The following is a 72,089-nucleotide window of genomic DNA, read 5'->3' on the forward strand; positions in this document are numbered from 1 at the left end:
ATAAATTGAATAAAAACAAATGTCTGCTATTAAAGTTCGCTGGGTGCCGCAAAAATACTCTATGTAATATGATAGGGTCAATAAGTCCATATGCTATAGATCTCAAGTGAGTAATCAATACAATCCTTCATAGACCATGTCTGGTATATGAATAATTTACAGGACTATTATCACAATGAGCAAATAGATTTGCCTAGTAAGCCTGATAACCTATGAGGTATAGCCAGCTAGTATCTAATAGTGTATTGCTATCTACCTAGCATATGCTCCATCTGACTTTGGATCTAATTGGAGCAATATGGCTTAAACAGAAATCCCTTATATAAAGCAGAAAAGTGGCGTTTCGCTGTGTATGCTTAATCGTGGCAAGGTGAGGACTGCACTGAGAGCTCTTAAATTCTGTCAGTACGGGACTTAGTCAAATGACGTATTGGGTCTTCCTCCAATCCAACGGAGGTCAGTGTGATTGATAATGCGCATAGCCAATCCTGGGTCTGGAGCAGAAATTAAAGATCTTCCTCCAATCACACGGAAGTCCGTGTAGTTGCTAGACCGATTAAGCCAATCAGAGGTTATGCAAATAGAGGAATAAAGTCCTTTGTGGCTCCTAATTGGTGCATAGTAGTCATGATGACCGATTAAACAGATTAAGAATGTGTAACAAGATTGAATGGAACCAAGCGGAACTCGTGTTTGTGTCTCATACAAACCAATGAATATGTATATTCAATATCCGTAAAAACTGAATCATATGATATCTGAGTATTAAGGGCAAAAATGATCTCTCACATGACTAATATCTTGCAAATCTCAACACATTAGTAGGTATGGTGAAAAAATAATACATAATAATAGAGGAACCCATTAAGGATGCCTACACTAGAATAAAAATAAATGTGCAATACCTCCCTGTTATACAGTTTACGAATATTTGCCGGTGACTCCCGTGCTGCACCGTGAGAACCATATCAAACACCGTGAGAACCATATCAAAAAAGTTTTTTTTTTTTTTTTCAGTAAGGATATCCAATCCATTATCAACGATCAAAAAATCATAAGTGATTATGCTCAGGTTACTGTATCTGCACAACCAAAAGAATACCAAAAAGACAACAAGTTGCACAATATAAAAAAAAAGAACTAATAAAACAAAATTATAGTGAAACTTATAAAATAACCTTCTAAACAGTTAATCCCTTTATTTTGGAAAGATTACACTAATAGTGATTATAATTGTGATTATTATCAGTGTTAACGGACATTTCGGAAGAGTAGGCAACTATGGTCTTAAGGTCTCAAAACATAATATACATAGTGGAGACAGATAGAGATGAATCTTCTTATCATGTAAATTTGTATAATAGGTAATAAATAGGTAATAAACTCACATTATATCATTATTTTTTTAATAAAGTTTGTTGTCTCCTTAAGTTGTTCTATTTGTCTTTTTCCACTGGTAGGTTCTGCAGTTCTGGATCTCGAAATTGTTGGGATGATATTGATCATCTAAAAGTGCAACATTAGTGATGTACGTTTACACTCAATATTTATTTAACAAATTAAAACTCCAAAAATGTAATCAGTAATATAGCAGTTCAGAAGACCTGAGGGCTAAGAACAAATATATACTCATATTATAGTAACCGAAGTGCTGTATAGTCACTATGGTGCCGTGGTGTCTCTCTGTTGTATAGTTCTTTACTCTTCCCCAGCACCGTTTCAGAGCAGAGTTGTCAGCTGTTTGTTGCTGGGCAGAGTGCGTGACTTTCTTAAGGGGTCTATGTCGGACAGAGGTCTACTGAGGATGGTTATATACTACCCATGGTGCAATTAATCACATATGTGCTGGGTTGTCACATGAGCTGGTGGGTTGTGCCTCTTCATGTAGCTGCAGGTTCAGTCCAGTTTTGCAGGCTAAAATGATCAAGATTGTTTGTTAATTTTCTTATTGTTTCCAATGTTTCAAAATACAATCGTTGTCTCTCACTAGAAGAAAAGTGAGTTGATGTAATTGTTCATACAGGTTTCTCTATAAATGGATGTATTAGGCTTAGGTGAGAATAAGGACAGGGAATAGAAATGGGAGAGGAGAATGGGACACAGCAGCAATATATCATCATCATCATCATCATCATCAACATTTATTTATATAGCGCCAGCAAATTCCGTAACGCTTTACAATTGGGAACAAACATTAATAAAACAATACTGGGTAATACATACAGACAGAGAGGTAAGAGAACCCTGCTCGAAAGCTTACAATCTATGGGACAATGGGAGTTTGAAACACAAGGACATGTGCTACATCATATTGCACACTGGAACAGCTAGAATGCACAGGTAAAAGTACTGAGTGGGCTGTGTGAACCAATGTTGGTCAGAGGGTTGTTGTCTTGTGTTAGATGTGTAGAGGGTGGTAATAGGGGAGAATACGATGGTGGTTGAGGAATATCATAAGCTTGTCTGAAGAGGTGGGTTTTCAGAGAACACTTGAAGGTTTGGAGACTAGAGGAAAGTTTTACTGTGTGAGGGAGGGAATTCCACAAAGTGGGTGCAGCCCGAAAAAAGTCCTGTAACTGAGAATGGGAGGATGTGATGAGAGTGGAAGAGAGACGCAGATCTTGTGCAGAACGGAGGTGTCGAGTTGGGAGATATTTTGAGACAAGTGAGGAAATGTATGTTGGTGCAATTTTGTTGACGGCCTTGTATGTTAGTAGAAGAATTTCCTATTGGTATCGTTGAAATACAGGCAACCGATATAGAAACTGACAGAGTGACTCAGCAGGGGAAGAACGGTTTGCAAGGAAAATCAATCTAGCCGCTGCGTGCATAATAGATTGTAGGGGTTAAAGTCTGACTTTGGGAAGACAGTAAGAAGGGAATTGCAATAGTCGATGCGGGAGAGGATGAGTGCATGAATTAAGGTTTTTGCAGTGTCTTGTGTGAGATTTGTGCGTATTCTGGAAATGTTCTTTAGATGTATGTAACATGATTAAGATATGGAGTTGATGTGGGGAATAAATGATAGTTGTGAGTGAAGGATTACACCTAGGCAGCGAGCTTGCGGGGTGGGATTTATGGTCATGTTATCAACAGAATTAGAAATGTCAGGCAGGAAGCTTCTGTTTTTGGTTGGGAATATTATTAATTCAGTTTTTGAAAGATTGAGTTTGAGTTGGCAAGAAGACATCCAAGATGAAATGGCAGACAGACAATCAGTAATGCGAGACAACACAGATGGTGAAAGATCAGGAGAGGATAGATAGATCTGTGTATCATCCGCATAGAGATGATACTGAAATCCAAAGGAGCTTATTAGTTTTCCAAGAGATGTGGAAAATAGCAGAGGACCTAGGACTGAGCCTAGGACTGAGCCTTGCGGCACTCCAACTGATAAAGGAAGCGGAGCAGAGGTGGATCCAGAGAAACTAACACTGAAAGAGCAATTAGATAGGTAGGATGAGAATCAGGATAGGACAGTGCCTTCAAGACCTAGGGATTGCAGCGTTTGTATGAGGAGAGTGTGGTCAACAGTGTCAAATGCAGCAGAGAGATCCAGGAGAATTAGAAGAGAGTAATGGTTTTTACTTTTTGCTGTGATCAAATCATTGACAACCTTGGTCAGCGCAGTCTCTGTGGAGTGTTGAGAGCAAAAGCCTGACTGAAGAGGGTCCAATAGGTTGTTTGCTGTAAGAAAGTGTGAGAGGCGAGTGTAGGCAATTTTCTCGAATATTGGAGGGGCATGGGAGCTGAGAGATGAAGTGGTAATTTGCAAAAGAGTTTGTGTCAGAATTTTGTTTTTTTAAAATGGGAGTAATCACTGCATGCTTGAATAGTGATGGAAAAATACCAGTAGCAAGAGATAGATTACTGATTTTAGTTAGAGGTTAATGAGCACAGGAGACAGGGACCTACTCATTTGTAAGGGAATGGGATCAAGAGGACAGGAGGTAGAGTAGGAAGATGAGAAGAGAGTAGAAACTTACTCTTCATTTGTGGGATCAAATGAAGAGAGAGAGTTAGAGGGTGCTACCAAGGAATTGAGCTGATTGCTTGTCAAGGGAGATGATACCATTTCAAGTCTGATATTATCAATTTTGTCCTTGAAATAGGAAGCAAGATCCTGGGCACGGATGGTAGTTGGAGGATTTGGGGAGGGAGGATTCAGAAGATATTTAAATGTGTTAAAAAGGCATCTGGGGTTAGAAGCCTGAGCATAGATGAGAGATTGGAAGTATGTTTGTTTTTCAGTGTTCAGGGCATTTCTATAGGAGTGGTAGATACCAGAATTTGTGATGAAATCATTAGAGATGCTAGATTTATGCCAGTGACGTTCTCTACAAACCTTTACGAGAAAGGTTTGTAGAGTTCGTGCTACTTTAAAACTGGGCACAAAATAAGAGGAGCGCAAAGCACCAAGTACTTAAATTAGAGATTTATTACAAATAAAAACAAATGTTAAAATGGATTAAGCATATAGCCAAAGGCTAAATAAATCAAACAGCTGTACAAAAACAAGCTTGTCCTAAAAATACAATCAAGCTGTTGGCCAAAATATAATTATCATATGGTACCATATGTAAAAAAAATAAAATACCACTAATGAAATCCAATCCGCGGACTGCTGAATAGGATAGAATTGTTCTTTTGGAGCTATTTTAGAGGATAATATGGATTACTTGTATTCCGGAAAAAGAAGCCACCATTTAAGCTTTTCTTAATACCAATCCATTTAGCAATTTATAATAATCATTTCCTTTGCGGGCTCAATTTGGATTCCAAACATATAACAATAAGGATCCACCGCAAGGTGCAGTTCGGGCACCAAATAAAAGATAGATTATTTCAATAGTTCTTATTGCTTTTGTATTTATCGACATTAACTTGTCAGGTTTAAAATTGGCATAATCCTTGATCATATAAATGTGCCAGAATACTAATGAATATTTCTAGGCACCAGAAATGAACACATATGTTTACTTAGCTCTCCTATGTAGATTCATAAGTCCCGAACTTCCGATGTTAGTGATCACTCCAATGAATATTAAAAGCAGTCAACGGAGGAGAATCTCAGCAGATATCATAAAGTAGCTTGCTACGAATAGCTGGCCAGCACTTGATAGAGAATCAGCATATAACAGTCCTAACGCGTTTCCCGGCGGTCCGCCGCTTCATCAGAGGTAAGTATAATGGCAAGATCCGGCCAAACTGATTTAAATATCTAAAAAAGATCATATGGAATCAATCACATGATCAGCATCCATCTATCAGGGGCCAGTGTACTAACAAGATCCGGCCAAACTAATTTGAGTATCTCCAAAAGGTCACATGAAGTTTATCACATGATCGGCATCTATCCGGAAATGTCCTGCCGAATTAGTAGTCATTTACGGAGATATCCGGACTCTATATTTTTTGTGTCATATGATCGTCAGTGATCCTCCGGAGATAGCCGACAAGCTGTCAAACATCATTAGTTTTTCGGAGATAACCGGACTCCGAACTTTAGGTCACATGATCGTCAGTGATCCTCCGGAACCAGCCAACAAGCTGTCATTCAGCGCTGGAGGCTGTAATCTCTTGGAGTCCGGATAATAAAGTCAGAGATAACCAAAGTAAGGTAAAATGCTTATCCATATATATATAAAATAAAATTTTACATTTATATGATAATAATACAAATATGGGTGACAGATCTTCACTATATTAGACCATAACCAATGAACTAAAAAAATTCCTACTTTAGCATATATATTGGAAACTTGTTCCCGAACACAAATATACATATATAAACTCCTAACATGATCCACAGATAAAGCTAGTTAGAAACCTAAACAAAAATTCTATAGAGCCATATAATGGTCTCGATGTTATTCACTAAACTTCAAATATATCAAATTATAAATATACTTATCCCTATATGGGATAGATAATACCTTCATCATAAGAAAAAATCAGCTTCCCTCTGTCCTCAATAGGACTAACAGATATATAGAGAGAAGTATGGTAAATGACCTATATGGATAGAAAAACACACATGAGGTTACAAGAACACTCAAATAATTAGACACAATAAACACAGCCTCTAGAACTAACATATATTGTTAAGTTCAATACTATCGTTTAGTCCAAATGGTAACAGTGTTTTTAGTCTGAAGATCCAAAAGGCTTCACGTTTACAAACCTTATTGAAACGATCACCTCCTCTGATGGTTGAATCAATCTGTTTGATTGCTCGAACTTTCAGACCCTCTAATTTACCTTTTTGGCATTCATTAATATGTAACGATAAACTGTGGGATTTAATATCTTTTAGTGCTACTTTAGTCTGCCACGGTTGGCAGCGAAGTTTGCGCGGAGTATGTAGTGTCGCTGGAGCCACATGATCAAGGGCAGTTGCTAGGGTTTGGTGAAAATGGGATACTGCCCAACCAGGGGAGGAGAATGTAGAGATTGGGGAGAGGAGGTGTTGGAGAGAGGTGGAAAACTGTTGAAGGTCAATAGAGTTGATATTCCTGCGGGTGTGAGGAGGCTTGGAAGAGTTTGACACTAGGGAGGGTAAAGAACTGGGGGTGAGCGATCTGATGATCCAAGAGGGGGAAAGGAGTGTTTACGGAAATCAGAAACTGAGCATAGTCTAGAGAAAGCAAGATCAAGACAGTGGCCATTCTTATGAGCAGCGGATTCAATCCACTGGGAGAAGTCAAGTGTGGAGGTTAGCGAGAGTAGTTTGGAAGCAGAATTGGAACGTGGATTAGAAATAGGGATGTTGAAATCACCCATGATGATGGAGCAGATGTCAGAGGATAAGAAGTGAGGGATTCACACAGAGAAGTGTTCAAAAAATTGTTGGTGTGGACCAGGGGGGCGATAGATGACAGCAACACGCTTAAAGAACGGGTTAAAAATCCTAACAGCATGTACTTCAAAAGATGTGAATGTGAGTGATGGGACATTTGTTAGAACTGTGAATGTGCACTGTGGGGAGAGAAGTAGTCCAACCCCCCCTCCTTTTCTGCCTCCTGGTCTGGGGATGTGGGTGAAATGGAGACCACCATGTGAAAGGGCTGCAGGCGAGGCAGTGTCTGATTGCGTGAGCCATGTTTCTGTTATTGCTAGAAGGTTTAGGTTGTTTGAGAGGAAGAGATTGTGTGCAGAGATAAGTTTGTTACAAACAGAGCGTGTATTCCAAAGGGAACATTTATAGGACTTTGGAAGAGAGGGGAGATAGGTGATGCGTTTGAGATTTGCTGGATTTCTGTAGTTTTTAGATATATGCGTGTGTTAGGAGGGAGGGGGACCTTGATTAGGTGATATATCACCAGCCAATAGAAGCAGGGAGGAAAAAAGGTAGGAAATATGATTGTAAGATGTGTGTCTTTTTAGTTTCTGGCGACAGGGTGAGGCTTTTAAAGTTGTTGAATTTAAATAGGAAAAGAGTTCATGAGTGTTCACTAGAGGTGAGTGAAGTATTGATGGGGCAATGTGGACAGAGGTGTGTGTTGCAGGATGGGTGAGGGATGATATAGTCCTAAAGATAATGCCATGGAAAGAAAGAAAGAAAAATATTTGGCAAGCATTGAGATTTATGAGTGAAATTGCAAAAATTAGGAAATTAAAAGAATTATCTAATTGCAATGTCCTGTGTAATCAGAGAATTAGTGCAGAGTGAGGCTACAGCAAATATAGTTTTTTCATGGATGTCTGGATAGTATAGAGCAATGATGTGAGAGCCATGTGGGGGAGTGGGTGGAAGTGTTGAATTGAGTGAAAAAAAGAGCAGGTGATTGAGTAGCTGAGTTTTTGCAGAGTCATGAGAGAGGCGATTTGGTTCAAATTCAGTATCATTTCTTTCTACTTGTGATGGCAGACAAAGTCTTAAGTAGAATTGAAAGCACAATGATGAGATAGGAGACTGAAATAGCTCTAGCATGGGGAGGGAGTGGCTGAGCAAGTAGTACAGCAGGCTGATTAAACAGAGGCAATGTTGCATGTAAAATAAACTGACAAATAACACATGCGTTCATGAGCTGAGTTGTCAATAAGATCAGAATCCATATCAGTCTTCATGTTATGAAGCTTGTAGCCAGAGAGAGATGGAAACATCAGCGGTAGAATATGGAGTTTAAAGTGAATACTGACTATTGTCCTTGTGTAGCTGTGATAATAGGCAGAATGTTCTTCTCCTGTTTCCTTCTGTTTAACTCCGGTACAACTCCGAATTATGCTGTTTAAATTTTTTGTTTTACACTTGTATCTATACACTTAGAGCTATACACACTAACTATGCAGCCATCACTGGCTTGCAGCCATTCTACAAATACAATACATGAATATCCCTAATACACTTGTATTCCCAATAAACTCCTGCATAAAGCTGAACACATGTGTGTACATACAATGAGGGGCATCAGGATATGTGTCATGGCAAAAGGAACCAAATTATGGTAGAAATATAATGATCTATTATTGTGTGACAGTTAGATATATCAGGAGAGGATGTAGGGGAGGGCAAAAAAACAAAACAAACCTATAGGTATGTTCAACCTTAGCTCCATCCACCTAACACCTGCCCAAACCTCTTTGGTAAACAAAGGTTACAAATTTGCACCTTCGAACCAGCTTGACAAACTCTCCACATTCCTGGACATTCAAACGCTTCTAGAAAATTGACTATAAAAAAATATTTCATGAAATCAGAATCAGAAACCATTGTCCAACAACAACATAACGCAACACCAGATAGATATAAACATACAGATATGAGACCAGCATCGAGCTTTTTCCCAGCCATATGAAAGGCCCATATGTTAACACTTTTAAAAAACTTGTCGCGGAGGATTAAAGGAAACTAGAATAGGGAAACAAGTTTTCTAAACACAGGAAGATAAACCTGACTAGAGTGGACCAAGAAGCTTTGAATCAACTGAAATCCAATTCAGATCTAGTAATTATACCGGCAGACAAAGGGGATGGTAATCTACTCCAAAACGATACCGAGGCTCCTAACATTTTAACTGGCAGGAACACCGGCAAACCACTCACAAAAGACCCGAGCGCAGAATTTAGGGCTCATATCACCACTTAGAATAGGTTTAGAGTTGGGCGTCCTCAACAGAAACTGACTATTTGAACAATCCCCAACAGTTTATTCTATTTTTATTACCTACCAAAAATAAATAAAAACATCACTTACTGTGAAACAGTTAGTGAATTTCCATTGAAAAAAACTCAATTAGCTTTATGAATGTATTTTTTCTAATAATTGTCTTTTACTGTTAATTTCAGGTCTCAGTAGAATATTGTAGCATTTAGGAAAAAATATACAGCTCAATATTCCAATACCAGAAGCCAATATAGCAAATATCTCTACAGTGACCGTGTTCTTCCCCTTACTGCTCAGATAGGCAGGTATGGCACAGACCCACACACTGCAGAACACCAACATGCTGAACGTGATGTATTTGGCTTCATTAAATATGTCAGGTAATGTCCTCACCATGAAAGCTAGACCAAAACTCACAGCTGCCAGGAACCCCATGTAACCCAACATGAAATAAAAGGCAAGGACAGAACCCTCATTAGACTGAATGATGGTCATCCCAGGATAAGAATCCCTGTCATATTCCTGAAAAGGGGGAAAAACTGATATCCAAATAGAACTGTTGAGAACTTGAACAAATGAGCAGATCAACACTACAGAATTGGGCATCTGAACACCAAGCCATTTTCTCCAATAACTTCCAGGTCTGGTGGCTTTGAAAGCGATGCAAACCATGATAGTCTTGGCCAGGATAGAAGATAAAGCAACAGTGAAAACTATTCCAAAGGAAATCTGTCGTAACATGCAGGTGATATCCACTGGGCGACCGATGAACAGATAGACACAGAGTAAACTCAGCTTGAGGGAGATGAGAAGAATGAAACTAAGGTTTCTATTATTGGCTTTTACTATGGGAGTGTCCCGGAATGAAATAAATGTTCTGATTATATAGGCAGCCAAAATAAAAAATAGCACAGATATTGCAGAAAAAATTGTTGCAATTGTGTCCTTCTTGTATGATAGAAAAACTACTATTCTGGGAATACATGCATCTCTGCTATCATTGGGCCATTCATCATCAGGACATTTCTGGCAGTTTTCACTGTCTGCAAAATAAAATGAGCAAAATAATGTTATAATATTTCTATGTCCTATTTATTTGCATTATCTAGCAAATAGCAGTGCTTGGTCTTGCATAAGACTGATCTTTGTATTTCTCATTCAGTTCCATTTATTTATATTTAAGTTGGTGGTAACTGGCACAAAATGTTACATTTTATTGGCTCAGTCAGCTGTGAGGATGGAATAATATTTTGTCTTCTGTCCTATACAGTTGTGTCTTTATTTTAATGTTTAAACCACAAAATTATACTTTTATATCCTTATGTTCCTATTAAAAAAGATCTTATAGTTGTGAGCTCCAACTAGACATTAAGCTGTCAAATATTACAACAAATGTGGGCAACATCATAGAAACATTTAATTTAACAGCAGAAAAGAACCTACAGGACCATCTGTTCTGCCTTTTTCTGTGTGTTTACTTTTTGTTATTCATATTTTTTAATAATCTTTGTTCATTAAGAAATTAACATATATATAGATTGTCAAACAGATCATTTACAAAACATTTAGCAATGAATAGAAAGTCAATCCTTATATTTTTTTTTTGGATACAAGGTGACAATGGGACTGTTAATATTGTTTTTGCCATCTGGTTGCGTGCTGCCCAGCACAGAGGGAGTGGAGTGGTGCAAGGGTTCACAGACATCAAAACAGGAGGGGTTTATGCATTGCTCCAACAGGGAACAGCAAGAATTAGACTCCTTAAAGTCTAGCCATCTAAACCATATTACCATAAATTCGGTCTTGACTTGACTTAGAAATGTTACCAATAGTCATGTAGAAATCACTCCTTCAGGCTAGGTGGGATCTCCAATATAACATAATAACTGTTTTTGCAGCGTTATTAAGTGTCTGCATATGAATCTACTATATAAATGCCTAGTGGCGTGTGTGGAAAAAAAAAACCAAGCTGCAGCGCCACTTGCTGGGCAGAGTTATACAATGACCTATATATTTCTTGAAGGAGAAGTGACAGTTGGGAGTGATTGGTGGTTGCCGGGGGTGAAAGTGGGGAGTTTTTAACACCTTAAGTAGCTTGATGAAGGATGTTGCGATGAAGATGAAGGATGAGGTGATGGAGAAAAATAATGAGGTGGTGACATGTGGACAAAACCACGTTAAAAAAGGGCGCTTGCGTCGGGAAGTAACGCTCTTCTCCTGAGGAGGCCTAGGCTAGGCCCAAATGCATCACAAGAACCTTTTTAACACCTTAAGTAGCTTGATTTGACTAGAAAGCATGAGTATCATGCACGGGTTAACTTGTATTTTATATTGGGCTATTGGGATGTCAGAATATTCAGAAAATTAAAGAGACAATAATCCGGACCTACTGGCACTGGTCCTGCCATTATCTACATTGCGTATTCTCTGACTGTATGCTTTGACCACACCTCCAGCAGGAGCCTGAGACACATTGGTGAATCCTGCACAGAGAGGATTGTTATCTGCAGTTTAAGCATAGAAAAGCTGGAGGAGCCAGCTATAGTATATTGGAATATTGTTCACCAGATTTGGTCAATTTCTGACCTCACAAAATCACAGCCATGATCAAGAATAAGTAAGTAGTGAACGATATATATTTAAAATGAACATTAAGCAGATAATAGAAATTATGTGTGTAGCATCTTGGGATGTGGTCCAGAGGTGCTCAAATATAGTTTATTCCTAATCACTTTAAGAATGGTCTAATCTTGGATATAGTGCCTGGCTTGAAAGTATAGCCAAGAGGAGATTCAATCTTTCCTGCAAGACAGGAAAAATACACATCATTTAATTCTCCACAAGCCAGTTAATCCTGATCACCTTCCCATCTAGCTATAACCTAAAAGCCAGAGGTTGTTGTTGCAGAGGAAAGTCCAGATTATGAGTCAATGGAGTGAGAAGAGACAATAGGGAGCTGAAATGTTGTGTCCTCAGCCTAGCCCAGCAGTAGAGACTGGGACCAAACATGGGGTGAGATACATGGAGAAACTTGAGAAGCCACAAAAGGATATTGGGAGGGATACCCAAAGCAGGACCCACAATTGTAACCCATAGTTTGGGTCTATTCTAGGAAGCAAATGAGTAACACAACCTGATGCCAGATAGAGAAAGAGAATAGAGAAAGTTAAAAGCTCCCATCGGTTTCCTCCTATGAAGGGCCCCAATCAAGGTTGTGAGCTAGTTTCTGCAGGTCAGTGAGATATCTGGAAGAGATACTAATAAGGAGCAAATGAAGCAAATAAAAAAACTTTAGATAAAAGAAAGATTCAAAGCTATATACTTTGCATTTTTTTTTAATTGGATAGCATTTCAAATTCCATCATCAAATTGGGAAGAAAAATACTGTTTGGTGATAATTGCCAATAGGCAGAATGAGAGAGGGACATTAACTTTGAATATAGCTGTGGATTTTTTTTTATAAAGGGAAATTATTCTTTGAATATATGCATGGTCCAGTCAAATTTGTCCCATTATCCCAGAGAGGAAATACCAATCTACTCTGTCCAAAAACTTTGTAGCATCAGCTGACAGAAGTATCATATGGGTTGCAGAATCCACAGCTGAGTGAAGCAAATCAATGATCTTTGTGAGGTTGTCCTGGGCAACACATCCCAAGACAGAGCCAACCTGGTCATTGTGGATTAATTCTGGATATAGATATTTCAGGTGGCTAATGATCATTTTCACGAAAATCTTTAGATCTACATTCAACATGAAGATTGGCCTGTAACTCAAGCACTGGGAGGAGTATTTTTCTACTTTTGTGAGAATTGTAATATGAGCCTCACTGGACTGCTAGGAGAAGCCAGAATCATTCAGATATCATTGAGGGCTTTCATAAGGAGAGAGTTTGGTTTATCCCCAAAGGTTTCATAAAATGTTATGATGGATTTCTCTGATTATTTCCTGTTAGAGAGGATGTTATCAACCTCCTATAATCACCCAATGAGAATTGATTTTCCCTGTGAGACAATTACTGTAAAAAAAAACATGTGCGTAATGCTCATTTTGTTGCAAGTGGGTTAAACCCTACCTAAAATGGGTCTCTTGAATGAAAAACACATCTGGTATGATGCATCTCCAGTATGAATCATCCAGTTTTTTCAAATAAGATATATTTAAACTTTCATTGTGCCTCCTGTTATATTAATATTGCTCTGCAGTGTAACAGTGATGAGTTTGCCAACCTCCTCTATAGAAAGCAACGTGTTGTGTTTGGCAATTTTGAGTTCAAACTTGGGTGAGTTTGTTTTTAATGTCCCATGAGTTTGACTTTTACATGGTAGAGATTAAAATTTACACAAATCGCCAGAAATTGGATTTCGGAAAGTCAAAATCGCTGGTTAATACATTTGGGTATTTTGAACTTCAAATTGGCGGTTATCTCCTGCGATTGCAGCTTGTTACATTATCCCCATAAGTGACGAAGATACCAGGAAGTGCCACATGCGTTCCACAAGTCGCGACGTGGAACCCAGTCACGAAGTTGAACCCAGTAATATAGAAGACTCATAACTGACGGCCATTGGTAAAAATGCTACTGGATAATCAGTACAGGTATCGCCATTTCAAGTGGACATAAAATTGGTTTGGATTAAGGTATTAGCAATATCCAGCACTTGTTATACTTACCTTTGGGAGGACACAGCTGTGCGAAAAAATATTTATTATACATTATCTAAAGGAACTGCCCATTTGAAGATATCTACACTAATTGGAGGATTCAAAGGATAGTGGAACATATCCTATTATTATTAGTGGGACATTTCCAACATACTTACTGTTTTCTATGTGTTTTTAATGTGTGTTTTATGTAGATATTATTGGAGTGATAGTGATGCCTAAGTAAGGTCCATTTAATGTAGATTTTCACTTTTACTGTACTTTATTATATGTGTATATATTTAGAAATACTATCTACACTAGTTAAGCTTTATTGACCTCCTCTTTTTCTTTGCTATATGTTTAGGGTGTGAACATATGAGCATTGGTGGAGATAGATAGCTGAATAATAATAGAGAATATACAATAAACAAAGTACATTATACGCTGGGAACTGGAGATATTGGACCTGAGTCATTAAGGAAAGTAAGGTAAATGTATCCTGGACAAACCATGTTGCAATGCAAGGGGTGCAGATTAGTTTATTATTTTGTACATAAGGCGAATTCTGGCTGTTTTTTCATGTAGCACACAAATTCTTGATAGCTTTATTTTTACACTGAAATTTAAAGTTGATCTAGGACATGCCCTACCCCAGCTATAAATCTGTCCACATATTTTAAATTTATCTCCCTCTCCAATGCAACATGGTTTTGTCTAAGTGCAAGTTACTCATTTTATATGCTTTGCTCTCCTTAATGACTCAGGCCCATTGAGAATAGTAAAATAGTAGAATACAGTAAACAAATATTTATTGCAATGTCACGGAACATAAGAAGTAAAAAAGACTAGGAGGTTAAGAAACAACACCGTTAGACATGAAATATCAAAGTAGCTGGGCCCCTAGTGGGATGCAGTACACATTCCCATAAAAGACCACTGTCTACCTAAAGATCCATTGTCAGGTTTGTACACAAAGGATAAGTGAGATCCTGCTGTCTCAACTGGAATTTGCTATACTCACCCTGAGGCGCGGAGTCTAACAGAGCGGAAGGTATTCTCCAGGGATCCCCGCAAGGAGATTTGGGCTTTAGAGGATTCCACCCTGCAATTCACGGCCCCCTAGGGAAGTTCCCAGTGAGACAGAACAGAGAGATGACTTTAAGATACAACTTGACACTGAGGAGTAAAACCCACTGAAGGGCAGATACATGAAGGAAGGAACCAGTGGAGGTCAGCGATGCATGCAGAGTAAGTAGCGGGTGTTGATCACAGCAATTACCATTAACGAGTGGAACAGGTAGGCAGCGATCAACGGAATACAGGATATGCTGCAGACGGGGAACCACGGCTATTACCACTTGGAGGTGGAATGGATCAGCGGAGGTCAGCGGTACATGTAGATTAAGTAGCTGGCGTTGATCACAGCGATTGCCACTAAAGAGTGGAGCAGGTAGGCAGAGATCAGTGGTATACAGGGTATGGAGCAGACGGTGAACCACATCTATTACCAGTTGGAGGTGGAGAGGATCAGCGGAGGTCAGCGGTACAAGCAGAGTAAGTAACGGGCATTCATCACAGCGATTACTACTAATGAGTGGAACAGGTGAGCAGAGATCAGTGGTGTCCAGGATATGCAGCAGACAGTGAACCACGGCTATTACCACTTGGAGGTGGAATGGATCAGCGGAGTTCAGTGGTGCATGCAGAGCAATTAATGGGCGTTGTTACAAAGGAGAAAGGAAGCTGCTTCAGGTCAGGTGAAGACTCGCATAACCAACACTGAAAGATGAGGGGTACTGACCAATGGCTAGATAGGCCAGATAGCACAGATGAAGCATAGCACAGGTGCAGACTGCTGTTGACAGAATGCACAATGAGGAGAATTAAGATGAGGGCAGGTGTGCCGATGCTCTAGTGGAGATACCCAGAGAGCGGTGTGTGACATCCATATCCAAAAGTGTTGATCCAACCTCATAATATAACAATAACCAGCTTAAGTAGTGAGAAAACCTGTTTAGAAAACATTTAAATTTTGACCACAGTAATCCAGAAACTGGATATATTAATAACAAATAGCTCAGAAGTCCATAACAAATTTGAGACTTATACAACACGGGCGTGTAGATGCTGTATAACATAATAACATTGTTAGAACAAATTAGGAGCAAGCAATTAAGATAATTGCAGCTACAAAAACGAAAAATGGGCTCAAATCATGTCATGCCCAGGGGAGCTTGAGGATGGCTGCTCCAAATGATACAGAGAATCCAGCGGCAATATAAGAGTAAAGTCAGGTGATGTCCTTTGGGTTCCCACGTGACAGTGCCTTGGAACTTTTGCTTGGATTCCTCACCTTCCGCCACCTCTCCCAATGTGGAAGAGTAAGGAGCATCAAACGGGTAGACCAATCTTGGCAATACTGACTAGTGATTTTTGGAAAATTAAAATCAGTAAGAAGGATAATTTAGAAGCGCTTGTTTGCTTTTGCGTGAGGAGTGTAGGCTAAGTAGAAAGCCCCAATTGATTTTGTTGCTGTGTTTCCGCAGCACTTCTGTGGGCGACTTTAGATTACTCTGTTGTTGCATGGTATGCCAAGAGAGATCCTGGAACACCTGAATGGCATCCGTTGCCTGAATTGTTCAGGTAGCCCTCTTATAGTGGCCAGGGGAAATCAAGGAAGGTAGTCAATGGAAACTTAAGATTGCGGGTTCTCCTGGTGGGAAGTGGGATTGGCGTGCACAGTCTAGCCAAGTATATCTCAGTATTTACACTAATTAGAAGCTTCAGCAGCAGTGATTCATGGCCACTGGTGAATGGTTGAGACCCAGTGCTGACAAGACCCCAGAGACAGGTCTATTTTTTCGCACAAGCAACTGCGTGACCTAAGTCCTGTGAGGTATGTGTCTTCTCGGACTAGGCTGCTAACAAAGCCTCCAAAGGTAATTAGCACCGTATTCCTGAAGAGGTCTGATTCCAAGAGCAGTCAGGAGTTCCAGAGTGGAAGCAGCTTCAGATGGTATAGGACCTGTCCGAGCTTTCATCGTGCACCGTAATATCTGAGACAGGCAGGCCTCGCATGCTGGAAACTAAGCAAACTCGCGATATATGAATTCCTAGATACCTTTTTGCTGATCTGCCACAGAGCTCTGAGAGTATGCAAACGTTCACTCAATGATTATAGTTTTATGTGTTGTTTATTTGCAAACTGCATTCTGATGTGATTTTACTTTGGACATATGCATGTGTGTATCCTGTATCCTGATCTTTGCTGTCGGTATATTGTATACTACTGTAACCTTCATGTACAGCTCTGCTGACCTTTTGTAGTGTCTTATTAATAAAGTATATTATTACTATTATTATTATTATTAATATTATTATTATTATTATTATTAATAATAATAATAATAATAATTATAATAATGGCAATAATAATAATTAATAATAATAATAACAACAATAACAATAATAATAATAATAATAATAATAATAATAATAATAATAATAATAATCAAAGAATATAAGAATAAAATTTTATTGCTACATTAAAAGTAAAATAAAAACTAGTTTGTTTAAAGTAATAATAAAGAATATATCAAAAAATGTATTATTACATTAAACACTTCAAGTAAAAAAGATTGCAATCCTTAAATCAGGACTGAGTGAGATAGGTGCTCAGACCTTTAGTTACATAGACTCCATGTGCTAGATTTACTAAGCTGCGGGTTTGAAAAAGTGGAGATGTTGCCTATAGCAACCAAGCAGATTCTAGCTGTCATTTTGTAGAATGTACTAAATAAATGAAAGCTAGAATCTGATTGGTTGCTTTAGGCAACATCCCCACTTTTTCAAACCCGCAGCTTAGTAAATCTAGCTCCGTGTGTATATTCCAGTGAACACACAGATCTGTGACAGCAATCTCACTCCATGATAGTGCTGAATTTGCAGCTAACCACAGGATGTGATGGCATACAATGGGATAAATGTGTTAACCTGTGATTATAGCAAATTGTCCAATATTCGGCGACTTTGCTAGGCAAATTTAAAATTGCAATGTATTTAAAGGCCAGTTTTGCCTTTAAAACACATTGCTTTTTTACATTTGTCTGGCAAAGTCGTTGAATATCGACGATTTTCTAGAACTGCAGGTTAATACATTTACCCCCATTTCTGTATTGCTCAAGGATCACGTCCATTAAGGTTTCTGCCTTAATCATTGTAAATTTATTGCTTTCTTGGAGCTTAAGCGATAGAATATCATGAGTTTCATTACATTTTAGATTGTGTGTAAGAAAGCTTAATTAGATATGTTAAACCATAAGGTTTTTGTCTATGGAATATTTAATTTAATCTATAAGATGTTTACTTGTTACATTGGATATCTCTCCTTGTGAACACGGTATACAGTCATAGCAGCATATGGGGAAGCCTTTCCTTAGTGCTTGTCTGGTACCTGGAAGACAGATTGCAGAGCACAAACTATGTGGAACCTAAGAAATACAAATATTAAATGGTCATTGCAAATATGTGCTGATTTCATATATATTTTTAAAAATATGAGCATTGTTATGTTCTAAGCATTGCCTGACCTTAACAAATACATTACTTTGAAAACTGTAACTGGATAAAATTTAGATATATTTTTGTTTATAGCATCTGGAAAATATAATGCACCCTCTTGTAATGTCAGCTTAAACTATTGGAGACTTTCCGTAACAGAGACTATCCCGAGCCCCTTCTTAAGAAAGCTCTTGAGGATGTAACCTTGGTTGATAGAAGCTCTTTACTTCAAATTAAGCCAGACAGCCAGAAAACAATTGATAAGGATGAGACATTTTATCAAGTGTTTATTTCTAAATACACTAAAAGATGACAAGTTATAGTGTATCCACACCCATACATCTCAAATCCTACACTATTTACATCAATCTCTGACACTTGTCTTGTCACATCTCTGACAACCAGCTCTCACTCCTGTCTACAGGACTTCTCCCATGTTGCTTTCAACATGATGTTCTTACTCTGTTGCCCCCTATACTACTTACACCGTTACATCCTCACAACTGTCACAAACCTCCATTCTGAGTCACACTCTTCTGTGCCCTTTTCCAAATAGGTTATAAGCTTTCTCATGAGCAGGGCCCTCACCAGCCTTTGCTTTCATATCGGAATTCAATTTATCTACATTTTTGTCACTGTAAAACACTAAGGGGTATATTTACTAAACTGCGGGTTTGGAAAAGTGGAGATGTTGCCTATAGCAACCAATCAGATTCTAGATATCATTTATTTAGTGCATTCTACAAAATGACAGCTAGAATCTGATTGGTTGCTATAGGCAACATCTCCACTTTTTCAAACCCACAGTTTAGTAAATCTAGCCCTAAGGCTCTTTTCAAAATAATAATAATAATAATAATAATAATAATAATAATAATAATAATAATAATAATAATAATAATAATAATTAATTTATATATATTTTTTACAAATATTGCTTCCATCACAGGGCTTATATTACCCTCTACCAGGCATTACTGAAAAGCATAAAACTATCCACAAGAACCATTGAGACTTACACCATAATCTGAAGGGGGCTCAATGGTCCTATAATCACTTAGCAGATGAGACTTTTCTGCATCATTTGCTTAACAAGTAGACCAACAAGTAAGCTCTTCACAAAAAACTTCAAACTTACCTTTAGGATTAGGGGTGAGCGGGTTCGGATTTTTGAAATTCGAGTCCGAATCCGAGCACTGTGCGGGGATTCCCGCCCAAAACAAAACTCAGAACAAGGCAAAACGTCATCATCCCGCCGTCGGATCTCGCGAGATCCGGATTCATATTATTCCCCGCTTCCCGCCGCCATCATGTGTGGTGGTGTCCTCTGTCCTGCTCAGTCCAGTGGTGCTGTCCTGTGCTCTGTCCTGCTCAGTCCAGAACCCAAAACCCAAAACCTTGAGGGGGGTGTTTTGGCAATACCCATTAGAACCCAAAACCTGAAGGTAATCAGAACCCAGAACCCAAAACCCAAAACGCGAAAAGTAGCCGGTGCACATCCCTATTTAGGATGAACCTTGCACAATTTAGCAGAAATTTGTATTGTAATTTTCAAAGCTTAAAACAACTCTCTGCTGCTATGCTTGAACTTCAACTACCAAATTCCACATGAAAAATGCAAGCAGTGTTTCCAATGTCCTTGCTAAATCTGCACATTCGGTCCCAAAGCCTCTACTAGCTCCACAACTGGTTCAAGTCCAGTGACATCTAGAATATATTTTGGAGGGTATCCTGAATGTCTAATTGCTGCCTTTTACGCCAATCACCCAGGCTGCCTGGAAGTTGCTTTGGAAGGAGGAGGATACTGTCAGGTCCTGTTTTGGTGCACTCCTTGGCTTACTCTTCTGTGCGAGTTTCATATGCCCTGATAGAGTCATGACTAGCACACAGGGGTCACCATTTGGGATCATGGCTCTTCTCTGACATGGTGCAGCTGCTGCACTGCACAGGCGCATGGATTTTAATGGAAAATGCCAAGAAATATTCTGGTGCTTGAACTGACATCTCTGAGTCGCAGCATCACAGACACTGAGTGATGAACCACATTCTCAGTTAACAACCTGCTTCATGCTATTCATTTAATCTATATAGATCTCAATCAGGGAATGGCCTTAATGGTCTGCTCTTGTTAATGGTTTTCCAGTATCTAAGGCTTGTTACCACATATTCAGGCATAGATAAGCAGCTTCCTGTGAACAACAACTGACCAGTTTACTGATCCTTGTCTCCATGTAGCAGCATTCTGAATCCTGTATCTTTCTGTCTGCTTTCTTGTGCTTTTACCCCTAACTTTCGGTTGACGATATCTCTGGCTCATGACCTCTAAATCTCATATGACTATATCTCTGGCTCCTGACCTCTGGATGTCATATGACTACCTTCTCTGGCCCTTAATAACTGGCTCTCAGACCACTACCTCTCTGGCATAACGCCTGGCTATTCATTGACTTTGCTATGCTATTGTCTCCAGACTCATCCTATGCTATAAACTGTTCAGACCATTTTTAATCCACCAAAGCGGTAATTATAGTGCAAACAGCATAAACCTTTACAGACATCTATAGAGAGGAAGCACGTTGGTAAAAGTCAGATTTGCTGAGAGAGGGGAGACTCAGCCACCCTAGGTTCTGAATGGGTAAATGTTTACTGTATAAGTGAAAGTGGTGGGTTCAAAATCAATGTGCAGTGAGAATAACTTTATAGTTTAATAAAAAAATATAATAATAATCTAAAGAGTCATAAAAATGTCTGTGATTTTTATTTACATATAATAAAAGATTATTATTTACATATTCTTTAATGCTGTCATAATATTCTGTTTCTATTGAACTTCACTCATATTGGTTGACAGCACTATACGCTATAATAGATGGAGTGGGTATGCGTTAACAATTGCTACTGTCCCACAGTGTGATGTATAATGTTGTTTTCTACATGCTCATATTGATTTTAATCTGGTTTTAATATTTGTGCTTGCGCTGTTTTTTTTTTTCAATATATTGTGCCTATTTCACTATGAAGTGCCTCTTTTCCTTTACTTCATATGCATATATCAGAATGACACCTCATATAGAAATCCAGCTGTGATTTCAGTTTGATGTTTATCAATGAGTTGGATTTAACTGTCAACATTTTAAGAATAATTGGCAGCTTAGCAGCTCTTCCAACATACCCATGAGGTGGCTGCTCAGTATCGTTTATGTTTTTATATTAAAAGTCATCCAAATCCATCCAGTGGAAGGCTCAGAACAGACTCCCCGGGTCAAAGTTCTGGCCAGCGTACACAAAAGGGAGGTCCGACCGGGACCCTAACCCCCCTGAAACATGGCCAGGATCCAACTGAACCAGCTCATGTTGGTTTCATCCCAATCAGTGCAGTGGTGTCCGAATGCATAACCGGACAAACAAACAAACAAAATCCATCCAGTGGAAGACACAGAACAGGCTCCCTGGGTCAAAGTTCTGCCCAGCGTATACCAAGAGGAGGTCCGACCGGGACCCTAACCACCAAAATACCTGGCTATCATCATCATCATTTATTTATATAGCACCACTGATTCCGCAGTGCTGTACACTCACATCAGTCCCTGCCCCATTGGGGCTTACAGTCTAAATTCCCTAACACACACACACAGACTAGGGTCAATTTGTTAACAGCCAATTAACCTACCAGTATGTTTTTGGAGTGTTGGAGGAAACGGGAACACTCGGAGGAAACCCGCGCAAACACAGGGAGAACATACAAACACCTCACAGATAAGGCCATGGTCAGGAATTAAACTCATGACCCCTGTACTGTAAGGCAGAAGTGCTAACCACTTAGCAACCGTGCTGCCCAGGATCCAACTGGACCAGCTCGTGTTGGTTTCATTCCAATCGGTGCAGGGGTGTCAAAGATATTCATCTACAAACAAATAGGTTTTTTTATATATAGTCTATCTGAAGTACACGGCATTGCCCAAGTTTAAATCTTCAAGTTATTAAGTTATTAATGAGTTGGATGTAACTGTCAACATATTAAAAATAATTTGCAGGTTAGCAACTCTTCCAGCACACCCAATAGATGGCTGCCCAGTGTCGTTATTTTCCTTATATATAATTGATAGAGTGCATAAATAATCTATTATTTATGTTTAATTTTATAACATATGACAGATATTCAGTCACAGTTGTATTAGCACAATAGCTTTGCACAAAATCAGTCACCCCCCCCCCCCCCCACACCTGGGACTAAGGGTGGTAACTAAATACTTGATAATCAGAATTTCAGCAGTTGGCCAGTAATTAACATATGAAAGCCTATAGCAAGCTTCCAGACTCCGGATTTCGGACTGGTAGGTCATGTAGGTCCTAGGTCCTAGGTGAACAGGCCTTCTTAGGCCCTAACTAGTGTGGATGATAGAGCTGAATGTAGCAAAAAGGTGAGTGAATATGGATAAATGAATGTTGTAACTTTAGAATGAATGTTGTAAGTGAAAGTAAATGAAAATGAAAGCATTTGTGTTTGAATTTGGATCGATTGGTTTTATACATAGTTAATGCTGTGACTTGTGGAGTGCTGTACTATACATAGTCTGGATCCTGGTTGGGATAAATGAAAGCATTTGTGTTTGAATTGGGATCGATTGGTTAGGCTTTGGTAATGGAGACGTTTGTGCTATGTGTGAAATATCATGTGTTAAAATTGGCCAGTGGACATTGTGTGTTTACTGCTGAATATAGAGCTATTTGTGGTGGATTGGCTAAATACTGCTTGTAATGAGTAATGGGTCTGTACTGAGTTCACATTGTTTAGTAACTGTAATTGTTTAGTAGGCCTTGTGGGCCTACAAGCATGGCAAGTCAGCCATTTGGATGGTGACTACATTGCATAGAAAGTGTTGGTTTAAGGAAGTGATCAGATTGTTAGATATGCATAGAAAGGGGGTTTATGCATTAACTGGTTGCATAGAAAGTGATGGATTAGGAAGTGATCAGATCGTTAAATATAACATTTTGTATTGGTGTTATATATAGACCTGTGTGGTTTTGTGTTGGTTTAAGGAAGTGATCAGATTGTTAGATATGCATAGAAAGTTGGTTTATGCACCGAAAGTGTAGTAGTTTGAACTGGTTGAAACCATGTGCTTGAAAATGGCCGCTAGACTTTAAGTGAGGTATGTTTGTGGTCTGTATGGATTCTTCCCCTCCCCCGTCACTACACAATACATACAGACACACACACACACACCTTTAGACAATAGTTAGTCAAAATACACACAATCACATATATATCTATATTACAGGCAATAAGTATGATATATATTGCACTAAATCTATATTGTGTGTACAATATTGTTACGCTGTTTATTGTTCTATAATATAATACAACACACTTTAAACAAATCCTATATCTTGTCGTGATTATTCTTGAAACTTGTCGATATAAAGAAATATAAAAATGATATTTCATGGGTTAATTCAGAAATACCTTTTGCGAGGAGTTGTTAACGGTATTAAATGGTCAAACATATATTTGCCAGTATATTAAGGAGATTGTAACCCAAAAAGGAGGAAAAATCCTTTTACAATAATATTACCCAAGTCCATCCAGTGGAAGGTCCAGAACAGACTTCACACATCAAAATTCTGGCCATCGTACACTAATGGGAGGTCTGGCAGGAAACTCAACCCCTTTGCATGTCTTCTAGAATCCATTGTTACCAGTCTGGTAGTTTTGTCCAAATCCATCCAGTGGAAGGCTTAGAAGAGGGTGCCCGGTTAAAGTTCTGCCGAGCGTAAACCAACAGGATGTTCAACCGGAAACCTAACCCCCTTAAAACTTGGCCAGGATCCAACTGGACCACCTTGCAATTGTTCCTTCCCAATCGGTGCAGGGGAGTCCAAATGCATATCCACCCAGACAAACAAACCAAATCTATCCAATGGAAGGCACAGAACAGGCACCAAAGTTCTGGCCAGTGTACACCAACGGACGGTCCAACCGTGATCTTAACCACCTAATATGCCCTGTTTGGTCCAATGTTACCAGTTTATTAAGTTATAGTCCAAATCCTTCCAGTAGAAAGATTAGAACAGGCTCCCTGGGTAAAAGTTCTGCCCAGCGTACACCAACGGGAGGTATGACTGGCACCCTATCCCCATTAAAACCTTGCCAGGATCGAGCTGGACCACCTTGCGTTGGTTTTATCAAAATCGGTGCCAGAGGTGACTGAATCCATGACCGGACAAACATGCAAACCAAATCCATCCATTAGTGGGCCCAGAACAGGCTCTCCGGGCCAAAGTTCTGTCCAGCGTAAACCAAGTGGAGGTCTGACCGGCACCTACACCCCCTAGTATGTCTTTTGGGATCCAATGTTACAAGTTTGTGATGCTTTCATCCAAATCTATCCAGTGGAAGGTTAAAAACAGGCTCCCCAGGTCAAAGTTCCTGTCAGTGGATACCAACGGTAGGTCCGACTGAGACCTACACCTCCTAGTATGTCTTCTGGGATCTAATGTTAAAAGTTTTTTGAAATTTTCTTCCAAATCCATCTAGTGGACGGCTCACAACAGGCTCTGGAGCTAATGTTCTGGCCAGTGTACACCAATGAGAGGTCTGACCTTGTCCTTACACTCCTTAAAATCTGTCCGGGATCAATCTGAACCACCTCGCATTGATTTCATCCAAATCGGTGAAGGGGTGTCGAAGATATTCGCCTACAAACAAACAAACTTCTTTATATATATATATATATATATATATATATATATATATATATATATATGATGTCACCCAAATCAATACAGTGTTAGGCCCAGAACAGACTTCTCATTTCAAAGTTCTGGCCAGCGTACACCAACTTCAGATCCGAACTTAGCCACCAAGTATGTTACAAGTCTGTGAATTTTTCTTCAATTCCATCCACTGGAATGCTCACAACAGACTCCCCAGTTCAAAGTTCTGGCCAGCGTACACCAATGGGAGGTCTGATCGGGACCCTAACCACCCTAAAACCCACCCAGGATCCAACTGGACCACCTCGCATTGGTTTCATCACAATTTGGTGCAGGGGTATCAAGGATATTCACCTACAAACAAAAAACAAACAAAGTTCTTCTTTTATTTATATAAATAGATAGATAGATTGCATTCTTCTTGAACCTTTAAACATCCCGTGAGTGCTGTGAGGTATTAACCAATTAACAATTTGAATTGTGTTTTTCATCAGTCCTTATGTTGAGATCTTCATCTGAGCATTTATAAACATATGTGCTTGATATGTGTTATATAGCTATTACTGATTAAGAGTGGTATTCATTACATTATTGTGGATGATTTATGTGTTGTATTTCCCTATATTATGCCGCTTTTACCCTCATGTGGTTGATTTTTACATTGTGAATGAGTTTAAGAAAAAAATCCATTTGTATATTAAGCTAGGATTCATTTATTTGTGTTTTTAGAGTGTTTTTCTGCCATATTATAGATCTTTTTTTTTTATTTCTATTTCTATTATAAATTTTGCTGCCTGGTGCTCCCTTCTTTTGATTTATTGTGTTTATCACACACACTGGTGTCTGCTATATATTTATTAATGAACTGACATTGTATTATTCTTAATTTGTTATTAGTGAAAGTTTTGCTGCAATGATAGACTATGACTATGGAGACCATGACAGCAAAATGAGTCTATTAAGGCAATTGCAATGATCCACATAATAGAGTGTGAGGGGAATGCTTGTCAACACAAGTAATGATGTGTACAGGGGTACGAAACAAGATAATTCCTGTACATAACACAACAATAGAGAAATACAAAATTGATTGAATCATTTTAAAACACTGACAGTGTGGTCCATTCCAAAATACTTATCCAATATCAGTGTTAGACAGCCTGGGGCAGTTTTCACTATAACAGCTGGAGCAAAAACTAGTCCCAAATTTGTCAGTGTTTGGCTGCCACCAGAACAAGGTTGGGGTCCATGAACAACATTGTTCCCCCCCCCATAGAAAGACTACCATAGAGCTGAAAAGCACTGGGACTTTTTATGACCACCCTGGGCTGAAGGTGCTGGTGTAATTATCAAGATTAGGAACTTTAGAGTGGCAACTTTGCAAACCCAGTAGTTCCTGTATAAAGGACAGGGATCCCTAAGACATTCATTATCCAAAAAGAGTAAATTAAATATAATAAACCATTTTAAAATAAACTCCATCACTTTGTTAACTATAAAAGAAAGTCTTATTACTTTTTTCTTGATCTGATATATGTGAGATCCAATGTAGTCCCCATATATACAGATGCATGTAAAACCATTTCCTCTAATGCACAAAATCAAAGACTCTGCCCATTGAATATTGAACATCCCATGTAATGAATAGGCCCTAAGTTACTTACATATCTCAGGAATCACACAACATAGGAAAAATTATTATTATTATTTTTAAAATATTGTATATATTGTCTTTGCAAATGTTTTAGAGAATGAAACAGATATGGAGCTTCCTCCCTTCATTTCCAGCATATGGTAACCACATTGAAATGAAATAAATGTGAAAACCTAGTACGCAAATACAAAATATAAAAGTTGGACAGTGTGCTCCACTCACCCCACCCTGCGCACCATCCAAATGCCTCAACCAACCCCATTTACCTGTCCATGTTTAAAAGCTATCAATGCTGGAAAAATAAGCAGCTGTTGATCTTCTGGAAATGATGGATCAAACTTGCCCACACATGTCCGATAGACGATGTTTTCCTTGTCTGTTTGTTTCCTTTTCCAATTCTCAATGTCTAGTGTTTCAGGAAATTCTCCATTCTCATTAAAAAAAAAATGTTTCATTATAAAGACCTTTGTGCTTAATTTTATTTACAAATTTCCTTAGCTTTAAAAAATAGACATAATATCAGAATTATTAAGTGGCAGTAAACAAGTAAAAATATGTTCTAAACTGCAAGAATTATGTATATTTCCTCTAATCTGCAAAACAGTGTAAGTCAACAATTTGTTTGCACAAACTGGAATTATAGTAATATAGTAATAAAACTAACAGGGACATAAATCCAGGTGCCATATAGGATTAGAATCTTTAAACTTTTGCTTTGTTTACATTTTCTTTCATTTTTGCTATTAAATAAAAGTATATTGTAAAGTGATAACTGGTAGAAAGTGTGTGGTGGTAGATGCTATTGTAGTAAGAAAAAAAACATGTTATAAAGGGTTATATTTTAATGATTTTATCATCTTACAGTAATTGCAGAGCAGCATTTGGGGCATAGTGATCCCTTCATCCAGAGATACATTTAGGAGTGAAAGCTGAAGTGGCAAAAGTCACACTATACACTGAGCAAACACATATTATATAGATTGATTTATGAATTCGCTGATACATAGTAACATGTAAATGAAATGAGGACACACGGAGAAGTATCAGCTGTAATTAATGTACATTAGGTGCAGGGTGTGAAGAGACCTGACATTAAATTACTCCAAAGAAGTGTGTAGGATTTTGAAATCTTGTTTTATTGTTCTAAACATCAATTTGAGTTCACAGATTATTCCATTATTACAATTCCTTCCATAGTCTCTGTGATGAGATCTTCACTACAGCAGAGTTTTACTATTGCTTGTTATTTATTGTGTGTCAGAAGGAATTCATGTTTTGTGTGTATAAAACAATGGTGTTCAATTGTCAGATATTCTGTTATTACCAGGAATGTATCTGTTTCTGTGGGTTATGTGAATGATGAAATAATCTCTGTACAATGCTGTGCAATATGTACAAATTAATAATAAGTGACATATTACTATTCCTAGTGCACAATATTGCACTCAGTGTGAGAATACAACTGGCAGTGATTCCAGATTTTCTGGTCTAGGTTTTTCTAAAATTAAAAACAAAACGTAAAAAATTGGAATATCAGGAAAAAAAGACCAAAACCCTGTACGTGGAAGCACTGCCTGTGATTACTGTGTTACTTTTGGAATATTTTCCTTTACTGGGCGGCATTTTTAAGGATAACCTTATGATTGCTTTATGTCATAAAAGATATTGTGTGATGTCAGTGTTAAAGGCCGGTAGGTCAACTTAATAATTACTAACTCACAATCCCTACCAATAACTGTACAATGAGCCTCATTTATGGTTCAACACATACAAATTTTGTCACAAAAAAAACCAACTTAAATATTCAGGTATAAATCATTGATAATTGGTTAAATGTTTAAAAAGTTCAATGTGACATCATTAAATTTGTCATTTGACATGTGAGTTTATGAATGATGTCAATCATAAAATCCTTTGGGGTAGAGCAGGTTAAGGTTACTTGCAATCTTACCATCCCAATTTAGTATGGATTTTATTAGCTTTGTATACAACCTAAGAAGGTTTAACAAAGTTTTGTATTCAGTTAAAAATGGGATTCTTTCTCAAATTAAAAACGTTCAAAAACTGTAGCAACATTATTCAAATCAAAAACTTCCACAAATAAGCCACACAACATAAAAAGAGAGAGTTATGGAAAACAAAAAGTTGAGTCCTCTGCAAATTGCAAAATAGCATAGCTCTGGGATAATTCCTCACCATCCTGGTATCAGTAGTGACTTGGGAAGCAATTCGACCTCCCCCAAGTGGCAGCATCTAAACCATCAACTCCATCTTACCAGAGTCCCTATTTCATCGGCAAAAGACACACAAGTCCATATCCCCATTACTCAGCAGGTCATGCCACTAGCCAACATGGAGTGACTGCCAAGATTTGGGGTGACCATCAACAATAAGTCCTCCCAATCATGTCCCCTCCCCCCCTTCTTGGGGCAGTCTGTGCTACTGATTACTTTTGGTAGAGATTGACTAAACAAAAGAGGATTTTGTGTCCCTGTTGGAGATGACCAAAAAAATAATTACTACAATCTCCAGCACAAAAAAATGTACAAAGGAACACCCAAGTGATGGTAACTCTGCAAAGTTTCTAGGTTCCATATTTATTAGGCAGGGGCCCTGTTCCTCAAACCTCCAGTGTGGTGGAAAGATCATTCCCTGGACATAGATGGGAAATTAATCAATTAGAGATGTGCACTAACCCCATGTTTTGGTTTTGTATGTGGTTTTGGTTCTAAAACATGTTCATGTTTTATTTTTGTTAAAAAAACGCAAAAGATTGGGGTTTTGGATCTGGATTTAATTTAAAATTGTGAAAGGTAGATAATGTCATTTTGAGCTGTTTGTGCTTCTTAATTACTATCTATAGCATTAATTTTTTTCCCCAATAATTTCCAGTCTATTTTCTAATGATTCCTTAAGAATTGTCTAAATTTTCAGCAATTTTAGCCAGAGTCTGCAGCGAGCTGTCTTGATAAAGGATTTTGTAATTTTGCCATTGTTGCATTTGCTTTCTCCCATTCAATTACAAAAATAATTAATCAGTCTAAACAGTTCTCTAATTCCATCACTTACCGTAAATCATCAGCAATCATATCTCCATCTATATATGTATTATTTGCCAGGGCCAAAATCTGTATTAGAATGTGGACTTTTAATTGCTTTGTCAAGACATGTTTTGGGCAACCAAATCTGCATCAATGTGAGTATTATACATACTTGCTTGTGTGGGATGGGCAACTATTGGCCCATCTGAAATGCCTGTTTTGCATATTACTTATACTTCAGTAACAGAACATATATTGCTTAAATACATCTCCATATTTATATACATCGGTTTTGCTGGACCACCACCGCTGCAAGACTCAGGGTATTGATTCTTCAGCCCTCCCCTGTTTGATTTAGAAGGGCAGCATTGCAGCACAGATCTGCTTTACTTGTAACATTACTCTTGGCTAAAGATGAATGCCCTACCCATAGAGAAGTGCATAGTACTAGTCTTTGAAGTTTTGGTATGAGTGCAGGCCACCTTCGACTACTTTCTTTTATAAATTTCTAATTTGATTCATTCATACCTCTCACCATGCAATGACCTCTGCCTCTTACTGTACCTTATTTGTCTATGATGGATGCCCTGTAACATTCAAAATGTATTGTGTGTGTAGTCTTTGAAGTTTTTTAGTGTGGGTGCAGGCCACCTTTGTCTATCAGCATCAACATTTTTTTTTTATTGTGACAAGATATTTGAAAGCTCCAACCTTGGCTAATGATGATTGCTTTGCTCATCGAGAAGTAAAAAGTACCAGTCTTTGAAGATTTTGGTATGAGTGCAGGACACCATCGTCTATCAGCACAATTTATTTATATAACGGCAGCAAATTACACAGCGCTTTACAATTGGGTATCAAATTGTCTAAATATCGACTGATGCCTCTGTCCATCTAATGACATCTGATTGTTACTGCCTCTTCACTCTCCATTATGCATGCAGTCTAATGTTCCAAATTTAGTGTGTGCATAGCGTTTCAGCATTTTTATCTTTTGCACCTTATGTTAAATGTATTTTGTTGCTGAATTTATGTAATGGGCTCACTTCAGCTGGTGGCATGGCAGATGATTTTTTTCTGCAGCCACTGCAATGTTCTATTTGCGGTCGCTGAGTGTCGAAAATGCCCAGAAAAAAACCTTCACATGCAAACACCCTTTTTTAATATAGATGTCTCTGAATGACCCTTTCAAAATTGACATGTATTGCAAAATAGAAATAAGTTTAGAATATATAGCGTTTTTGTGGGGATGCAGCTGTGTTGACACTGACACGCAGATACCCAGTGGTTTACAAAATGTATTCAGATGTCACCAGGGGCGGATCTAGAAAGGTATCCTACCCCGGGCGATTTAGGGGGGGGGGGGGGCGTTTTAGGCCCCGCCCCCTTTTTGACTTAAAGGCTGCCGGCGGCTGCACAATATGTGCAGGTCCGCTCGGCAGTGACAATGTGCTGTCCAGCTGCTCTGATTGTGTTTTAAACACAATCAGAGTAGCCGGGCAGCACACTGTCACTGCCGAACGGACCTGCACATAGTCTGCAGCCGCCAGCAGCAAGCCCCTGCTAGGGGGGGCCCCGATCGCCCCCTCCCCTGGATCCGCCACTGGATGTCACTGCCCCACACATGATTATTTTTACTAGAAAATCTTAAAATGTAAAATAAATAAAACAAAAAATTGATTTGTGTTTTGGATTCTGCTGCGATTAGTCTGACAGCAAAAGCACACTGTTTTTATCCACTATTTATACTTCTTAGTTCAGAATGATATCTAACTCAGTCTATATACTAGAACTATTATATATGCATTAACAATAACTAGTAGCCACTACTCTAAACTCACTGAGAGATTGAAATTAAAACCAATTGATCAGGAAACTTTTCTAGCTAACTGATCTCTACAGAACTGCTTTAAAATAATCACATGATTCTATTGTTTTCTATGTCCTTCTTTCACTCCAAACGCTATTTTAGAGCAGAGCACTGTAGCTAACATCCTCCCTACATGCTGCCTGTTCTAAAATGACACAGGAGAAGACAAACACAAAACGCAAGTTTTGCATCAATATTTTCCTGTAAATTACATGTTGCTTCGTTTAGAGATCCGAAATTGACACGTGAAATCGAGTCACGACTCGATATCACTCGGAACTCCAAATCTCAGACCTGTCAGACTTCTAACAATTCGAACCACTCATCTCTACCGATGACTCCAACTTCTTTGCCTATCTTGAATTACCTGTAGAACTTTTTTCTGTGTGACTGTTATGGTTAATGTTTAACATATGCTAATGACATTTGTACTTGACTTTGTGCTATTTGTATTTCTATTGGCATTATTTGAACTGGTATCTGTAATTACATGTTTTATGTTTAATTAGTATTCATTTAATTTAAACTGTGACTTTCCTAGATAATGATAATGATGATTATGAGGATGATGAGGATGATTAGGATGATGAACATATGCTACTTATTAGCCTAAGTACATCTCTGACTCAGGCAATAACTGTAATATTATAATACAATGGACTGTAGTTCCTGGGTTGTGTCTGTACCTGGTGCAAAAATGTGCTACATGCAACACAACACTACACTTAGTTAAATGCTTTCAGTTCTCTGACATATAGAGGCCGGTCTTAGTAAACTGCTTTGTTATGCATTATTTAATTACTTGAAGAAAGAATATGGACTACTTCAACAAGATAATTCACTTTGGATCTAGGTATGTAATAAAATGGTTAACAAGACATTCTGGGAAATTTGTTTTTAAATAAGACTGCTTTGACCAGCATGCCCAAACCATTAATGGCAGCCTGGGCATGCTGAGACCTGTGGTGCACCAGGGACAAAATTATTTTTTAACATTTTATTATTGTTACCCCACACGCACAGTCCCAAAGGTGTGAAAACAGCTATTCAGGTATAATTTTGTTAAGGGCTGTAATGAAGCCCAATTGTGAGTCTTATGCACAGGTAAGTGCACAGGGTGAAGAAAGGTTACAGGCCAAATTCAGTTGCACAAGAAGGTAGATATCTATTGGTGAGATTCAAAACTATGGTCTAGTACACAGAATGAGGAGGAGGGGTCAGGATTCAAAGCCAAGGACTGGTAGACAGATAGCGGACAAGTGGTAGTTAGAGATATAGCCAAGTTCTTGTACATCTTGTACACAAGTAGCAGATGAGAGGTAGTTTGATATATAGTCATAATCTGGAATGAATAAGCGGTGTTATGTGGTATAGCCAGGTCTGGTTAATGAGTAATGGACAGCGGTAGTCAGACACATAGTCACGGTCTGGTAAATGGGAAGTCTGGAATGCTAGCTACTGGTCTATTGAGACTCAATAACCTGGCAACCATAACCTCCTGTTGCCAGATACTTATAGTCACAGGAGTCACTACCCAATCAGGGACATATTTTCTCTGCCACTCACCACTCTAATTGGTGCAATCAATATCAACTACTGCTCAAACTACTCCTGTTGCTTCTCAGCCTGGGGCCAATGCAGAAACGGTATGTAACTTATATTTGTTAGACAGTGTTTTACACAAATCGGGAGTAATAGGAGGCATTTTTCCTAATTTACACTACAAGTGTTTGGGGTGTCAGATATTCACCTCTTTGAAAAAAGCTATTTTCTGGCATTGAAATTATTATATACCAGCACTATATTTTTCTGAATTTGCACTACAAGTGTTTTGGGTCTCATTAAAATGGATTCACAGCAGCCCACTTATGAGCAGGATTAGCAGAAGCTGCTGGCACCAGTCCTGATGGTAGTCTTCCTTGTACATCATCTGGTAAAGCCTATGTAAAAGCACATAGTCTTTTTAAGTCAGGGAAAAAAACACACAAGAAAAAATCTTTTACCGTGTTGAACAGAAAAAGAGCTGTAATCGAGGAAAAGTTAACTGCCAATATTTTTTTTTTTGCCAACATGCCATTCTACACACGCAGTGTCAAAGAAAGAATGAGGCCTTCGCCTTCGATCTAAAAATGTTACTGAGCCTTCTTCTTGTAAGGTCACTCATGACAAAGCAAGACCAAGTAATACGGAGTCCAAAAGTGATGCTGCACAACTACTGTTACGTGTGAAAGTCGAGCTGCAAGAAAACAGTAAGGCATTAGAGGAAAATGTATGGTCAGAATCAGAAAAGACACCAATCCGAGGAGAGTCCATCCACGAGTGGTGTGTGTAATTGTGACCATTCTGATAGTGTACCCATAAAGAAAGGCCCTTTCAGCAGTTCAGCTGATGTGTGCCTGAACAGCCCGAGTGTAGCCGGTGATACACCAATTGAGGATGCCACTTTGGAATTAGAAGAGGATGAGGGGGAGATTTGTGTAGCCGACGAGGGCGCTAATGAGGATGTTGATGAGGATGAGGTTATTTGTGTAAGTCCTGCACCAGTGGCAGCAGTTCTGGCACGTGACAAGAAGAAGCCCATTGTCATGCCTGAGCATAAAACCAAAAAAGCCACTACTTATGTGTGAAATTATTTCTACCCAAATCCTGACAACAGTTGTATAGCCATTTGTAGTGTATGCCAAGCAACAGTCAGTCAAGGGAGGGACCATAACCATCTTGGAACTTCATCCATGTTACGCCATTTGACGAGAGTTCATGGCAAGGTGTTGGGAAAAGCTGAAAATTATGGCAGAAAAATAACAAGTACTCCATCATCAGCTAGGGCCCTTCTCTCACCTACATCCTGATGGTTGCAATCTACACCCACAACACCGTCCTCATCAATATCCTCAGTAGCAAACGGAGCTAGCCCTGCATCCCACTTGGTAAGGCTCGATGACTCCTGCACTATAATTGTTTCCTCTGAAGAATGTTTGAGCATTAGTCCCACTTCTGCTGCTGTTGCTGCTGCTGGGGTCGACTCTTCCTCCCACAAGAAGCCCAAGAAGAAGAGCACTACTACTTTACAACATTTTACTGTGAAACAATCTTTTGCTAGAGGAAGCAAATATGACAGCAGTCACCCAGTTACAAAGTGGATCACAGACGCCATGGCGACTATGCTAGCGTTAGAACTGCATCCAATATCCACAATAAATACAGCTGGTTTTCCACGGTTAACTGATGTTTTGTGTCCCTACTACAAAATTCCATCGTGACACCATTTTTCACGTAAAGCTATTCTGCAACTATACCAAAACATTCGTAAAAATGTACTAATTGGGCTCAAAAATGCCATTCTACCCACTGTACACTTAACCACAGATATGTGGACAAGTGGAAGTGGCGAAACTAAAGACTATATGACTGTGACAGCCCACTGGTTTGGTCATTCGTCTTCACAAGCCGGAACAGCAGCAGCATGTACACCACTACGTAACATTTGTCACAGGCAGGCTACTCTTTGTATCACTGGTTTCACTAACAGGCATACAGCTGATAATTTGTTACGAAAACTAAGGGATGTCATTGATACATGGCTCATACCACTAGGACTCTCCCCAGGATATGTTATTTCTGATAACGCCAACAATATTATGCCAGCAATACATCTGGGTGAATTCCATCACATTCCCTGTTTTGCTCACACAATAAACTTGGTGGTGCAGAGCATCTTTAGAAATAACCGTGAGGTGCAGGAGATGCTTTCGGTGGCCCGTAAAATTTTGGGACATTTCCGGCATTCTGCCACTTCATGTAGGAGATTGCAACAACTCCAATAACAATTTAACTTACCCTGCCACCAACTTAAGCAAGAGGTGTTAACAAGGTGGAATTCTACCCCGTACATGCTTCAGAGGATGGAGGAACAGTGCAAAGTCATATAAGCGTATTGAACAAGCCATGACATTGGGAAAGGAGGGGGAATGTATTTCACTCTTGCACAGTGGGGAATCCTTTCTGTGCTGTGCTATTTGCTGAAACCATTTGAAGTTGTGACGTGTGAAGTGAGTTCAGACTCTGTTAGCTTGAGCCAAGTCATTCCCTTAATTCGACTATTGGACAAGCAGCTTGACAAACTGAAGGAGGAGATGAAAGAAAGCAATTCCGCAAAGTATTTTGGCCTTGTAGATCAAGTACTTAATTAGCTTCGCAGTGATAAAAGAGTTATTAAAATCTTGAAGTCGGATCACTTAGTTTTGGCAACTGTGCTTGATCCTAGGTTTAAGACATACATTGATTCTTTGCTTCAAAATTACCGAGATGTGAACATTTTTCAAGGAGCTATTGGTCAGCAGGTTGTCCGCTGAACTGGGCTTTGGCTTGACAACGTCTCCCCTTTCAGTTTCACAGGCAGCTGCTGCTTGGAAAAAATTGCACTTTCCAAAGAGAAGCAGGAATGACGCAGGTGGCAGACCACAACCGTTTGACATCTGGGCTGGTTTGAAAGATTTTATCGAAAAATGTGTGAAATTGCCCATAGTTCCATCCAATTCTACTATTAACATGCAAAGGATGGTGGAGGACTATTTTCAAGAGTTAATTGATATGGAAATGTCAGACAGTCCCTTTCCATACTGGGAAGAAAAACAAGCCATTTGGAAACCCATGTACAAACTTGCTTTGCAATACCTAAGCTGCCCACCCTCCAGTGTGTACTCAGAAAGAGTATTCAGCACAGCCGGAAAAAACCTTGTCAATGATCGACGTAGGAGGTTACTTCCGAAAAATGTGGAAAACTACATCTTCCACGAGGATGGCCTTTACCCGCAAATACATCCAATTACTGACACTTCTCTAATGGCTGATTCCAGCGGAGATGAATTAATAGTCTGTGATGATGATGTACACACTGATGAGGGTGAGGATGATGCTGAAGATGATGACAACAACATCTTTTTGAAACTTTCACTATAAGTGTAGGTTGTAATCTACCCCCAAAGAGAAAAGGGGCTTGGGGCATTTCTATTTGTCGTACGGTCTTTGCAAGCTGCTTTTTTGTCAATTTCACTTTTAATGTATGGGAATAATATACACCAAACAGAAAAGCTGCTTTGGGCATTTCTATTGATCGTACAGTCTTTGCAGGCTGCTTCTTTTTCTTTTACTATTTAAATTTTAATGTATGGGAATAATTTAGACCCAAACAAAAAAGCTGCTTTGGGCATTTCTATTGATTTTTTTTTCTATTTAATTATAAGTGTAGGGTGTAAAATACAGATAGACACCCAGTTGCCTTTTTTGCTATGAAATTCATTCGCTCTTTTTACACCATTGTCTGCCACCCTGGATTGGTGTGTGTCTGATAAAAGCACACATCCCGGGGGGGCAGCGCACCGTTGACATTTATTAGCTTTAGAATTACCTCACTTATCCAAGAAACAGGTGGAGCGGTCGTAAAAAAAAAATTGTAGATGTGGTAGGAACTGTCGTGTGTTTGAGTCATTGCTCTGTCACTTGCCATCCAGCCAGATCGCTGCAGTATTTGGATGAAAGTGTATGAAAAGCATATTGCGACCTGTGAGATGGTCAAAATGTAATGGAATTGACTGCAAATTAGTGTTAGTGAGGTTAATAATAATGTAGCTACAAAATTATACCTAAATTATGTTTTTTTTAGCCCAAAAAAATATAATTTTTTAACAAATTGAAAAACAAAACCAAGCAAACCCAAAACCAAAACAAGCAAGGGCGGTTTTGCCAAAGCCAATACCAAAACACGAAGGTAATCCAGATCCAAAACCAAAACACAGGGGTCAGTGAGCATCTCTAGTTAACTCAGATTGGTTTCCAAAGCCATTGTTAAATTGTTGTAATAATAATAATAATAATAATAATAATAATAATAATAATAATATCATGAGATCTGCTACATTATTCTAAATGGTGCAGAATATGCAGAATATGACTTTCTATTCGGTATCATTTGCATATTTTCACTCACTTTGTGTGCAAATACAAATGTATTTAAACCATGCTTTACTCCATACATATTTAAAGCCATATTCACATCATGCAAAGCATGTGCCATACTGATAACTGCAATATACACCTGGTAGGTGGTTGGATCTCCAGAATAAATAAAAAAGTCACTAAAAGTCCTCATCCCAGTGCAGTTATAAAGATTTATCTTGTGAGAAATTAAAAATATATAGTTCTTATGATAATTTCCTGACAAGCAGTGAAAGAACTGCATCCAGATATCTTCCAGTAACTTATCACTTGGATGACTGAATGGATGAAAGCTGTATAAACGTCCCTGTAATGCAGGGATATGACGTGATGGAGGGGAAAATGATAAACTGTTCTCAAATATTTCAAAAAACAAAATTTCTGTCGAAAGTGACCATGAAGCTGGAAGGATAGTTGTCTTGTTAATGAGAATATATTTTGCCCTGCGCAAAAAAGAAATAAACTCTGCATGAATTGAACCACAAATAACAATAACTTCAGTAGATGACTTTCTCATCTCTAGAGGAATAACGTGATGCTTTTCAAGCTTTTGAGGAACTTTCACTTTAAATTCAATACAAATTCCATAATTATTAAATTGTTTGCTCAGATGTAGCAGCTCCTGGTCTCCAGCATCATCATCTGATGTGATGATTCCGACCCAGTTCAAAACAAAACGTCTCAATAACTGTGCAATGGCCACATGTTGCATCTGGTAGTTTTGAACTGTGCGAAAAAAGTTTGGGTAAAGAATCCTATCACTTAGCAGCGGGTCTCTCGCTCCATAGCTGATCTACAAAGTCAATAATGTTACATTTACAATAATAACATATTGAATTCCATTAAAATTTTGATTTACATTAAGAAAAGGATGAAATGTAAAAGGAGAAATCATTTATATATAGTTGTACACAATTAGAAGAATGAGCATGACATTAGATTCGATTACAGATTAATGTGATGATGTTATCTTTGAATTCAACATTTGGAATAGTAATTAACTACACATGATGTAACCAGTGAGCAATGAATCATAACAATGAATGTAAACAGCAGCTAACTATTGTGGGTCATTCAGCATACCTTCATCATCATCACCATTTATTTATATAGAGCCACTGATTCCGCAGCGCTCTACAGAGAACTCATTCACATCAGTCCCTGCCCCATTGGGGCTTACAGTCTAAATTCCCTAACATACACACACAGACAGAGAGAGAGAAAGACTAGGGTCAATTTTGATAGCAGCCAATTAACCTACTAGTATGTTTTTGGAGTGTGGGAGGAAACCGGAGCACCCGGAGGAAACCCACGCAAACACGTGGAGAAAATACAAACTCCACACAGATAAGGTCATGGTTGGGAATTGAACTCATGACCCCAGCGCTGTGAGACAGAAGTGCTAACCACTTAGCCACCATGCTGCCCTACCTGATTATATTTGCATAGCAAAGACATGCTTGTAAATGGACATTTGCTGTTATGATGTGAGTGCTGTAGACTTACCTATTCCACCAATATAATTTTAATCCACAAGGGTTCCATCAATTCATTTTCATTGATAAATTTCGTAGTTCTAAACAATAAGTTCAACCAGTGGCTGCAGTGGTATTGTTGAATTTCGGTGGTTTGGAGAGACTTCTGCTGCTAATCTGATTAATAAGTCAACTCTTAATAACTGGCTTCTCCATGAAAGTAAGGCGTTGACATGGATGTAGCATGGTTTACTCGCTCTGTTCATGTGTTAATATTTTACACAGTTAATATAACATAGGATTTCTTGTAGAGTTGGACGCTAGTACATTTTATTTAAGTAAAATACAATTTTCCCTACTGCACAAAAATATGTCCTAAAGTAGAGTCAGACGCATCTTATCCTTAATATACTTAGAGAGGTGTAACGGGGAAGGGAGGGATTATTCAACATCAGCTAAGTACATTAAAGGTGAGTTCACATACTTGCTGTATACAGATCAGATAGCCACAGATATTCCTGTCAGGGGATAAAAGATCTTCAAAATCACATCCAGCAAAACATTGTCTGCATGTGATAGAGACTAGAACCGATTGATATGAAATCTTAACCTTCGCATCTTAAATCTCTTTTAAACAGATCAAACCAGTGTGACAAACGCTCTTCGCAATGACAATATACAATGCTGATAGGGTTTTCCCTTTACATTTATTGTCAAAGGTGAAAAGATGACTATTGTCAAAATTTCTTCCATTCCCCTGTCCCTAAATCCAAGATATATTCCCTAGTATATCTCTACCAAGTAATGCAATTAGACCATCAAATCAACTATTTGTTTTTTTAAAGAAATGTAATCTCTAATGTACCTGGTGTTTAATAAATAGCTCGGGAAAATGCTTATTCATTATTCTACCACTCACAGTATATACACCAGAATAGACCACATATTTATTTCCTCTTATTCTTGAATAATGAGCATCATCTTTACCTATACTACATCTATCCTCTATAATCAACTTCTGGATATAACTATAACCCCTATCTCCTGGTCTAATCATGATACTGCTTCTGTAAAAGTAAATGTTTCATAATTTAGACCACAACCACAATGGCATCTAGATAGACTATGATTTCCTACCAATACTGTTCTGAGGAAACTTCCCTAGCCATACAAAAATATACAAGAACACATATACTAGCTGTTGTATCAGGTGTTAAGTCATTAAGTTATCAATGAGTTGGATGTAACTGTTGACATTTTAAATATAATTAGCTGCCTAGCAGCTCTTCCTACACACCCATGAGGTGGCTGCCTAGTGTCATTTTTGTTTTTCATATTAAATGTTATTCAAATCTATCCAGTGGAAGGCCCAGAACAGGCTCCCCGGGTCAAAGTTCTGGCCAGCATACACCAGCGGGAGGTCTGACCAGGACCCGAATCCTCCTAAAACCTGGCCAGACTCTAACTGGACCACCTCGTGTTGGTTTCATACCAATGGGTGCAGGGGTGTCGGAATGCATAACTGGAGTGGCAAAAAAACCCCAAATCCATCCAGAGGAAGGCCCAGAACAGGCTCCCTTGGTCAAAGTTCTGCCAATTGTTCACCAGTGGGAGGTTCAACTGGTACCCTAACCCTCTATAACCTTGCCAGGATCCAGATGGGATAGATCACATTGGTTTCATCCCATTCGGTGCAGGGATGTCTGAATGCATAACCGGACAGACAACAAACTAAATCTATCCAGTGGAAGGCCCAGAACAGGCTTCTGATTAAGAAATACTGCCAAACCATCTAAATATAGACCAACATTTAGTGTTCTTTAATCTTTCTTAAAAATTCACTTTTGTCTTAATTAATTATTCAATTCTTTCACGATAGTCTAGTTTGTAAGTGCAACACTCCTAATCTATTAAAGCAAAAAACACTTTCCTTACCTGCCTTAATTCTTCATTTATACACATATGTCCTTAGATGTTTAATTAACTACTCTATCAATAATTTTTATTTTGCTAACTTATTATTTTTTTGAGGAATAAGTATAGTGCCTACCATAGGGAAATTTCCAACCCAAACTATTTCATTTTCAGTGAAAAATTAATCATCTCTCTTATCTTATACTTTCGAAAATCACCCTCTAGAATCTGGGTTAATGCCCTTATTTCTGGAATCACAACACCCACAATACATTTTCCTAGATATCTCTATTAATTCCACTTATATACCCTATAGTTTCACAAATAATACATTCCCTCAGGTAAATATATATGTGTAACCCATCTTAGGTTTATACTGTTCCATTGCCTACACCTTGTTGTGTACCTAGTGAATCATGTTCTCCTTTCACAAACCGCAGTAACATTACCACAATAAGGACCGTTATAAAACTGAGTACTATTAGACAAATTAACTCTAAATCCAAAATGTTCTATCTTCTCTTTCTGAACAAGAAATCATTATTAAATTGCAAGCCCATCTGTGAAGGGATTAATGCATCTGGCATGGAGCCTCCAAACAATAATTCAAACAGAGGCAGTTTAGTCTTACCAGTTGGCCACATTCGAGATTGACATCAGGGCAAGCGATAATGCATTTGGCCATTTCAGTCCTGTTTGAGCACATATTTTGTGACATTTTTTTTAAGTGTACTGTTCCTTCTTTTTACTTTCTCAGAACTCTGAAGATGATATGCTGTCTGTAGCAGTTGTATAATACCCATGGCCTATAATATCTACTAAGTAAATTCTTCTATAAAACTAAAAACCTCTATCTAAACTAAACACCCCGCTACCACAAATTTACTTATGAATTCCTTCAACAACTTCTTTGCAACAGTAGTGTAATCTGCTTTCACATATAAGTATATCTCAACTAGATCAACACAATGTTTGATATTTTTGCATTTGTATAAATACAACCTGTACTGTTTTAAAAAGGAAACATTGTTTGTAGCATATGTGCTTGCCTTGCTTTAACAATAGCAAAGGTTTTATAAAATTGAAAAGCTACATTAGAAAACAGGAAAAAACTAGAATGTCTGAACCATAGCTATCATTCCTCATTTGGACACATGAGAGACACCATGGGTTATATTTACTAAACTGCAGATTTAAAAAAAGTGGAGGTGTTCCCTATAGCAACCAATCAGATTCTAGTTATCATTTATCTATTGCTTTCTACAAAATGACATCTAGAATCTGAATGGTTGCTATAGGCAACATCTCCACGTTTTCAAATTTGCAGTTTGGTAAATATACCCCCTGGTGTGGGAGGGAACACAATTAAAGAGGAAGGGACATTTCAGTCTTGATAGACCCCTCATGAAAATTCACACATTATTATCTAAGGCACATTATTTTAAACCATTTTTCCACATAGTTCTCACCTCCCACCTTTGGAGTTTAGATGTCAATTATGACAGATTGATCTCCCAAATTTCACTTTGTTTTAAAGTGAGCTGAGATCAGAATGTCCACAGGACCTTGAATTCTCATCTCTGCTCATTCTGCTTAAGTAGTTTACAACTTTGGGCTTAAAACTCCTCAAGATCCGATCTCTCCCTGGTTTGTCTATTTTCAACAGATTAATGACACTTGCATAAATTCAAACTTATGTCACCTAGCAAAGCACATGTTGAGGTTACATTACAAGGCTACATACAATATACATTGTAATACATGAATTCAACAGAAAATAACAACCAATCATTAGATATACTACATAATCGTTATAGATGCACTTTACAGCAATTACCTGCGTATATCCATAGACATTCAATATTTGTGCCATATGAAGTGTAGTGAGAGACAGTTTATCTCCAATAAACCCAGCCACTTTACCATGTTCCATACATACATAATTAGGAGCTTCCTTCTCGTGCCCAGATATTATCTGTAGAACATCTTTTATAACTTTAATTATGTTTCCACAAGAATCGTACACATGATATCCCAGAGTAATATTGGGCAGAATTTCTGGGTTACTGTTAATCTCATCAATAGCAAAGATTAAAGCTTGGAGCTGCTGGTAGTCTCTGTTATTTACACTGTGAAAAAACATCTCTGAATTATTATATTTTATCATATTGGAAGTGTCCATAATGTCAATATACATACATGTAATAAACAAGGGATTCTAATATATAGTATATAACATCTGTATAATCCGTGCGTTCCTATGTCATCATTTCAGTGTTCTTTAGGACACCTTGTATTTTATAAAGAATAACAACTAGAACTGTGAATTATTATGGCTGCTCGACTCATCTTTTCCTCATGCCGCTCCTCCTCAGCCTCCCCTCTCTACCACGCCCTACACTGGCTCCCCTTCCCCTACAGGATCCTTTTCAAACTTCTCACCACCACTTACAAAGCTCTCTCCCAGTCTACTGCCCCCTATATCTCTGAACTCCTCACCATTCACACTCGGGCCCGCTCCCTGAGCTCGGCCAATGACCGTCGCCTCTCCTTCACTCTGATCACCTCTTCCCACTCTAGAATCCAGGACTTCTCCTGATCTGCCCCCCTGCACTGGAACAACCTCCCTCGCTCCATCCGTCTCTCTCCCAACCTGTGCTCCTTCAAACGGGCACTCAAAACCCACCTGTTCCTTAAAGCCTACCAACCATCCACCTAACTCCTCATCCACTCTTATCATTCTCCCTCTCTCCCCTGGCCCCTCTCTTCTCTCCCCCTTGCTTCACTGGCTCCCTTTCGTGCCTGTTTTTGTTTCACCCTCCCTTAGGATGTAAGCTGTTATGAGCAGGGCCCTCCTCCCCTCCTGTCTCCATAGCGGTTCTTCTGCTCCGTCTTTACTCCATATGTCTCCCTGGAGTTCCTGAAGCATTAATACTTTGTGTTTATTGTTCTGTACTTTGTCATCTTGTTTTGTACCACTGTTCATACTGTATATGGCGCTGCGGAAACCACAAATAAATGATAATAATAATAATAATAATATTAATTATGGATATTTCCTTGGATGTCAATAACATGAAGACTGCATGACCTGTGTCCTCATGTCTAAGTCATGTGTCACTGAGTGCCTCCAGAATGGTTGGGAGGGCACTCTGCAGCGATGCATCATCACAGAGTTTTCCTTACACCCCATAGAGGTGCGCAGGCAAATTATATATATCAGTGTAGAGTAGCACCCGGAAATGTGCACAGCCGGACATCGGCCCCTAGGAGTATTTATGAGAATACTTACAATATGTGTGTGTGTCTCATACAGTATATTATTACAGCACACAAACATCTAGTATCCCCATTTTTTATCCCTGATAATCTCAGACCATATCTGATCTTTAACATTTTTTTAGATGTACAGTCGTGGCCACAGGGTAAAAGGTACAGCAAGTCCTAGAGGACTCTCCCTAGACATATAATTAGCAAACATATAGCTTTAGATATGGTGACTTTCATGATTGTTGAATCTGCATTATTTTGGGGATTAATGGCTTGTACAGAACTTACATGACAAATATCTAGTTGCTAAATCTTTTCTAACACAGCTGTACCTGCTTTATACACAGAGGTTACCAGCATAGAGCAGTCACCCTAAAGTTGGTATGATACAGCAGACATGTAGTTCAATGTCTATGTCAAGGGAAAATCTATAGTTTTTCTGAACAAATTGTGATTCTAGAGGATGTCACCAGATCTTCACTATCACCAATGATATCAGCATTATTGTGATTGTTATTATCCTTCTCATCATTCGCTCCAATACCTTAAACATGAACTAGAGAAGTGTTGCTATGTCACATTACATGTTATCAGTTTGGACAATAAATCATATACAAAGCAAAATCCTGGTATATAAATTATAAAATATAGCCCTGATTTTCCTTCCTAAATGTAACAGTGACTCAAATATTATTGCTGACTTTCAACCAAGGCAAATACTACAAGTACTTTGCTTTGTTCATGTGTTTAACCTCATAGTACAAGGTTTGTTGTGCCATATACTGTGTATGGAGTGCATGTTAGTGATGTCTGTGCTCATTTTACACATTATATTGTACAATAAATGTGTTTACTATGATTCACCCAGTTGCACATTCTGAGCGCATCGAGCATTTGTTCATTGATCTGATGAATTCAGGGGTAGATCTGATCTTCTCTACTACACAAGACCCTGCAGGATGCGCCCAATACCTCTGTGGATTATAGATGTTGAACTAATGTCACCTGTTAATGATATGGGCATTAATGATAGAACATTTATTAGGATATTCTTAATGTCTACTGAACATTAAATATATTTTTACAGTTGCTCCTGTTTGTATGTTATAGCTGTATATCCTCAGGACTTAGACTAGCCCTGTAGCTGGAGCAAGAGATGTGACAGACAGATAACTTTGTGATGTCCAGAGCTTGATTAGGATGTGGCTGCGTGCGCTTGAGTTTTATCACATCCTTACTGTAAACTGACTACGGCCAAACGCTCATCAACGCCCTGTTCAGTCCCAGAACCGTAGGCTGAGTAAGTGTTCTTTACATACTAAGACAGAGCAGACATAGCTGCATTTAATGGCGTACGGTCCGGTTATGGGCATGTGCGAGTGATTTTGTGTAAGATACTCTCAAATTCAGCAGATTTTTTGCCTTGATGAATCAGGCCCAGAGATGGAATGACATGAAGATCAATCTACTACATTATATAAATTAATCTCTGACACATAATGTACAATATACAGATCCATTTACTAAACTACACACTATACTACCTTCTTCTACACAATACACACTATACATATCAACACACTACATGATATACTTTCCTCCTCTACACACTATACACTATGCAGATCAGTACATTACACATTACACTATGCAAGTCTACTTCGTCACACTAGCAGCCTTGCATATCAAATTTCTTTTGGGACAGCCCTTTATCGTCATTATAATCATCATCAGCTATTTATATAGCACCACTAATTCAGCAGCGCTGTACAGAGAACTCACTCACATCAGGTTATTACAATGTTACACATTATGCAATACGCTAGGGTATGCTGGCACCTGTAAGACCACAGATTGTGTAAGACAGCAGTACACACACTCCACACTATACAATATAAACACCTGTACTACACGCACCACCACACTATACACTATATACACATGTACTAGACACACCACCACACTATACACTATATAAACCTGCACTACACACACCCCACACTATACAATATATACACCTGTACTACATGCACCACCACACTATACACTATGTACACCTGTACTAGACACACAACCACACTATACGCACCTCCACTACACATACCAAAACACTCTACACTATATACACCTGCACTACACACACCCAACACTATACACACCTGCACTACACACACAACCACACTATACGCACCTCCACTACACATACCACCACACTCTACACTATATACACCTGAACTACACACACCATCACACTATACACTATATACACCTGTATTACACACACCACCACACTATACACTATATACACCTGTATGTGTGTCTGCTCTCAGCACTGTTGAGCTGCAGGATTCAATGACAGGAACAGAACAGTGAGTGAGAGAAGAGCAGCTGTCAGATACATCTCTCACCTGTCAGTATGACTATGTGTAGCTATAATATAATATACCTAATAACCTTATAACTGTTCTGAAGTTAGAATACAAAGTATAAGGTTATTCTGCACACAAATGTACAGTGATATTAATGACTAATATGTATTATAGCATTGTATTCAACTAATCATCAATCATCAAGTACCCAGACTGAAAACTGTGACACTGAATAAATATGGCCCTAAATCCTCAAAATACATCCCCCCAACCCATGGCCCTCACCCCTATATACCACACTGAGGATGTTACACCTGATGTGGTCACAGCACATTTAGGAAAGGAAAAAAATACTAAAGAATGAAACATATTTATCTGTTCCTGGTCCCTATAACCAGATCAGACTGTGAGTAAACTACAGATATTGAGGCTGCTTTAATAGGAATACTCATGGATTAAACATTAAAAATGTACTTTTCCTTGTACATTAGCTATAATAATATATATTTTCATATGCTCCTAAAATAAAGTCCTATCTATACTAAAGATAAATAAATCACAAATGCAAGAAGTTGATTTAAGGAGACTGATTAATACAAAATATATTTTCTGGTGAAAATTATTAAAGTACTTCATTCTTCATGAAATGTTAATGAGAATGTGAATGTACTAAACAGTATTATTGAAGAGAAAAAGAATCAGTAAATTGATTTTTAAATACAGTAAAACATTGTACATATGTGTAATAATACACTTTTATTCATATGTAAAGTACAATAATCCCAGAAACACATTTTAATTTTTAATCACCCTGACAATTATTTACTGTATGACAGCTCTGCAATGATGGTATCAAGGTATTTCATAATATTTTTTAAACAATATGAAACAGGTAAAGTATCAGAGAAGAATTATTAAATTATTATTAACTACTGACATGTTATAGTATTCTTCTGATTACAAAAAAATCTATCAGAATATCACTTAAAACAAAATCAATATTTTTTTTAGGATTAATAATGAAATCAATAGTTCTTACATTGAACACATCTGATCAGTGTAGCAATTTCCTTTATAGACTATTCTGGTTACCATAGAATGTACACTGAATATTCCTCCTATAACTATATCTCCTTCCTTAGAATATTTATAGTCAAACAGATATCCCTTCATAGTAAGAGCACATCCAGGTGCTGAGCTCGGAGCAGCAGATTTGCAGGTGAGAACACTCAGGACCAACAACCAGAACATGTTCAGTAAAGTAGCAGATAGAAAGTCACTGAATTTCTGGCACATTGTAGAGATTGTGTCCTCTCCCAGCAGAATCAGCACTGACAGCAGCATGCAATGTTAGTAACATATTCAGCTCTCTGGTACAGGATGAGACAGGGAGAGGATTTTATATCTTATGTAGTGTATTCATATACATAGGAAAATGGAAAGTTATACTTACAGGTTAAAAGAAGCAGCAAAATAGAAATAACACACCAGAGACCAGCTCACAATTAAACATGGTATATATTTTTTCACATTACAAATACAGTTATAATTGTACCATTAGGAAGTTGTATTTGATAGTGTAGTATCCTACTTACATTTTTTTTAACTCATTACATTTTTATTAAGAGATTTATCCATAAGATACAAATCAATTGTATATATATCAACATTGTAATTGACAAAGAAAAAAAAAAGAAAAAAGGGGAACATAATCTTGGAACAGGGGAAGAGGGGTCCGGGTAAAGAAAATACACAGGACACCATTAGTTAACTAGAAAGACTTACATATATATCAAAATTAGAAATATATAATGAACAATAAACAGAGACACAACATGATAGAAGAAGATCAACATTAGTTTATGTAGCAAAATAAAACTTCAAGGTGTTGAGATTCTAGGTGCTCCGAATAGTAATGTTTACTGATGTGGTGTATGGAAGTCTGAGAAAGACCATATTCAATGCTGTAGCTATAGGCCGCTATCCCTCCTCAAAGTTGATTTAAAACTTTTTGCCCAAAACTTACCTACTAGAGTAACCCTCTTCCTCCTGTCGGTGATACATCCAGATCAAGTTGGATTTATCCTGAGAAGACAGAGTCCGGGCAACACCAGGGGGTAAATGTATCAAAGTGCGAGTTTGCCAGCGTGTTTAAATCGCGGCAAATCGCGATTTTTTTTTTAAAAAAACTGGAAATGTATCAAGCTGCGATTTTGACACTCATGTTCAAAATCGCTGGTCATCTCTGGCGATTTTGAGCAATGTAAACACTCCCGAGTTTAGCTAACTCTCCTGTGTTTGGCAAACTCTCCTGTGTTGTAACAGTGAGTTGTAAACAAATCACTGTTACACTGACCTGTCATACAGCTGCCAGAGCTCCGGCAGCTGTTAAAATGTTAAAGAACAGATAAAAGTTTGTTTTAAAAAAAAGCGTGGGGTCCCCCCGCTATTTATGCTTAACCCTAGTGCTGCCTGACTAGTGCTGGTCCCGTGAAAATCGGGAAAAAATATTGCGTGGGGTTCCCCCGATTTTCACTTTACCAGCACTAGGCAAACCAGCCAGGGTTGGCGGCACTATAGCAGGGGGACTGGATTCCCTAGGGAGTGGGGTCCGCCGAAAAAAACGAGAGGGCCCCCCCCTAGAAATAACCAGCCCAGTGCTGATAGCACTAGGGCTCTTCCTACTACCCCTGGGCTGTGGGTAGTAGGGTAATACGGCGTAAAGTAGTAAAAAAAATAAACTGACACCAATTTTGTTTGTGGAACTACAAGTCCCAGCCAGCCAGGTTGCGAAAAACAGTGTGGCCATGCTGTTGCTTGTATAACTACAAGCACCAGCATACCCTCGGCAGCCAGGCCATGTTGGCACTTGGAGAACAACAAGTGCCAACATGCCCTGACATCCCTGGCTTGCTGGGCCCTATAGTTCCACAAAGAAAAAAGTTTACAAAGCCACAACACCCTCATACAAACCACACATATTTATTAAAAATAATAAACCCCACAATAAAGACACTAACCACCCTCTTTTAAACCACAAGTATTTATTATAAATAATAAAACCCAAATACTTACCAATGATGTCTTCTTTCTTGATGGCTTGGTCCTGTCCTTAAGTATTTGTAAATCCATCTTGCTGGCTTGCCCCAGTCCCAGCCATTTATACCTCCATAAGGGAATCTTTTCCAACAGGAATTCTTCGCCCAGAAGGGGCACATATTTGTAACATCCCGACTCTTTAGGCTTGATTGAAGTTCTTAAAAAAAAAAAACTTGAGGACCCGCAAACACCTCCTACCTAGTAGGAGGTCCTAGCCGCAATGCTCTTACGCCGTTTGCGTAAGAGCTAACTACTGTGTTATGGTATTTTCCCACGCTAGTGGGGAAATCACATAATACTGTATTTAGCGCTTACGCAAGTAACGAAGCGCATTGCGCATGCGCTACGCTACTTGCGTAACCTGTAATACAGTAAATTCTATCTGTTAATAATAATACAGGCTTAGCGATAAAACAGCAAATCATTTTTATTCTCCTTGAAATACACTTTTTAGGATGTTCCCAATGTTACTGGAAATAAAATACAGTTGCTTCTGATTGCAAACATATGGTCTAGCATGCATATGAGAATGTCTTCACTACTGATCTGGACTTAGACTAGACTTGTAGCTGGATCAAGAGATATGGCAGAAAAAAAAGTGTCTTTCAGATGCCCAGAGCTTGATTCAATGTGGTTACATGCGCTTGAGTTTTCCACTCCCTTACTGTACAATGACTACGGCAAAACACCTCTTCCCTCATCGTTCACTCCCAACCTGTAGTAAGTGTCCTTTAGATGTGAAGACTGAGGGTCAAGGCTGCACTCACGGCTATATCTCCTGGTTCTGGGCATATACAGAGTGATTTTTGCATACAATACGCTCAAAATCAGCAGATGCGTGCCATGATGAATCAGGCCCTAAGAATCAAATGATCGCAGTTCTCCAAATCCTCATCCCTCTAGAAGCTAAAATCTTTATCTTATCCCTTGAAGTCCCATCTGCTACTTATCATTAGAATAAACTTATTTGACATATAATCTCAGCAGCCACCTGACAGCTGTCATTAATAAGATCTTCCATACCCACCAAATAGAATTAATGACCAGTATTATAACTGAGGAATGAATTAAGCCTGAGAGAAACTATAAGCTGAGATGTGTGTTTGTAACTTTATTTGTCCCTCTCTAATTGGTTAAAGTGTGCAGGATAGGTAAGCATTGGATACGTCCATTGCTGTGTTGTGGTTGGAGGGCAAAAAGGCCACATTATAATTTTCCCTGGGTGATGGTATTCTGCCTCTAGTCTACAAGATGAGTTGGGAGGATGAGTTGTTCCTCTTCTCTTCAACCAGCCTATCTTTAGTGTCTTTTACTTAACTTTTGGTCTGTCCCATTATCCGGTTTCTTACATTGACTTCTTCTGTGTCACGCCTCAATCCTCCCTTTTCCCTCATAGGCCGTGGGATTGTGGAGCACTATTTAAACCTCCCAGGTGCACCTGCCTATTGCTTTTTATTCAAGTTCACTTTCTGTGTTCTAGGATCTGGCTCCTGTCTTCCGTTGTGGCCTTCTTGTGGTATCAGTCAGCTCTCCTCCAGCATTGAACCCGCTGTTACAGTGACTCCTCTACCATTACTTGAGTTCAGGTCACTCACCGGACTTCTGGACCTGGAGTTGGGCCAGTTGCCCCTCTGTCGGCGCCTGTGCTGCGCAGCGGCCGTCCACCATCTTGACTGTGCTTTGCGCATGTGCAAACCTGGAGGGTCCTTTGTAGCTTTCCCTTTATTGGTATTGGCTATCCATTAGACTTTTCTCTTGAGGGACGCGACCTCCGTAGTGACGCCGCAAAACCCCAAACTCTCTTGCGGGTGTCCCTGGAGAAGTCCAGTCGCTATGTTAGACTCAGCGCCTCGAGAGTAGTGATAACTACTGGCAGAACACTGGGTAAAGAACTCTAGTGAATGTGACAGTTACCTGTATCGTTTCAGCTCAGTTCTCTTCATCCGCTGACTCTCTGAGCTACCGCAGTTCCTGTGACTTCCTGCAATCGTCTCAAGTTACTTATGTGGTATCTGCCTGCTCTCTTCCAGCATTGAACCCGCTGGTCCAGTGACTTTTCTACCTCTACTCAAAGCTTCCTGTATTGTGCCAGTCAGCATTTCTCCTCACATTTCCTCAGCATTTCTGCCGCTGCTTCGGTGACCCGGGCGCCCTTACCTGATCTATTCCTAGGTGCCAGGCTCAGTCTCCTGCCTCCGTTTGGCTCCTTCTCAACTAACTGCTGTACTCTCTCGCGTGGGGCCGCAACCTGCGGGATAGGTGATGCTAAGCCCATACTCCCTTGCGGGGGTCCCTTGTGAAACCACCTACTCCTTAGTCTCCGCGACCAGGATGAGTGATATTCGCTCCCTGCTAGGACTTCTCGTTGCACAACCGCACATATTTATGTGTCAATTTCAGACTTAAACTCCTTTGGTGCTATGGGTTTCTCCTTCAAATGCACTCTTTCTCAGTCCTCATCTATGTCCCCTTTAAGGTGCTTGCTAGGGGTAGGATTTTGCTGTAAGTTTGATCAGACAACTGCAGGTTTCTCCAGTACTCACAGCTATATAACCTTTCTGAAGTGTTCAGAGCGACACTTTGGTGGTCTGGGAAACTTTCTCTGGGGTTTAACAGGTTGCAGTTATTCCCTGTGTTCAGTAGCAAGTGTCAGCAAAGTGCGGATGCAGCAAGAGCGGTCATGTTTGTTGGCTATTTTGCCAGCAATTTAGTGCTCTACACCAGGACCCAGTGGGTTAGTATAGCTTGGACTGCTAATATTGGACTGCTAATCCAGCTGCTGGAACTTTTTCCTATTGTGTGGCTGTTGAATTGTGGGCACTTTGCTTTCCTGGCGGAAAGATCATTTTCAGTTGTAATAACCTGGGCATTGTGCAGGCCATTACTGATCAGGATACTTATTTCCCCCTGGTAACTAGTTTGCTGCATGGGCTTTTTCCGTGTGGCAGTGAATTTTTCCTTCCAAGGCAGGAGTAGCCGTCTTTGCTAGGCTACATGGGCCAGTGGATATGGCACCGTGTTTTCTCATTATGACCCTGCCGCTGGGCACATGTGCACCCAATCCACCCTCACCAGAGGAGGAGAATTAGACCTCTATATTGAGGGGCGCTTGCAGGACAGGCATACGACAAGTTTTGATGTGCATTGTTTAGTGCCACTTTGATAATGTTGTTTGACACCTTATGGGTGAGTGATTTCATAACATTTTCTGGGCTGGCTCCATCATCGGGGATGTCAGTTAAGCATGTACTTATTGCAGCTTCCTAAGTGCACTAGTCCACAACTTATCCGCTAAGCCAGTGGCGAAGAGTACCTTTGTTCCATAGGAGGAATTGCGCGTTTTGCCTGGTTAAGGTTGTTTCTGAATATGTCCATATGCATTCCATACCAAGGGCACATGGTTGGTGTACTGTGATGGGTCCCCCCTCACGGCGTACCAGTTTAGGTTTTCTTTAAGTGAACGCTGGATTTAATAGATTTTATTGGCACTGTTTGGTGTACATTCCTTTTGGTTTGGGGGGGGGCACATCTGCAGCTGTAGAGGGCGCATCAATTCAATGCATCCAACGTTTGGGCAGTTGGCTGTTCATTGCTTTTAGAGGTATTTGCGGCCTTCTTTGCTATCCTGAACTTCTGTTCTACCTTCTGCTCTTTCTGCCTTTGGGTGACACTTGGCTTTGGTCACAGGTTGCTTTCGAATGCTAGGATGCAAAGTGATTTATTGGCACTTTTTGGTTTGGAGCCACCATGGCTGCAGCTATAGAGGGTGAGTTAATTCAATTATCATCATTATCAACATTTATTTATATAGCGCCAGCAGATTCCGTAGCGCTTTACAATTGGGAACAAACAGTAATAAAACAATACTGGTTAATAAATACATGCAGAGAGGTAAGAGGGCCCTGCACGCAAGCTTACAATCTATGGGACTATGGTTTGATACACAAGGGTAAGTGCTACATCATATTGAATATTTGTCCAGCCAGAATGCAAAGGTTACAAGTTATTTAGTGGGCTGTATGTTCAGTCACCAAAGTATGTTGGTCAGAGAGATGTTGTCTAGTGTTAGCTGTGTAGAGGGTGGTAATAGGGTAACCTAGGGAGATTAAGAGGGTGGTAGAGGAATATTATAAGCTTGTTTGAAAAGGTGGGTTTTATTAGCTCAAGTATTTTTTACAAGGACCGTTACACGCTAGTTTGATGTACTAGCGATCTCCAGAAGCTCAGATGGTATACTACAATACATGGTCAATCAGGGCTCTTTTTATACAGTTTTGGATACATAACCTGGCAGGAGGTAATGCAGCCTCCTGTCCTTTTAACCAATCCAGGTTGATTCATGCAGCCTGCACATGAATAAAACTGGAGGGGTTTACATCATTTTACATTCGTGCTAGTGGCAGGGGAAAGTATACATCCCCCCTGTCCACGAGCTGCCAGAGAGAGGAAAGTTCAACCTCCTCTCCTCCTTGGTAACAGAAAGTGTTCTGCAGAGTTATGGCTACCGACTACTACCATGAGCTTGTAGAACAGGATGTAGAGGTCTTCACCTATAGCAGTCTCCTTTCCCGTAGAGCTTGATGCACTCACAGGTACTCAGATGCCCCCAGGTCTAACACTCAGCATAATTCAAACTTTTAAATGTAGCGCAGCCCGGAATAGCGGGTGATGAAAAACAAAGCAGTCAGGAACAGGCTGATGTCTAGGGTCCGATGCAGGAAACGTGGTGAGGTACAGGCAAAAGGTCAGGGCTGGCAGCAATCAAAGGGAGTCCAGGAAACAGAGAAAGGGTCAGGGCAACAGGCAGGCAATCCAAAATCCGGGATTTCAAGCAAAGGGTCATACAGAGAAAATAAATCAAAGAACTCAAAACGAACAGGGACACGCAAGCTAACAGAAAACTGGACGCTATAACCGGCTGGAGGCTAAGTCCTCCCTGCCTTAAATACACAAGGTGACCAATAGACTGAGAGGAGAGGTGGAACTAATGAGCCCCAGAAGCTGCATGATAAATAATTCATTCATTAATTAGCCCACAGACCAAACCATATTTGTGCATGCGCACAGCTGTCCAATGCAAATGCAGAAACTCGTCTGCACAATCAGCCACAGGAGGCTGAATATAACTTAAGGATAACTGCGCGCGTGCCCGTCTGTTTGACAGCCCATGAAGCACGGTGGCAGAGAGAGGACAGCATCCCGGCTATTGCCCAGGCAACTGGGACGAGAAGGCTGAAGTGACGTCCCGTCATCGGGACAGTCGGGATGTAGAAAGGCTGGGGGCAGAAAGTTGCGGCGGCCAGGGAAACCGTCGTCGCTTGTAACATGCGGGAGATTTATCACTTAGAACCAGAGGGAGAAGGACCAGAAGCCGGGGAAGCAGCCCCTGGTCTGCCGCTTTAGGAGCTCTCTGAGCTCCAGTAAGTGGCTCAGCCTGCTGGGACCCCCAGGAATTCCTGCACCTCCTGGATCCAGTTGTATCCAGGAGGCTGCTTTGTAATCCCTTCTGGCAGTCAATAAAAGCTGGCTGCTAGAGAGTGGGTGAAGGCTCCAGGGTTGCTTCTGCAGCCTCTGCTCGACCTCCAGGAAAGGTAGACACACATTTAGTTAAATATACATTTTACACATTTGTACACTATACATGGTTACACTCTTGGCTCCTAGCGCTTGTGTATTAACCCTTCCAGCACAGGGTATTAACTCTCTCGATCCCGAATTCTATTTAATGATGGCTGGACACTCTGGGACCTGACCACAGATCCTTTCTGTGATATTAGGAGCACTAGCTGAACTGCCTATCATTTTCTCCTCCACTGTACAGTGTTTTGTTTTAATAAGCTCCTTTTATTTGCTAAAGCAATATGTAGTGTCAATTATTATAATAGTGTTAAGAAGGGAGGTAAAAGTGGGTCCGTCTCTTATGCAAGAACATTAACCGTTTTATTATTTTATTATAAATAATATGTTAGATCTGCCTCTGGCTGCAGTTCTACATCTTCTCCCTAGACACTGTTTTGCTGTTCCCTAATAATGCCTACAAAGGGTTAAACTCGCATTGTTGGATCTGGATCATGCTCACCTGTCTGTGTCATTGAAAAGACTGCCTCTCCCAGCATTCTGGGCCAGTTCATCAACTGTCTTTGCTGCTGCTGTTTCCTCAGTGTACTTCTGTGTTCCGATCCTGCACTGACTCCCTGTTAAGTGACTTCTGCTAGTGCCTACTTTCTGCATCTCCTCTTGTGACCCAGATCCCGGCTTCATTTTGAAATTGCTCCTGATTGCTTCTTGGTGTCATTGTGGCCCTTGTGGATTCTGACCCCTGGCTTGTATGACCCTCCTTTTGCCTGCTTCTCCTGCTTACCATCTAGTACCTCCTGCCTCCTAACTAACCTGGTGAGCCAGTTTGTTTTAAAAACAGAGTGTTCAGCTTTTTAGCTTTATGTGGCAATCCAGACATCCAATGTATGCTGTCCACTGTCTACCTTGGAAAACCAGAGTAGCCAGCTTCTCAGCTTTGCCTGGCAGTTCACACATCCAATATATTCAGTCTACTCCGCTGAGTTGCATTGAATGCAAATAGATGTGAAATATCAAAATAGGATTATGTAGATTGGATTTCCATATGAAATAAAGTAAAATTATATTAAAAATAGAATTAAAGGATAAATAATGAAGAAATAAAGAAAGGTATGAAGTTTGTTTGTTTGTTTGTTTGTAGGCAAATATCTTTGACACCTCTGCACCGATTCGGATGAAACCAAAGCGAGATGGTCCAGTTTGATCCTTGGCAGTTTTCTGGATGATTCAATTCCTGTTCGTCCCTCATGTTGGTGTACGCTTGGCAGAATTTTGACCCAGGAAGCCTTTTCTAAGCCTCCCACTGGATGGATTTCGAGGAAAATTTCACAGACTTGTAACATTGGATCCCAGAATACACACTAGGGGGTTGAGGTCCCAGTCAGACCTCCCGTTGGTGTACGCTGGCCAGAACTTTGACCCGGAGAGTCTGTTCTGGGCCTTCCACTGGATGGATTCGGCTTATTTGTCTGTCCGGGTATGCATTGGGAATCCCCTGCACCAATAGGGATGAAATCAATGTGAGCTGTCCAGTTGGATCCTGGCCAGTCATTAGGTGGGTTAGGGTCCCGGTTAGTCCTCCCGGGGGTGGAACGCTCAGCAGAACTTTGACACGGGAAGCCTGTTCAGAGCCTTGAGGTCCCGGTCAGACTTGACGTTGGTGTACTCTGGCCAGAACTTGACCTGGGAAGCCTGTTCTGGGCCTTCCACTGGATGGATTTGGTTTGTTTGTCTGTCTGGTTGGTTGGGATGAAACCAATGCAAGGTGGTTCTGTTGAATGCTAGCCAGTTTTTAGAGGAGGTAGGGTTCCTGGCAGACCCTCTCATCGATGTACACTGGGCAGACCATTGACCTGGGGAGCCTGTTCTGATTTTTCCAGTGGATTGATTGGATGAAAGCTTCACAGACTGGTATCATTTGATCCCAGAAGACATACTAGGGGCTGAGGTCCCGGTCAGATCTCCAGTTGGTGTACACTGGCCAGAACTTTGACTCAGGGAGCCTATTCTGGGCCATTCACTGGATGGATTTGAATAACATAACATTTAATATAAAAACAATAACTACACTGGGTAGCCATTTCATAGGTGTTTTGGAAGTGCTACTAAGCTGTTACTTTTCATAGAATGTTTACATTTGCATCAAACTCATTGACAGCCTAATAACTTGAAGATTTAAACCTGGGACGCCTGTTACATCAGCTAGTTGTTTAATAAGTCCAAATTCAGCAATTATCAGTGTTAATTGCCAAGCATGTATCTACAACATGTGGTGAAATATCAGTTTGATTCTAAATCATCTGGTGGATATGAAGCTTACTTGTGTACCCTGGTAGGACAACGCCTACTTCTTACCTTACTGTGAGTCTGGGATGACATACATAAGTGGTATTCATACAGAGTTATAACATGATGACAAGGTATATATCCTTGTTGACAGTGTGACTTGGTAACAGTCAACCTTTTATTCCTTAATGAGTTTAGTTGGCATTGGGTAGAAAAAGTTAAAAAAGTGAAAGAAGAAGGTGGCAGAATTAGGATAGGATGAGATGCTTTAGTATGTGAAAAAGAAAAAGAGTGATTCAGGAGGACACCATCAGAATAGCCATTAGCTAGAGGAAGCAACAGCCATGTTTATATTGAAAAAGTTAATTTTACGTTGAAGTGTGTCTCCCAAGGTTCCCAGTTATTCCAACAGAATTGGGTTGAAGTATTGGTTTGGAGTATTTACTAGGCAGGGCATTTTGTACCTTTGGTAAGTATGACAAAGTCTGTTGAAAACAGCTTGTTCAGAAAGAGAAGTATTCTATCTCCACTCATAAGCTGGCAGATAGGTGGCAGCTGAGATGATTTTATAAGTTTATTTAGTTGGCGGTTAATGAGGGGAAAGGAAGAATAAGTAGGAAGTGCTGGGAAGAGAGTAGTACATCAATATGGGAGAGCACAAGCTTACTAGTATCAGAATAAAATGAAGATAGCCCAAGGCATTCCCCCCAGAAATGCAAGAAGGAGCCTGGGAAAAATTAGTCTCTCGTTTTGTCAAAAGCTATAGGATTGATACTGTGCAATGTGGTTGGAACACAATACAACTTATCCTGGAGATAATATACAATTTTCTTTGATTTATTCACAAATATTGCTGCTATATGTATTGTTTGATTTTCTGCCCATTCGTCCTCCTCCAACATCAGCTATGTAATATTCCCATTTTAATTATTTGCACAATTTCATGGGAATGAGGTAAAAGGATGATATATTGATTGGATATGAGGCCTTTGGAACAGGTACTTCTGAGAAACAGTGTTTAAAATGTATTGAGAGGTTTGGTCATGATATTTTTCATTAATTAATAAAAGTGCCTTTGTTGGAGCTATTGAAAGTACCATTTGGGAATAAGAAATTTCTCTTGTAAATCAGAAATGTGGGAAAAGGTATAGGTGGGAGCCAGGCCATTGAGGCATCCTGTACCTCCTGACAGCCAGGTCCAATCTCCCACTAACCAGACAGCACTACAGGGGATGGGGAAAAGAACTAGGTAGAATAATTTGCTGGTCTAATTCCATATGATGAGTGAGAATGAGAGGATAGGATAGGACATATTGTCTTGTGTGAGTTTGAGTTTAGGGATTCTGTGCAGAGAGATGTTAATGCTCTCTATTTCAATGGTAGCCTAGAATTTAGTGGCAGGGATGGAGTGTTATTGGGAACATTAAGTGAGTTCAAATACCCATGCTCCAAGCCAGGCTCTTTTTCATTACATTGCCCAGAATTAGAGAAACATATACAGTTTGAGAATTTTGAAGCTGCGATGGCGGACTCAAAAGGGTAGGGACATGAAATTTGATCAATTGAACAGTGTTACTTATTTCATGGAATCCATGCTGTCATGACAATTGAACATTAAAAGTAGATATTTATAAATAATCCATAAAGGAAATTCTGCATCTTATCCAAATTCATGATGTAAAACAAAAGGTATAGGTCCTCTTTTGTTTCTTTTCGCAATAATAATTTATTGAGATTTACAACTTAAATAGTATTATAGATTGTGTCAATAATTGAAAATACAGAATGTAGTGACTACAATCCAGTGGTGGCTGCTTACCTAGTGTGTTTAGTTCAACGTGTGTTTTGTTACAAGTGTATTAAAATTTATAGAACAGAATTAAGAGTTATACCGGAGTTCATATTAATTATATTTACATCAGACAAAGAGGGTATGAAAAGTGACTAATTTCTTCACACTTTTTTTCATTAACTTATAATTATCCATACCTAGTTTTCAGTATCAGAATTGAATAAAGGTTTTTTTTTCTTCTTTATACAGAGTAACAATCCAAACCTTCTCTGCGCCAGTATCAGAAATAAATAAAGAAAATGTTTTTTTGCTCAATATATGGCATGTTGTTCTTTCACTTTTTATTTTGCTTGTCTTTTAATGCTATCCTTTGTTGTGGGACGTTATTGGGGTTTATTTGGAAATCACTGATCACATATGATTTTACCAATACAATATCAGGGTGTTTTCACTGCAAATCAGTGTTGGATGCAAAGTTAGTGTATTAAGATTGACATGGCATTTCTCAGAATTATATCAGAATTAAACAATAGGTGTAAGGGTGAAGAATGATCTACTTGACATCACTACTACAGGAGGACAAAGTCCATTACTCTCCAGTGAGTCATGTTACCACCATCTGAAGCACCTGCTTGTACACTACCTGGACACTCCCTACTGATCTCTTAGTATAGATACGTTCCCTGCTGATATAGCACAACCAGCAATCTTTGTCTCTAATTTTGTTACTTGGTATGTCCAATCTGTTCAGCGGTATTACCATGCTACCATTTGTACCAGTAAGTACCTCCACCTGCACTACATTGACTGCTTTCCATGTCTCTCTAAACTGCCACATGTACCTCTTCTACCCCTACTCCAGTATTCTCCTTCTTACCCATCCTCACTGCCTCCCTGTCTCTGTCAACCTTGTTTGTCCCTGTCATGTCTTCTGCTGAATTGTTTCTGTATGCCATGAGATTTGTTGTTTATTACATCTATTATTCTGCTCTTTACCAATGTACATGTTATTATGTCTACTGTTTTTTATGTATGTCTTATTTCAGAGAGGGATGTACACCAGCTTGCACAGCAGAGATATTGTGTGAAATCGCCTTGCGCATACATTGTAAGTCAGTGCACACATATGCGCCCATGTGGAATTGCATGATTCTGCCACTTACACCAGCATGTGCATAGAGAGGCGTAATGAGTACGTTCTAATGTAGGCTGAGTAGAAAAAACACATGTACGTGCAATTGGAAACAGATGCCAGCCAGGAAAAGGAAGAATATATGCCTGAAAAAGCCTTATTATTTGCTGGTGGTAACGGGCAGGTTTACATAGTGAATGATGATAACATCAGTGTACTGCACTAGTGAGCCGCTTGTAAATGGCTGCTTGAGATTGAACCACTGAAGCTGATTGTTGCTGTGATGTGTGTCTGCCATTAAACTGGAGAATATGTTACTGGAGTCGTACTGCATGGATTATAAGATTCATTCATTCAGCATATGAGCGTAAATATGTGGTCATTACATCCAAATGTTTTTAGAAGTAAAAAAACACCCATTTTGCAATGAGCTGGGGTTCCACTGACCTACACATGAAATATGCTGCTTTCAGGTATATTCATTTTTTTAAAAGTCCTTTGGTTTTTCCAATATATTTTACTTGCAACCCCACATCCAAAGATCTACTACATAGGTGGTGAACCCGTTCCATAGCATCAGCTCTATCACTATAATTGCCAACATCAGTCTTTGGTTTATCATACTGGCACTGCCTACACTCACCACAGTAGTTACCAACATAATGACTATACATTTCCTTACATTTATGACTGTGCCATAGGTAGTGGAGGATCTGTTACCAATACATTTTCTAATAGTAAAAGATACCAATATTTCTGATGAATGTAGAAAATTACAAATCTACATATACCAGGATCACTGTTTATTTCTTGAATAAAAATTAGTTTCTCTTACTGGAGTAGTTCTTCCCTAAATGTGTTTAATATCTCTCTTTTATAACCCCTATCTGGAAGCATTTGGCTTTGCTGCTCACTGGAACAGTTCCCGCCTCAGAAAATATCCAACAGGAAAACAGGACAAATAATTTAATGTAATTCTTAATTTAATGTGCATAACATAAATATACAACAGCTATGTAAGAGTGTCTTACTTTATATTATATATTTCTATATATTATATATTACAGTTATACATTTTCACCACAAGACTATGAAACAGTAATTGAATTTCCATTGAAAAAAACTCAGCTTTATGAATAACTTTTTTCTAATAATTGTCTTTTACTGTTCATTCCAGGTCTCAGTAGAATAATGTAGCATTTAGGAAAAAAAATACAGCTCAATATTCCAATACCAGAAGCCAATATAGCAAATATCTCTACAGTGACCGTGTTCTTCCCCTTACTGCTCAGATAGGCAGGTATGGCACAGACCCAAACACTGCAGAACACCAACATGCTGAACGTGATGTATTTGGCCTCATTAAAGATGTCAGGTAATGTCCTCACCATGAAAGCTAGACCAAAACTCACAGCTGCCAGGAACCCCATGTAACCCAACATGAAAGAAAAGGCAAGGACAGAACCCTCATTACATTGGATGATGGTCATCCCAGGATAAGAATCCCTGTCATACTCCTGAAAAGGAGGAGAAACTGACATCCAAATAGCACTTGTGAGAACTTGAACAGATGAGCAGATCAACACTACAGAATTGGGCATCTTAACACCAAGCCATTTTCTCCAATAGCTTCCAGGTCTGGTGGCTTTGAAAGCGATGCAAACCATGATAGTCTTGGCCAAGATAGAAGATAAAGCAACAGTGAAAATTATTCCAAAGGAAATCTGCCGTAGCATGCAGGTGATATCCACTGGACGTCCGATGAACAGATAGACACAAAGTAAACTCAGCTTGAGGGAGATGAGAAGAATGAAACTAAGGTTTCTATTATTGGCTTTTACTATAGGAGTGTCCCGGAATGAAATAAATGTTCTGATTATATAGACAGCCAAAATAAAAAATAGCACAGATATTGCAGAAAAAACTGTAGCAATTGTGTCCTTGTATGATAGAAATTCCGCTATTCTGGGAATACATGCATCTCTGCTATCATTGGGCCATTCATCATCAGGACATTTCTGGCAGTTTTCACTGTCTGCAAAATAAAATGAGCAAATAATGTTATAATATTTCTATGTCCTATTTATTTGTATGATCTAGGAAATATCATTGCTTGGTCTTGCCTAAGACTGATCTTTGTATTTCTGATTGTTTTACAACAATTTGCAAATATCTGTAAATAGACATTTTTAAAAACTGCAGTTTATTTGATTTATCTTTAAGTTGGTGGTGACAGGACCAAAATGTTACATTTTATTGGCTCAGTCAGCTGTGAGGATGGAATAATATTTTGTCTTCTGTCCTGTACAGTTGTGTCTTTATTTTAATGTTTAAACCACAAAATTATACTTTTATATCCTTAAATTCCTATTAATAAAGATTTTATAATTCTGAGCTCCAGCTTGAAGATGAGCTGTAAAATATTACAACAAATGTGGGCAACATCATAGAAACATTTAATTTAATAGCAGAAAAGAACCTACAGGATCATCTGTTCTGCCTTTTTCTGTGTGTTTGCTTTTCGTTATTCATATTTTTTGATTAATCTTTGTTTATTGAGAAATTAACATATATATAGATCATCATACAGATCATTTACAAAACATTTAGCAATGAATAGAAAGTCAATCCTTATATTTTCTTTTATGGAAACAAGGTGACAATGGGACTGTTAATATCCTTTTTGCCATCTGGTACGTGCTGCCCACCACAGAGGGAGTGGAGTGGAGCAAGGGTTTACAGACATCAAAACAGGAGGGGTTTATGCATTGCTCCAACAGGGAACAGCAAGAAGTAGATTCCTTAAAGTCTAACCATGTAAACCATATTACCATAAATTCGGTCTTGACGTGACATAGAAATGTTACCCATAGTCATGAGGAAATCACTCCTTCAGGCTAGGTGGGATCTCCAATATAACATAATAACGGTATTTGCAGCGTTGTTAAGTGTCTGAGTATGAATATTTTATATTGGGCTATTGGGATGTCAGGATATTCAGAAAATTAAAGAGACAATAACCCGGACCCACTGGCACTGGTCCTGCCATTATCTGCATTGCATATTCCCTGACTGTATGCTTTGACCACACCTCCAGCAGGAGCCTGAGACACATTGGTGCATCTTGCACAGTTGAGAGGGGCAACTTTAAAATTTAGAGAGGATCGTTAACTGCAGTTTAAGCATAGAAAGCTGGAGGAGCCAGCCGTAGTGTATTGGAATATTTTTCACCAGATTTGGTCAGGTTCTGACCTCTCGACATCACAGCCATAATCTAGAATAAGTAAGTAATGAACTATACATGTTTAAAATTAATATTAGAAAAATAGTGGAAATTGTGTGTCTGGCATCTTGAGATGTGGTCCAGAGGTCCTCAAGGATAGTTTCTTCCTCATCACTGTAAGAATGGTGTTATCTTGGATATAGTGCCTGGCTTGAAAGTATAGCCAGAGTTCAGACAAGGGGAGATTAAATCTTTCCTGGAAGACAAGAAAAATACATATCATTTAATTCTCCACCAGCCAGCCAATCCTGATCACCTCCCCATCTATGGGTCAGTTAACCTAGAAGCTTCTGGTTGTAGTTGCAGAGGAAAGTTCAGTTTATAGTTTTTAGAGTAAAAGGAATGAGAAGGGGCAATAGGGAGCTGGAATGCTGGGACCAAAACATGGAGTGGAGGCTGGGACCAAACATGGGGTGAGATACATTGATAAACTTGAGAAGCCACAAAAGGATATTGGGAGGGACTCCCAAAGCAGTGCCCACAATTGTAAACCCATAGTTTTGAATCCATACTTTAGGAAGCATGTGAGAAAAACCACCTGGTGGAATTTAGAGAAAGAAGAATATAGAAAGTTCAAAGCTCACGTCAAGTTTGTGGACTAGTTTCTGCGGGTCAGTGAGATATCTGGAAGGGATAGTAATAAGGAGCAAATAAAACAAAATAAAAAAAACTTTAGTTAAAAGAAAGATTCAAAGCTAAATACTTAGCAATTTTTTTATTTGTATAGCAGTATAAATTCCATCATCAAATTGGAAAGAAAAATACTGTTGGTGATCATTGCCAATAGGTTTTACAAAAAAAAACCACAATTTCTGGCACCCACACCTCACCCCCACATCTGTAGCCCAGATACATCAGGATTTTTAATGTATCTAACCTAATGTTTCATGCAGGGAACAGATATCAGGGTTGGATGGGCAACTGTCTTGTATCATTCTTTGTGCAGAATGAGAGAGGGACATTATCGTTTATTATATCAGTGGATTTTTTTTTTTATAAATGGAAATTATTCTTTGAATATATGCAGGATCCAGTCCTATTTGCCCCATTATCCCAGAGAGGAAATGCCAATCTACTCTATCCAAGACCTTTGCAGCATCAGCTGACAGAAGTATCATATGGGTTGCAGAATCCACAGCTGAGTGAAGCAAATCAATGATCTTTGTGAGGTTGCCCTGGACATCACATCCCAAGACAGAGCCAACCTGGTCATTGTGGATTAATTCTGGAGAGAGAAACTTCAGGTGTCTAATGATCATTTTCGCGAAAAGCTTTAGCTCTACATTCAACATGAAGATTGGCCTTTAATTCAAGCACTGGGAGGAGTCATTTTTACTTTCTACTTTTGTGAGAATTGTAATATGAGCCTCAATGGACTGCTTTATAACTACTCTCTCTAACCTCTTCACTTGACCTCTCCCAGTGGATTGAATCATCTACTCATCAGAATGGCCATTGCCTTGATCTTGTTTTCTCAAGACTATGCTCAGTTTCTAATCTCCTTAACACACCCTTCCATCTCTCGGATCATCACCTTATCAGCTACACACTCACCCCCACTGCTCTATACTCTTTACTGTCTAACTCTACCAAGCATCCCAATTCCCGCAGAAATCTTAATTCTATTAATATTCAACAATTTTCCAACTTTCTCCAACACCTTCTCTCCCCTATCTCTACATTCTCCTCCCCTGAGATGGCAGTACCTCATTTTCACCAAACCTTAGCAACAGCCCTTGATCAAGTGGCTCCAGTGACACTACATACTACACGTCGACTTCGATGTCAGCCGTGGAACACTACAGCAACGTGAAATCTTCAAAAACTTTCCCGTAAAGCAGAATGTCACTGGCGTAAATCTCGCACCTCTAATGACTTCTTCACATATACTTCTGTCTGCTGCTCCTATCGAAATGCTCTGGACACTGCAAAACAAACATCCAATCTCTTATCTATGCTCAGGCTTCTAACCCCAAACACCTTTTCAATACATTTAAATCTCTTCTCAATCCTCCCACCCCAAACCCTCCGTCTTCTATCAGTGCCCAGGATCTTGCTTCCTATTTCAAGGACAAGATTGATAAGATCAGACTAGAAATGGTATCCTCTTCCTCGACAAGCAATCAGCTCAATTCCTTCCCACTACCCTCTGACCACACAAATGAAGAGGAAATTTCTACTATCTTCTTATCTTCCTACTCTACTTCCTGTCCTCTTGATCTTATTCCCTTGCAAATTGGTAGATCCCTGTCTCCTGTGCTCATTTCACCTCTAACTAAAATCTGTAATCTCTCGCTCTCTACTGGCATCTTTCCATCACTATACAATCACGCAGTGATTACTCCTATTCTAAAAAACAAGAATCTGACCCAAACTCTCTTTTAAATTACTGTCCCATCTATCAACAACCTGTTAGATCCTCTTCAGTCTGGCTTTCGTTCTCAACACTCCACAGAGACTGCATTGACTAAGGTTGTCAATGATCTGATCAGTGCTAAAACTAAACGCCATTACTCTCTCCTAATTCTCCGGGATCTCTCGGCTGCATTTGACACCGTTGACCACTTCTCTTCTCAAACAAACGCTGCAATCCCTAGGTCTTCAAGACACTGTTCTATCCTGGTTCTCATCCTACATTTCTAATCGCTCTTTCACTGTTAATTTCTATGGGGCCGCTTCCTTTATCAGTTGTAGTACCGCAAGGCTCAGTGCTAGGTCCTCTGCTGTTCTCTATCTATACCACTTCTCTTGGAAATCTGATAAGCTCCTTTGGATTTCAGTATCATTTCTATTTGGAATAAACCCAAATTTATCTATCCTCTCCTGATCTCTCAACATCTGTGTTGTCCCGTGTAACTAACTGTCTTTCTGCCATTTCATCTTGGATGTCCTCTCGCCAACTCAAACTTAATCTTTCTAAAACAGAGTTAATAATATTCCCAACCACCAACAAGAGCATACCTGACATTTCTATCTCTGTTGATAACATGACCATAAATCCCACCCAGTTGCCTAGGTGTAATCCTTGACTCACACCTATCCTTTGTTCCCCACATTGACTCTATATCTAAATCATGTTACATACATCTAAAAAAACATATCTCACGCAAGACACTGCAAAAACATTAATTCATGCACTTATCATCTCCCGCATTGACTAATGCAATTCCCTCCTTATTGGTCTTCCCCAAAACAGACTCAAACCCCTACAATCTATTTTGCATGCAGCAGCAAGATTAATTTTCCTTGCAAATCGTTATTTCTCTGTTGAATCACTCTGTATGTCTCTACACTGGTTGCCTCTTTTCTACCGAATCGCATATAAATGACTTCCACTAACCTGCAAGGCCATCAACAAAGCTGCACTAACATACATCTCCTCTCTTGTCTCAAAATATCTTCCAACTCGGCATCTCAGTTCTGCACAAGATCTGCGTCTCTCATCCACCCTCATTACATCCTCCTATTTAGGAAGCCTTTTACAGGACTTTTCTCGGGCTGCACCCACTCTATGGAATTCTCTCCCTCATATAATAAGATTCTCCTCTGGTCTACAAACTTTCAAGCATTCTCTGAAAACCCACCTCTTCAGACAAGCTTATAATATTCCTCAACCACTATCTTAACCACACTACATTATCCTATTACCACCCGTTACACAATTTCATACAAGACAACTACTTCCTGACCAACATTGTTGTGTGACAGGATCATTTAGCCCATAAGTCACTTTTACCTTTGCAGTCTGGCTGGGCCAAAATGCAAAATGTAGACTTAACCTCATGTGTCAATCTCCCATTGTTCCATAGATAGTAAGCTTGTGAGCAGGGCCTTCTCACCTCTTTGTCTGTTTTACCCGGTTTGTTTATTAGTTTACTATGTTTGTCCCAAATTGTAAAGCGCTACAGAATATGTTGGCGCTATATAAATAAATGATGATGATATCATTGAGGGCTTTCAGAAGGAGATGGTTTGGTTTAACCCAAAAGGTTTCATAAAATTTTATGGTGGGCTTCTCTGCTTATTTCCTGTTGGAGAGGATGTTATCAACCTTCCAATAGGAGTTGCTGGTGTAATAAATCTCTAGCAGCCTACTAGATTTTAGAGAAATTGCAATTCTGCATATAGTCCTTTATCTTTTCTTTTTTTTATCTGATAAAATCTGTTCCTCCACATTCTAAAAGCTAATTTAGTTTTGTTAAGAACTTTTTAAGGTGGCTCTGATTTCTGTTATCTCAGCCAGGAACCAACTAGATGATTAATGGTTTATAGGTCTTTTATTTTTAATAGGAGTATGTCAAGTGGATATTGAAGAAAAAATATATAGTCAGAGCCATTAAGGTATAGGAGGTACCAAGTGCAGGCCAGCTGGAAAACTGAAGCACGACCAGAGGTCTCTACCAACATTACCGTATTCCAATTAAAGTCATCACCAATGACCTCTAGACCTTCTTATCATAGCTTAAGTCTCTATAGTGTTTCATATAGAAGTGCTGCTTGATCCTTTTTGGGAGCATAGTGATTGGTAAGAGTATATGGTTGGTGCGAAATTAAGCATTTTACTAGATTGCACCTCACCTCCGCAAATGAATTACGACGAGTTCCAGACTTGGTTTTGCCTGTGAAACAATTAATGCTAAAAAAAAACATGTAAGTAATGCTCATTTCGGTGCAAGAGGGTTAAACCCTACTTAAAATAGGTCTCTTGAATGAAAAACACATCTGTTATAGTGCATCTCCAGTACGAATCATCCAGTTGACAAAAAAGATTTATTTGAATTGCGCCTTCTGTTATATTAATATTGGTCTGCAGTGTAACAGTGATGTGTTTGCCAACTTCGCCTATTGAAAACAGCGTGTTGTGTTTGGCAATTTTGAGTTTAAACTTGGGTGAGTTTGTTTTTAATCTCCCACGAGTTTGACTTTTACATGTTAGAGATAGGGGTTTTAAAATTGACACAAATCACCAGAGATTGATTTAAGGAAAGTCAAAATCGCTGGTTAATACATATGGTGATTTTGAACTTCAAATTGCCGGTTATCTCCCGTGATTGCAGCTTGGTACATTTATTTATTTAGAAGCAACGTGGAACCCAGTCACGAAGAGGAACCCAGTAATATATAGAAGACCCATAACTGACAGCAATTTGCAAAAATGCTGCCGGATAATTAGTACAGGTATCGCTGTTTCAATTGGACATAAAGTAGATTTGGTCTTTTGGACTAAGGTAATAACAATATCCAGCACTTGTTATACTTACCTTTGGGAGGACACAGATGTGCGAAAAAATATTTATTATACATTATCTAAAGGAACTCCCCATTTGAAGATATCTACACTAATTGGAGGATTTAACGGATAGTGGAACATATCCAGTAGTATTAGTGGGATATTTCCAACATACTTACTGTTTTCTATGTGTTTTTAATGTGTGTTTTATGTAGATATTATTGGAGTGATAGTTGTGCCTTAGTTAGGTCCATTTAATTGAGATTTTCACTTTTACTGCACTTTATTATATGTGTATATATTTAGAAATACTATTTACACTAGTTAAGCTTCATTGACCTCTTTTTCTTTGCTAATTGTTTAGGGTGTGCACTTATGAGCATTGGTGGAGATAGATAACTGAATAATAATAGAAAATATACAATAAACAAAGTGCAATATACGTTCGGAACTGCAGACATTGGACCTGAGTCATTAAGAAAAGTAAGCTAAATGTATCCTGGACAAACCATGTTGCAATGTAAGGGGTGCAGATTAGTTTATTATTTTGCACATAAGACAAATTCTGACTGATTTTTCATGTAGCACACAAATTCTTGATAGCTTTATTTTTACACTGAAATGTAAAGTTGATCTAGGACATGCCCTACCCCAGCTATAAATCTGTCCACACATTTTAAAATTATCTCCCTCTCCAATGCAACATGGTTTTGCCCTATTGCAAGTTACTCCTGTTTTATGCTTTACTCTCCTTAATGACTCAGGCCCATTGAGAATAGTAAAATAGTAGAATACTGTAAACAAATGTTTATTGCAACGTCATGGAAAATAAGAAGTCAAAAAGACTAGGAGGTTAAGAAACAACACCGGGAGACATGAAATATCAAAGTGTCTGTGCCCCTAGACAGGTAAACAATAATATAAACAGAGCTAATAACTTAGCTGAAGCTAGTTCTCAGTAATAGCCAGAAGTCCTCAGGAATTAGGTTAGTATTGTGTCCAGGCATAGAAAGGTATCAGGTAGGTCTCCAGAAGACCAGTTTTCAGGTGAGTAGCAGGATTTGGCTGAAACAAGGATTTCCACAGAACAGTAAGAAACATGCAGGCAGTCCAGGGACAAAAAAAACATAAGCAGGCTTAGGAACATCAATGACAAGCAAATGATTCTGGAATAGGCCGGCATATATAAGACATAGTCAGGTGTGGATGATTATCTAGATGTGCTAGTTAACCCCTGATAGTAGGAAGGGCCGAACAGCAGCACCTCTGGAGGATAACAGGTACTGCAGGGTAATATGCACACAGATAAACAAGGCAGATCATTACATGGAGCTTTTGTTCGTATTCCTCACCTTCCGTCACCTCTTCCATTGCGGAAGAGTAAGGAGCATTAAACGGGTAGACCAATGTTGGCAATCCTGACTAGTGATTTTTGTAAAATTAAAAGTAGTAAGAAGGATAATTTAGAAGCGCTTGTTTGCTTTTGCGTGAGGAGTGTAAGCTAAGTAGAAAGCCCCAATTGTTGCTGTGTTTCCACAGCTCTTCTGTTAGCGACTTTAGATTTCTCTGTTGTTGCATAGTGTGCCAAGAGAGATCCTGGAACAGCTGAATGGCATCCGTTGCCTGAATTGTTCAGGTAGGACTCTTATAGTGGCCAGGGTAAATCAAGAAAGTGAGTCAGAGGAAATTTAAGATTGTGGGTTCTTCTGGTGGAAAACGGGATTGGGGTGCACAGTCTAGTCAAGTATATCTCAGTTTTTATAATAATTGGAATCTTCAAAAGCAGTGACTTGTGGCCACTGGTGAATGGTTGAGACCCAGTGCTGACCAGACCCCAGAGACAGATCTATTTTTTCATAGAGGCAACTGCATGACCTAAGTCCAGTGAGCTATGTGTTTTCTCGGACTAGGCTGCTAACAAAGCCTCCAAAGCTACTTAGCACCGTATTCCTGAAGAGGTCTGATCCCAAGAACAGTCAGGAGTTCCAGAGCGGAAGGAGCTTCAGATGGTATAGGACCTGTCCGAGCTTTCATCGTGCACCGTAATATCTGAGACAGGCAGGCCCCGCATGCTGGAAACAAAGTGAACTCGCGATATCTGCCATGGAGCTCTGAGAGTATGCAAACGTTCACTCAAGGATTATAGCTTTATGTGTTGTTTATTTGTAAGATGTATTCTGATATGACTTTACATTGGACATATGTATGTGTGTATCCTGTATCCTGATCCTTGCTGTCTGTGTATTGTATACTACTGTAAATTTCATGGACAGCTCTGCTGACCTTTTGTAGCGTCTTATTAATAAAATATATTATTGTTAATATTATTAATATTATTCTTAATATCAAAGGATATATGAATACAATTATATTGCTACATATAAGGTAAAATAAAAGTTAGTTTGTTTTAAAGTAATAATAAAGAATATATAAAAAAATGTATTATTACAGTAAAAAATTAAAGTAAAAAAGATTGCAATACATAAATCAGGACTGAGTGGGATAGGTGTTCAGACCTTTAGTTACATAGACTGCATGTGTATATTCCAGTGAACACACATATCTGTGAATCAGCAGCTGAACTATTCTGTGAGTGACAGCAATCTCCATGATAGTGCTGAATTTGCAGCTAACCACAGGATGTGATGGCATACTATGGGGTAAATGTATTAACCTGTGATTATAGCAAATCGTCCAATGCAATCATCTTACACACAATCTAAAATGTATTGAAACTCTTGATATTCTACTGCTTAAGCTCCAGAAAGCAATAAATTTATGATGATTTAGACAGAAGCCTTAGTGGACGTAATCCTTGAGCAATACAGAAATGGAGGTAAATGTATTAAGCTGCAATTTTAGCAAATCGTAGACATTTGTCGACTTTAAAATTACAATCTATGTAAAGGCCAATTTTGGCTTTGAAACACATTGCCATTTTAAATTTGGCTAGCAAAGACACCAAATATCGCTGATTTTCTATAATTGCAGGTTAATACATTCATCCCCATTTCCGGTTTGATCAAGGTTTTTGATTAAGGTTTTTGCCTAAATCATTGTAAATTCATTG

The 72,089-nt window shown here is 39.1% G+C and overlaps 2 protein-coding genes across 2 annotated transcripts in view; both read right to left on the bottom strand.

Moving 5' to 3' along the window:
* Positions 1-9,241: 9,241 nt before the first annotated feature.
* Positions 9,242-43,124, bottom strand: LOC142111029 (vomeronasal type-2 receptor 26-like). The gene is made up of 3 exons (XM_075193792.1): positions 42,819-43,124; positions 18,120-18,243; positions 9,242-10,149 (listed from the first exon to the last, which is right to left on the bottom strand). The coding sequence occupies exons 1-3, from the start codon at positions 43,122-43,124 to the stop codon at positions 9,242-9,244; spliced, it is 1,338 nt and encodes a 445-aa protein (XP_075049893.1).
* Positions 43,125-61,636: 18,512 nt separating this feature from the next.
* LOC142111045 (vomeronasal type-2 receptor 26-like) overlaps positions 61,637-72,089 on the bottom strand; it is an 11,581-nt gene continuing 1,128 nt past the window's right edge. The window contains exon 3 of the mRNA XM_075193793.1: positions 61,637-62,541. Coding sequence (XP_075049894.1) covers positions 61,637-62,541 — 905 coding nt within the window. The remainder of the gene's footprint in view (positions 62,542-72,089) is intronic.

Source organism: Mixophyes fleayi, chromosome 1 (genome assembly GCF_038048845.1).
Source record: "Mixophyes fleayi isolate aMixFle1 chromosome 1, aMixFle1.hap1, whole genome shotgun sequence".
NCBI lineage: Eukaryota > Metazoa > Chordata > Amphibia > Anura > Limnodynastidae > Mixophyes > Mixophyes fleayi.

What these genes read in the sequence shown, in the direction of transcription:
- LOC142111029 (XM_075193792.1), bottom strand. Translation starts at nt 43,124, where the DNA reads ATGTTTTTTCACAGTGTAAATAACAGAGACTACCAGCAGCTCCAAGCT. An exon ending in ATGTCTATGGATATACGCAG is followed by an intron (nt 18,244 to 42,818) that starts GTAATTGCTGTA and finishes TGTATTTCTTAG; the next exon opens with GTTCCACATAGTTTGTGCTC. An exon ending in AGAGATATCCAATGTAACAA is followed by an intron (nt 10,150 to 18,119) that starts GTAAACATCTTA and finishes TTTATTTTGCAG; the next exon opens with ACAGTGAAAACTGCCAGAAA.